Source organism: Oreochromis aureus, linkage group 20, assembly GCF_013358895.1.
Source record: "Oreochromis aureus strain Israel breed Guangdong linkage group 20, ZZ_aureus, whole genome shotgun sequence".
Lineage (NCBI taxonomy): Eukaryota > Metazoa > Chordata > Actinopteri > Cichliformes > Cichlidae > Oreochromis > Oreochromis aureus.
The window spans coordinates 13,838,906-13,910,479 of record NC_052961.1 but is presented as its reverse complement, the minus strand read 5'-3'; the positions used below and the strand labels follow the sequence as shown (position 1 = coordinate 13,910,479).

Genomic DNA, 71,574 nt, shown 5'->3' with positions numbered 1-71,574 from the left:
CAGTCCAGGTGGAAGTGGACAAGTTTTGAGGCGCTGGAGCCAGTTGGCCGGGCCGCACCTGTTTGTTCGGCAAAATGGCATGCCCCGGCGAGAAATGTCTCTGTTGGGGACCTTGTTTGGGTGGCAGATCAGAATGCACTTAGAGGCCGCTTCAAGCTGGGCCGTGTGGAGGAGGCAGATGCAGATGACCGGGTGTTGTTCGGGACGCCAAAGTAAGGATTTGTTGTAGTCGTCCCATCAACTGGTCCCAGGCAAGGAAGGACAGGGAACCATGTCATTCCACCATTCTCCACAGGGACGTAAGGAGGTTGGTGGTGTTACTGCCAGTAGAGGAGCAAGAGGGACGTGGTTCATCCCCCTGAGTACCCGAGGAATACTTACGGATTGGGGACCTTTTGGTGTGGAGACCAACTTGTTTAAAGACGGTTATGAGAGTTTTTTTTTGTTTTTGTTTTTTTTCTATATATGTGTATGCTACTGGTTTTTGTGGCCTACTTAGTCTGGCACGTAGCCCAAGTGGGAGGTGTGTGGTTTTTTCCCATATTTCTAACGTGTCAATTTATTTGTTGTGATTTATTATTAATCAGACCCAAATTTGTTTTAAATGACAAATTTATTTAAGACGGAGTGATTTACGTTAGTCTGTGATAGTATGTGTTAACATCCGCTCATAGATCCTACCTGCCGGATCTTCTTTTCATTGATATTGTTGTTATGACTGATGAAGCCGAGCTGGTGAGTTTCTGTGTTGATTAAATAATGTGTTAAAGTCATAAATATGACTATTACTAAGCTGTACTATCATTAATAGGGTTGCTTTGTTAATGTTGTATGGTTGTTTATTTTGTCTCTTTCAGTTGATTACCTGGCTTCTGTAAAGGCACAGTTACTGTACTGGTGTTAGCTTACGCTTGTGCAATACAGCTTATAAAAAGCAGTAATCAGATGTCCGAGCCTGAGTACGACACAGTTTCATCTGTTAAAACACACCCTTACGGTGGGAGTTTACTAAATTAAAGGTAGTTAGCTTAGTAAAAACCGTACATTCATATTACCAACATTGAGGTGCCCACAAGCTGCCAAAGAGAAGTTGATCAGTGACAAAAAAATGAGACCGTGCTCTGGAGTTTCTAATGTCTGACTATGATCAGCGTATTCCTAAAAAAAAGTTATTCTTTGACTAAATTTCAACCTGGACAAAAATGTTGTAACATTAACACCACATACTTACACAAAAATATAAGCAATCTTGCAGTAAGTGCTCCAATGTCAGCTGGTCCAAAACTTATTGAAGGTGGCTCTTTGCAAACATCATTTTCTTCACATTCACACACCATGAATTCCAGAGTATCATGTCCAGCTTTGTTCTGTTGGTCCATAATCACCAGGGGAATTGAATAGTTAAGATAAGGAAGTGTCTTCAGGCTAATAAGAAAAGCATCCACACCTGTGTGGGGAGAGAAGATAGAGTCAGGGTTTGTGGTTTTTTGCTTGAAATTTTTGTTTATTATATATTATAATGATGGTTTACATATATGTAAATGTACCAACCACATTCAGGTTCTATTTTCCATTGTTGCTTTAGAGTTTCATTATCCCCCAGAGAGAAGTAGAAGGGTCCACTATAAGGATCGGCATCTAGGTCCTTTGCACGCACCTTGACCTTGTTAACCTTGTTTCCACATATGACAGCGCTGTTGTTGACCAGCTCAGGAGTATTGTCATTGATGTCCGCCAGGTGGATCTTGACAGTGTATGTGCTTGTGGCTGGAGGTTTACCTTTGAAACCACAGCAAAATAGAAAAACTTTGATTCATTATTCCAAGCATTTCTATAAAAAAACCAATCCATTTAACTTTTGATTACAGTAAAGCTCCTTTGTACCGTCATCTATGGCAGCTATGAGGACTTTGTAAACATTCTTGACTCTCTGTCCATCTTCTTAGTTGATGTGATTTCTCCTGTTTTTTTATCAATGGCCACCCAGTCAGCTGGATCATCTAGGAGCACATACCTAAATGGAAATTGGAGAGTGGTTTATTTTTTAAGAATACATTATAATTCAAACAAAATCCTTGTCAGTCTCCACTTTACGTGATGGCCAAAGAACAGAGTGGAAATCCTGGATTCACTTTAGACTCAGTCGATGAGCCACTCAAGTACTGTAGCACAGTTATTAGTATATAATACATAATTATAGCTGCAGTTTACATCATGCATGTGTAGCTGGATATAGTTGAGGCAAAGGATGAGGATAATAAATAAAGTTAGGTGTGCACAGACTCCTAATGCCTATGCTGTGAAAAAAATTGTGTATTTGTTTATCAGAGGAATAGAGAGTAAGAACTAGCACATAATTAAAAAAAACTAAATTTGGCTCAACTTTTATTGTTAGGAAATATTTTTGCTTAAGAGAATAAGCTTTTTGCCTTAAAAACATATGGTTGCAGAAGTTGAGGTTTGGACACTGTTCCATGTTCATATCACATCTTACTTAGAAAATGGGAATACTCTATTGCCGCTCAACCAGAAATAACAACTAAATCCAAACAAGATATGGTTTTTATAGATATAGACACAGAAACCTTGATTGCACATTGTAGTGAAATCACACGTATATATGATTTTCAATGCATTATATTACTATATAAGTGTCTGAGCATACTTCTATTAAAAAGAAAAACTGCACAGTCATGCAAAATATTGCGTTATACACTTATATGAGCCTTAATAACCTTTATAGGGAGCTTGTAGAAACCTTACCTGGTATCATTAGAGTCAACATCATGAACCTTTGGCTTGAACAACACCTTTCCTGGCTCCTCTTCCTCCTTCAGGTACACGTCTGTATCACTGGTATCAATCATGTGTAGTATGATGCTGGTTGAATCGAACAGTGATGGGCAAACAAATAAGTCTTCAACATTCTTTACTCCAATCTGCAAGTTCACTAAAGTCGTATGTTCATAGTTCTTTGACTGAAAGAAAGTGTGTGCACAGACACAAATACACATACACGCACACACACACACAGTTTAATTAAATACTGGTGCATTATTATGCATTATGCATTATTATGTTTATTATAAAACATTAATGGACTTTAGCTTTGCCCAGAATAAAATAATTACGTTTATGAGTAAGAAAAGCAGAATTACCTTGACAATACTCAGGACACCCTCATTTGTTTCTGGATCAGTTTCAATTTTGTAGGTTCCTTCTTCATTCCCTGCAATTATGGAGTACTTGGCACGCCATGCATCAGTGTTAGGAGTATCTTTATCGTCCACAGCAACTCTCAAAATGTTATCACTGGTGGCCATTTCTATTGATTTACCATAGTACTAAAACGAAGGAAAAATTTCAAAAGTTTAATATGTGCGTCTCTTTAAAAGCACTTTTAGTAAGTAAAATAATTCGTACCTGTCTCTCCTTGAATGTTGGTTGGTGAGTGTTTGCATCGACAATGTTCAGGTTAACAACAGCAGTAGAGGACAGAGCCTTTGGCTTTGTTCCATGATCTTTTGCTTGTAAGATGATTTTATACTTTTTGCTTTCTGAAACATATAACATACAGTATATCTGACACATTTGCAAAGTCCCCATGTGTGCATTTGCATGTATATTTAACTTTTTAGCAAGAATATCTCAATGAATCTCACATCATAGTCAAAACATCCTTTCAAGACAAGTCGGGCCAGTCCTCCTTCGTATTGCTGCACAGCAATTTTGGGCACTGCTGGAGTCTGTGAAACCAACGTGATGTCAAATTCAGAGTTGGGTGTGTTTTCCTGATCTATGTCTGTGACCACCAGGGTAACTGGCAAAATCCCTTTAAAAAGTTGGATAAAGACAAACAAGGAGAGTTGGAGAGTAAATGTGGGATAAAGAAAATGTTTTCAGTCAGGAAAACATAACTATAGAAGTATGTAGTATGATTATAGAAGGATGAAATATGAGACTTTGGTTTGAAATTATTATACATTCTCTCAGAGAGTCTTAATATCAAAGTGCACACTATGAGTTATTTACAAAACAGCATACTCACCTGCTTGTATATTTTCCTTTACATCAACTGTTACTTCAGGAAGAGAGAACCTGGGTGGATTATCATTTATGTCTTGTATTTCAACATCAAATGCTAGTTCGTGGTCTAGTTTTTCACCCGTATTTCTGTCCAAGACATCAAAGTTGATCTGTGGTTTTAAAAAAAATACTCAAATAAAACATTTTGAATCCGTTAAAAGCATCAATATCAGTTGTGTTTATTATCAGATGAATTTATATTCCAGTATTAGCTCACATGATAAAGGGGCTTTTCCTCCCTGTCCACTTTTTTATGTGCATAGACGGCTCCGGTGCTTTCATTGATGGTAAACACGTCCGGCACACCTTCACCACTTACAAGGAACCTAAAGGCTTTCCCTTAATCTTGTCATTATACATCTAGTCAAGATACAATAAGGATGTTAGTTTTTGAATATTAGATTTGTCCATAGTGACCTGTCATATCATTTATTAGTATCAGTAATTTATTTCATATCATTTCCTTACCTGTGAAATCTCTATGGGGTACTGTGCGTCCTTTTCTTCTTCTAATTCAATTGTAGATAAGACCCATCTTCTTTTGGAACGCACCAGGAGATCCTGATAAGGCCAAAATATGGACCAAACTTTACAACAGCTTTATTTTCTACAGAAAGTTATTTTTTTTTTCACGAGTTTAAAGACAAAATAAAAACAACATTTACCTGTTTAGAATTTCTGTCGTGGTTGCTACCATAAGAATCTGCCATGGCTTCAAAGGCAACCTATATCCAACAGAAAAATATAATGGCAAGAGTCATATTTGGTATCATGAAGATGGTTTAAAAACTATTTCAACTTCAATAAAACTCCTATATAATTGATAGATGCTGCTTTACTTCTAAATTCAATTAAATTTTATTTGTATAGCGCCAATTCAACAGCTGTTGCCTCAAGGCGCTTCATATTACAATAATAAAAAGAAACCCCCAACAATCAAAACAATTAAAAATGACATTTTAGTAAGCAGTAAGCAAATGAGCAAGAAGTTACACTCCACAGAAGCAGCTCTCCTTAAAGTAACAAATGACCTTTTGATGGCCACGGACAGGGGTGATTGCAAGGTCCACTGGACCTTAGCGCAGCCTTTGATACTGTTGATCATCAGATCTTAATCCATTGCTTAAATCATATGGTAGCGATATCTGGATCTGTCCTTAAATGATTCACCTTATTTCTGGAGGATAGATCACTTTTGGTTTCAGTAGGAAACTTTAGGTCAGATGGAGGTGAATTTTCATGCGGTGTTCCACAAGGATCAGTTTTAAGACCCTTGTTATTTTAATTATATGTTCTGCCATTAGGCATGGGATGCCAAACAATTTTCTGCAGCTGAATGCAGACAAGACTGAGTGTTTAATTCTTGCTCAAGACAGTAAGGCTGTTAACCCACAGTCATAAATTCACTCATATCACTTGAAAAAGCATTTTAATGAATGTCCTTGATAACGGTAAATGAAATGACACGTGGCAGATTGTTTTGGAAAGTGATGTGGTGATTAAAGCCAGTAAAATGAATAGAAGTGGCACTAGCACCACCAACAAAATAAGTATGCTGCTGCAGTCCAGAGCTATCCAAGCAGTATGTAAAGTCCCATGTGAGACCAGTTGATATTATCCATATGTATATCAAGATATCCAGCAATTCTTCGCTTAGTATGGGTACAACGGCTGAGTTGTGGGCAATTAATTCAGTTGAGCTGATCAATACAAATATTGATATTATTGATACCAATGCTGGTACTGGTATTGGATCAATAGCTTGTCTGTCATTACAGTTCACACTCTGCTATCCCTCATCGCTCTCCCCATGCACTGTATTAAACTGTTTGTTTACGCTACAAATAAACCTCTGTCAAATTATACACCTGGAATTTCAATAGAACCTCTGTTATTTGGATGATTCAAAAAAATGTATTAAAAAAATTTCACAGCGAGAGCCGCTTTTAGTGTTGGATTAGTTCTGTCAAAATAAAGTGCTTTTTTGTTTTGTGAACAAATTTATAAAATGTTATATTAATATTGGATGACTAAATTCATTTGTCTGGTGTTTGCCAAAATTTCAACTTGTGTAACAAACAGCAAATGTTTCTAGTCGCATCTTATTTATGAGCATTAGATATAAAGTGCCAGCAAATCTCAAAGGCCTGCATTTCTGAAGATACGTTGGTGTAAAAGAACCTATGAAATTGACAGCTTACACATCTGGAAAGCCACCAGCAGTGCTGAAAGTTATATACAGGTTGTAGGCAAGGGAAAGCCTTGCTTATTTCTGCATAGTGCATCAATTACAACAGCATGGCTTTGTAGTAGAAGAGTTGAACAGGTCTATCTGCAGTCCAAACCATTTATCAATTAAAAACATTTAGAACATTATGAAAAGTTATAAATCAAAACTGGAAACTGAGTGAGACTTTTAGTCAATGCATTACATTTTCTTTTTGCGGATATAAACTATAACTATGTAGTGAAGTTATCATTATGCTTATTTTCATCATATATAAAAACTCTCATCTCAAAGATGCCAGCATCTGAAAAAGGACAGACCAGTGACCTTCAGATGACTAGAAGACTGCTTCACTTCACTTTGCTTTTAACATATGAATTTTTCGTATTTATTCTGTGTTGGAACGTTCATAGTTCACAATATGTAACACACTGCATAGAATAAGTTCTGCTGGTTTTTTTCATCTGTTTACCTTCATCTTTGCATAAAGCTGTTCTATGCGGTTTGATGCAACCTTAAAATGTATTAGATGTAATACAAAAATATTACTGAAAAACTATCAACCACTCAATTTATGTTATGTTAGAATGTTATGCCTACCAACAGAAACAGGGTAATAATCCTCATCTTGCTCCACACTCCTTGATATGCTGTGTCAAAGTGCTCTGAGCATCAGAGACAGCTTGACTGGGAGAGTAAAGACCTGCCCACAAATGCTGCATAGTAGATTAGATTGGCTGACTTTCCAGTTTACAAAGGCCTGTATTTTCATGCAAGCAATTTGTCCAATAATTTTTGCACATACACTTTGTGTAAGATAAGACCAGTTTAAAATTAAAAGTGAAGTGAGAGTGAATGAGTGACTCTGTACAGCCATCTTTTCAGCATGGTTGCAGAACATCATCAAGCTTGATTTGGTGACTTGGGCAAAGATAAGATGAACCACAAAATTACAGCTACATCACAGCATAATAACCACCGCAGACAAAATTTCTGCAATATCTTGAAAGTTTCTGTTTGACCAGAACCCAGGAATAGAAGGGAGATTATGATCAAGCAACCAGAAAGCGTGTGGATGTCACTACAGCACAAATCAAGAGACCAGATGGCGTGTGTGTGTCTGTGTGATCACAATCATACATGTATCTTTTGCTCTTGTGATCAACACGGACTGTGTCAGTAAAACTGTCATGGTCTGGGTCTTTTAACCCAGCATTTTGAGTTGTGGACATTTATGTTATTAAGTATTTTGAATCTAAGTTATTAGTTCAAGTTCTTGGTTACAGTTTTGAATTTTTTACTGTATTTTTATTTTTTGCAGATATTCACACTTCGCTTCTATACCCTCAGGCTATCCTTAGTTTTAGCTTTGCTATCTAGTTCGGTTCTTGAATTTCAGTTTGTTCTGCCTCATTTTAAGTCTCTGTCTCTGTGTTATTATTTTCATGTTTCAGTTAATTCCTGTTTTTTTTTTGGAAGTCTATGTCTTTTGTGCCTGATATTCAATTTTACTAACTTTTAATTTTGTTTTACTGCCATTAGTGCTCAAAAAAATTAAAGAAACATTGACAACACCTCTCAATACATGAAAAAAAAAAACATGCTAGACGTCTCTACTGATATGGGCTGGAAAATGAAATCAAGCCATATCATTTAATGGAAATGAAAATGATCAACCTACAGAGGGCTGAATTCAAAGACACCCCCAAATTTAAAGTGAACAAATGATGCACCCCGCTAGTCCTTTTTGCTATAATTTTGCTAGTAACATTCTTGTTTTGGGGTGTTTCTCATTGTTGCCCCTTAAGTGAACTTATTGTTAATTTAATTGATTAATTAACACCATAACAACCCCTTCTGCTATTTATCTGACCAGATCAATATCCTGTTTGATGATGCTTTTGCCACAGTCAAAAGGAAATTAAGCATATATTTTAACTTCCTAAAATCATCATTTGTTTTCAACTCATAAGTATTAGGCTTTGCTATATTTTCTAATCTTTTGCTGAGTAAAAGCAGTAGTGGTATAATTAACTAAATATTTTAACATCAAAATACTGAACAAAGATGAAAAATTAAAGGAGATGCTGGTTTGTTTCAGACTGTTTACCAGAGTTTAAATAGTTTTAATGTTTGTTACAAACAGAGATAAACAGCTTCCACACAGACAGCCTTTTTTTAACCAGACAGCTTTGGTTAAACCCAGTTTTGTTTTGTGGGCACCATCCCTGTTATCAGTATGTCAGCTGCATTTCAGTGAATTTGCGTCAGTACTGATATACTGGTATATCAGTCTTTTTTTCAGTTTTCTCAATCTTCTCTTCTTCAGTTAACACTAGTAATGGATTGTTGATGCTTTTTTTAATTGATTCAAATGTTTTACTTTACTGTTACTGTCCACACAAATGTGGAGAAAGGGCATAATCCTATTTAATAACAATTTAAACTCAGCGGAGAAGCTGAAAGAGTCCTACCTGTTGCTCTTAAGGTTTAATGCTCTTAATAAAAGTACAGTAACAGAGGCTTATACAGTTAGTGACTGTGAATTTTTAGTGAGCATTCAAGTACAACTGAAATTTTTTGGTCAGGGTAAATTAACTCATCTGCATGGAAAATTGTCTAAAGTGAATGGACACCAGCTTTTTTTCTGATAGCTAGCTTTTTTCTCCCAACTTCTTCAGGTCAGTCGGTCTCCATGCCGCCTACTTGAAATCTCACTGCTCACCTGTAATTTTCCTTGTAGATGCCTTCATGCAATTGTGCTCATGTCTTTGTCATTTTCTTGCTACTAGTTGCATTTGTCAATCATTTCGATTGTACACAGGGTCGTCTACGATCCCGTCACGATACCAATCCTGGAAGCTCTCCTCTATAATAAAAGGAGTCGGGGTTCCTGCATTGCATTGCGTATGGCTGTTTCCTATCTTCCTTTCTGCAAATTGTTGCTGTCAGTAATTCCAATCCAGCATATAGCCTATAGTGCAATTACAGGAGCATGTTTCAGTTTTTACATGTGCAAGCCTTTACCTTACCTACCTTCCATGCTGCTGCATCAGCAACAGCATGCAAATCTCTCCTGGGCTTGTTGATACTATTTTCAACTTTTTATTACATTGTGGCCCAATAAGTTAAAAGTTGTTTGTTATGTCTATCAATAAATGTAAATATATTCGTAACATTTCAGGTATCATTCCACATTTTAAAAACTTATTCTGCTTCCCAGTCTTTGTATAACAAAACTCCCTTCTATGGACAACACAATACATTTATGTGTGTGTGAGTACATGTGCACAAAATGCATAATATCTCACAAATATTTTAAAAAATTTTAAAAATCTCTGTTTTCATTGTCCACGTGTAAATGCAGAAACTGAGTTTTCGAAAAATCTGTTTCTGTTGATATGTGAACTAAAATAAGCTGTAATACACAACCTTCACCTGCAGGTGCCAATATTAACTCACAAATGAGGGATTGTGAGTTGTTGAGAAGTACGCTAACATACTCTAAGTGGATGAGGGTTTATATGTTGAGAGCAAAATCTTTCTCTTTTTAGAAACGTCAGCCACCATAAGAGTTACTGTAAGTCTGTACAGGACACTGCTGAGTTGGAGTGCCTTCAGTTATAAATCTAAACAGATTGCCTGTTGAGCTGTGCAACTTGAAGAATATACTGAGAACCTCAGATTTCATAGAAAAACTACACCATCAGTCATATCTTATTTCTCTTCTCCTTACATAGTCTGCACTGTTTTCAATGACATTAGTGGTTTAACTGGAACAGCCTCTTGCAGCTGAAGTGTGATGTAACTGAATGTTTGAAGGCTCTTACTGAGAAAGGGAGAGTATGGTCCTGCAATGATGCTAAGTGCCTCTTAACTCCATCTCACATGTACGAAGTGTAAATGTGTGCATTTAAACAAGTATTTTAGGTAACGTGTGTATTTTTAATGACCTTTTCATTCTGTACATGACAACAGAAACCTCTGTGTTTCTGAAGGTAAAAATGCCTGCCACTGAAGCTTTAATTTTACTGCTAAAAGGAATATTCAACTTAGGCAAAAAGCTAAGTTAAGTTGCCAGAACTCCTGAAAAGTCAACAATATTCTGTCCTTGCAACCGGTTTCCATTTTCAAAGCTACTGTAAGTAGATATCGCACACTATGAACTTTTCCAATAAAAGCAGGGCATAACTTTTTTTAGTTTATTGAAGCTTCACATAACTAATTATCCTCTTTTTGTTTTTTAATAATATGTTTACATCAGTATTTAAGTTTTCCCATTTATTATACAGTACAAATGTTTATAAATGAATGTAGAAGAAAATGCCGTCACTCCACACTTGACAAATTTGAATTACTTGGGTTGAACTACATTTTATCAAACTTAAAATGTCACACTAACAGAAACAGATAAAACATACTCATGGACAAATAGTTTCCAAAGCAACGATGTAAAAGAATAATGTCCCAGCAGACAAATTAGTCACACCTTGCATTTTGCCATGCCTGACTGCACTTCCTTAATGCCAGAAGGTGGTACTGTGGTTGAAAAAACAATATTTTGTTTTCTTTACTGGAAGCAGAACACACATCTGTCACAAGGTGAGTTAACTCAGAAATCTATTGACTAATGTTACCTTGATATTTTGACTTTTGTCAGCTTTTTCACCCTGTGAGAACATGATAGAGTCAGTCATGTTTTTTTTTTCTTATGGTTTTCTTATTAGAGTTCACTTCCAAAGCAAAACTGTGTTATTTTTGTAAATAATAAAAAAGTATGCTAAACAAGGATGACTGAAATTGGAGGCTTTTATATTTGGTACACTCCTCAGTGTTATGTAAAAAGACTATACTCATCCTGATCCAGATATCCTGATGACCCCCCTCATAAGCAGTTGGTACAGGCCACAGTGCTCTAGCCCACTATCAACCCCTTCAAGCCACACACACACACACACACGCCACCCTACAACACAACTGAGCTTGTCTGACAGAATGAGCAAGACTGTGTGTGTGCGTGTGAGACACCGAGAGGCAGCCAAGATGAAAGTGTGAAGCAGTGAGAGGGAAAACCTAGAAAAAACAGCAAAGGCGATCAGAAAGGGAGGGGAGAGGAAGAGTCAGCGAGCACAGCAGGAAAGGCAGAGCAGAAGAAAAGACAGAAAAGAGCAAAGGGAGATAATGTGAATGTTACATCTTTAATAACCAAATGTACCAAAGCCAGGAGATGTAATGGCTAGATGACCACCCTCTACAAACACACCAGCATCCTGTCCTGGAGCCTTGACAGGAGAGGACTAGACAAATTCAACACCTTCAAAGCTCTTCAACCAGTCCCACACCACCGAACCATGTCGTCTGCTGGGTCAACTAACCTCAACAAACGCCAGGCATGTAAGTAAATGAGTTAACAGAAATGTAGTTAGAAAAACAAAGCCATAAACAGACCAGTGCATAACTTTATGATCCACACTGGAAATTACTCTGCAGAGTAATTTAGTATTGTAGCTCTTTTTCAATTTACGAGGGTAGTTTAACAAATTGCTTTCAAGAGCACATTTCAGAATATTCCAGGCAATGAAAGTCTTAATATACAACTGCACTGAGGTTTCTAATTTCCTCCTAGTGGAACATGACTCACAACCCAACATCCAGAGCCTCAAAATATATTTTACATCTCCTTCATATGACATCTTTCATTTAGCATCATTAAGCTCTTTTATAAGATAGCAAAACAACATGCACTCTACTTTGTAGGTAGACAGTAGGTATGACATGCATGTTATGTTAACTTTATTTAAAGACTGTTACTGAAATCTGGTAATAAATTATTACCCATGATTCATTTATCAGTTTATATGATGATTCCTTTCTGTTAAATGAGCTGGACAGAAGTACAACATGAGTAACGCTGATGTTGTTTAATCACAGTAAAAGGATAAGAACTAGTTCTTAGATTCCGACAAAGCTTAAGAGGTTCTTCTTATAGAAACAGGAAAGATCTGCTGACACTGATTTACTTTCTGGGAAAACACAGTCAGATTTATAATTGAACCAGTGTAATGTTAAAGTGTCCACAGAGTAATGTGCTATATTAATGTGCTCTTTAAAAAGGTCTTTGTCTGTGGGGTTGTGTATGGGCAGTACTGTACACAGGAAGATTAATAAAAATGTATGTCTGATAAAAGCACTGTTTAGACTGGCCTAAAAATGGCATGGCTGGAGGTCATCTTTGTTTTCAGCTGTGAGTGAAGTGCTTTAATGGTTTTGGGAATGGGAACAGCCTGGGAACAGAAAATTTGATCAGACATATAGAGAGTGGGTGGTCAGGGGAGGTTTACATATAATCTCACCACAGGAATTTGAGATGAGAGAGAACTAATAAAGCATTAAGAAGCATTAAAAAGTGTTAAGTAGGCTTCAAGATAAATGGGTGGAGAAGATAAAAGAGTGATGCCACATATGTGTTTAACTGTAGATTAATGTACTGTCAAGTATTCTTTAATCTAGGCTTCAGGCTGTGTCTCTTGTAGTACAACATAGGCTAGTATAATGGTGGTGCTGGGTGTTATAGTAAGAGGTGGAACTGCATACTGTAAATGACCATTCTTGATTTACTACCTGCCACATGGCTGTGTGTTTAATGGATATGTGAGTGTGGGCAGCGAAAGGAGTGGGGAAGCACATCGGGGGAGGTGGCTGTTGTGGTGCAGTGACCTCACTCATAAATGATTTATGCTTGATGGACTACTGTTGCTACAAACCCAGGAGAAAGGAGTGGTTGGCTCAGTAAATACTAGTAGTAATTTCTAAAAATTATGAAGCTGCATACTGCTGTTAGATGGGGGTCTCCGGTGGGGAATTAGGAGATGGAGGAGGGTTTAAGATGGATGGGCTGTCACATGTTATTGGTCATGCAGTGTGACTGCCGTACCAGCTCTCTCACGCACAAGCCCCCAATCTCTATTCACTGAAAATGGAAAGATGATCATGGGATTTCTTTCCACTTGCCACAAGGGGATTACATGTTACACCATGTGACTCTCCAGTTCAATAGGAACATTTGTTTCCAGCGCCTAGTGCAGTGTCAGAGAACTCTTGATATACAGCTGCACCGTTACAATAACACAGATTCATATATTGAAAGATGAATGTTGTTATCACAGAAAGACATTTATATCCAATAAGAAAAGCCAAGCATTGCAGATTATCAGAAGCAGAACAGCTGAAGAGGACACTGCATCATACCCCGGTGATCAGAGGATCAAAAGGAAGAAAAGAAAATCGTGTGCTTCAGCTTAATTGTCACCTCTGGCCCTGGAATTCATATATATCCCCAAGCTCAGAAACTCACACATCACCAATACCTTTTCAGTTCACTGCAGAAGGGATCAACATCAATGCATGCATAGAAATGTTTCAAAGAAAAAGAATGTGGAATGTGGATGTATAAGAAGAAGGAAAACTTTCAATATTAATGCAAACTCTAGTATTTCTATGCAATGTCAGATAACAAAAGCATCAAACATGCATGGTGGCACTGCATCTTTGTATTTGTCAGAAAGTGGTGTAGCTGAGTTAAGCAGACCTAAAAAGCTCTTTATCCTCAAATCACTGACACTACAGTTACTTTAAACCAGGGATAATACACAGCAGATTCAGGCTGCAGAACCACAATCAGCTTTCTTTGAAAAACTTTCTTTCATTCTCTTTTTCTGGCTGCACACATTAACATGCACTGCAAACAAACCATTGAACCAAGTCCTCGTGCAGTAGGAGTCCAGTGTAGGGTGTGCAGATGAGGATGGTACAAGTATTATGTAACAGTAAGATCTAAGTATATATGATGTGGGTTGAGATCAAGAAAGGATTTCTGGAGGGGTCAGGGTAGGGGATGGGAACACGTCACGTAAGAGATCACAAGCATCATGGGATTCCATCCATCCATCTATTCATCCACCCATTTTCTTCCACTTATCTGTGGCCGAGTCGCAGGGGCAGCAGCCTAAGCAGAAAAATCAAAACCTCCCTCTCCCTTGCCTCCTCCAGCTTGTCCAGGGAACACCAAGGCGTTTCAGGCCAGCCGAGAGACATAATCTCTCCAGCATGTCCTTGGTCTGCCAGCAGTATTCCTGGAGACTACTTAAATAAATTACAAGGAAGCTTGCAAGATAGTTTAGGCTGTGTTTTGTCTTATATACTGCATTTATATTGAAATGGTTTAATTTAATAGTTTGCACGTAGTTCAATAAATTGCTATTTCCATTTTCCTAGCAAAATATAAAGAAGCATTGGTTGCACAGCACAAAATCAAAAGCACCGGAGCAAAAGTGCAACCAAAGCATTACGTAATGTGTTTTTCTGGTTTGATGTGAAATTCAAAAGATACCATAGCTAGTTTATTAGCATACCACCTACTTACTTCTAATTGGGAGTCAATTTCTAATTAATGGATCTTATTATACAGCACTAAGGATAACAGCACATTTACAGCTCCAGGATAATCATCTGCAGAATGAGTTTGAGATGGAAGGTTGTTTTTGCACACAGCAGTTATACATAAGTATTTCTTCTGGTTCAATCAGTGACTGTAACTATATCACTGTGTTTTAACACACAGTAACACTTGCAATAAATATGGTAAATCAATTTAAAACCCACATATTTGTAGCCTTGTATTTTTCCTTTCATTTACTCTCTGGATTTTATTTTCTTCTGTATTGCTAATAAGCTACCTGTCCTGAGGCCTGCATTTCCCTAACAAAGTAAAACTCACACATCATCTGCTTTCTCTTTGTGGACCCACCTTTAGTAAGCACTTTCTATGTGACCTGTATTTTGCTGCATACATTTATATAAGAGTAGTAGAGTGTGAACAGAAATGGATGTGTTCCACCATTTACGACTATTTAATCAGTCTTGAAAATTGTGTGGCGTTTATCTATAGGGCTCTCTTTCCTGCTTAACTCTGGTCTTTAATTTAATTTACACACAGTACTTGCAATGTCAGGTCAAAAGAGATTTTATAATTAGCTGCAATGCTTATTCAACCCCCAATTCCAAATAAAAACAGAAAATGATTTGCAAATCTCACAACCCCACTTTTGTCACAACAGAATATAGAAAACACATCTATGCTTAAACTGAGAAAGTTTACTATTTCAAGAAAAAGAAAGTAAATCACTTTGAATTTAATTGCAGCAAAATGTCTCACAGAATTTGTGACAGGGCCATGTTTACCACCATGCAGCATCTGCTACTTTAATCTACTGTCTTGCTAAAATATGCAAGGCCCTCCCTGAAAAAGACATTGTCTGGATGCGAGGACATGTTGCTCTAAAACCTGTATATGCCCTGATGTTGTTGTTCTAGATATGCAAGGTGGTAATTCCATAGGTACTTCTGCACTATCACACCATCACAGATGATGGTATTATCATTACAACATCTAATTTATATCTATAAAACCTGGATGATGCATGATATAGTATGATGTCATTATGCTGACTAGAAAACAACAGGTTAGGTCCTCTTCATTAGTTTAACATAGGAGTCCCTGGAATTTACTATATATTTGTATAATGTATACATGTGTATACAATGTGTGTTTGTATCATCTGTCTGCATGTCTACAAGTCAGTCTACTCTTTAGTTTGTCTTTTGTTCACTGGTTTTTCAAGAAAAACATATCTTGATCTCAGTGACAACCTGTTTAAATAAGGGATTTAATAACAATAATAATCCCTGTCAAAAGCACAGGATTTCCCTCTAGAAGCGATGAACTCTGTCTACATCTCACACATAGCCTGGTAGTAATGCAACCTTAGCCAATTTGCATGGATACCTCCTACACGTCTTCCACAGCAGTGTGGCAGGAAACTCAAAGGTTATCTGAATGAGTCAGTTTTTTACATATATGTTTCTCTCCCACGTCAGGGCAGACAGATGGGGACATGCGGCTGAGACTGTGTGTGGGTTGGACATGTCCGTTGGTCAACTCAACTTGAGTAATGCAATATGATTTTTAGATAAACAGACAAAGAGGAAGAAGGCAAGAGAGCCACAGAGATACAGAGGGAGAGAGAGAAAGAGACTTCCATATGGCCAAGGGGTAAAACTAAACTTTATGTAAGCTGTTCAGTTTAATCATTGTCAAGTTTCATCATTCCTAAGTAAGTAAGTAAGTACTTAATTTGTATCAATAATGTCACTGTTGCCAAATGATTCCTCTAAAATATTTATGGACACTGGCAGGTGGCAAGATGGTGGCAGGGTGATTTTAGTAGTTTGGATGTTTCACATTATTTACTCAAATATCATATCAAGTTTCATACTATTCCTCCTGCAATTCACTGTTGATTTGAACAACTTTGTTTTGGAGTGTAGTCTAGTAAAGGCATGTCATCTGAAGCTTTAGCAACTCTATATGAAAAACAGATGTAATCACTGCAGTATTCTCTGCATTTTGAAGGCCTTCACTTTAGCTTTATGTGTGTCAACATATTCATTTTTTGGACTTAGAAGAGAGGATGAAGTGCTAAATCATCAGCTAAGGCCCCAGTCACACAGTCCTTGACTTGACTGGTCGGCAACCCCGTCAACAACTAGTTGCAATTGAAAAATGTGTATTTGCCATCTAGTTGGCCATTGGCTGCAGACAGTTGGTGGTAGTCACTAGGTGAAAGTGCAATTGCTTTGGTCGTTTGCATGGAAGACGCAGGCTAACCTGCAAGCACACACCAGCTGCCCGCCGAGTAGGAGTGATACTGCAAACAGTGTGACACAAACCCAAAATGGAGACTGTCTCACTTCAAAGTAAAAGCATCTTTTAAAACATAATGTCTGCAGCAGTGAGACCCAACTTCTACTTTAAAAGTCAACATTTTTTCAAGCTTTACTGACATTCAGCCAATAGTAGTGTTTGCAAAGAAGTTAGCATTTTTTTCCAAACTAAATGGGTGATCACAGCAATCTAATAGTGACCAAATTACTTACAAGAAAGCCCTGTCTGTGACCCACTTCACCTAACAACTGCCAGCAAAATCCACCAACCACTTTGTGCTTTGGTTAACATATACACATGTTAATTACATCTCTGACATTGGCCGTATTAACATGAAAGTCATTCTTCAAGTGAGTTTCAAGTGTTTGTTTTTTTAAATCTTTGAACAGTTGAGTTTGTCAGATGGTTTGAGTATATTTGTATTTTTAAGCTATTGTATTATTGACATGATCATTTATTACACTTATGGTTTGGCACTGGTTTGTGCTTAAAAACACACTACACTTTTTTCCATTGACTGTCTTCCCACCAACTGCTTAAAAGGGGCAGCCAAAGGGACAGAACTTCCTTCACAGACAAATTGAATGACAGAATATTGGGTTATCACTTGTGGATGACAGTGGACACACAATCTTCCAGGGAAGAAAAAAAGTACCCGACAGACTAACAAGGTCTCTAGAGAGAGAGAAAAATTTAAGGAGGAGCCAGGGTGACACAAATGGGCTGTTGTCTTTAGTTTTCAAACAGGAGAACATTAATGCTCAGTGCAGAAAAGTAAATACTTCTCTTTATGTGCTGACATCAAAAGCATGTTGAGTTCACTGAGTGACAGAATACAAATTAAATAGCATGAATGCATAAGCACTCGGTCATGTGAGCATGCTGACACGTTCAGATTTACACATACATGCCCTTACACATATCCTCAAAACAATGATGACATGACTCAAAGTGTCAGCTAAGGGTGCCTGGGGGGAAAGAGGCCCTGTGTTTGCTGAGGAAGATGTAGCACAATTACACAATCACAGCCTGTTGACCCAGTAGAGGACAATGCACGTGGCAGAACTGAGGACAAATGCTCTCTTATTTTTCATAATAATAATTGGAAAAATAGCTCCATTTCCCTAAAATCTTCAGCAGACTTCATTGAACCGATTCACCAACTATATGTAAGTCTGACTGTGAACACTAGAGGTCAGACCAGCATCATCATTTCTTTGCATTAGGTAAAGTTACATAAGAACTGAGTGAAACAAACATGGAAAGAGGGTATTAAAGAAAGAAGAATAGCAAAGAATAAAGTGTGGAAAAGCAACTATACAAGTACGACAATTTCTCATTTAAGATACTCTCCATTTCAGTGAGTTTCACTGTTAGTACAAAGTAGTGTAACGTTAAGAAGTGAAGGGGAACTTAAAGTGTAATAATGATTTCATATACAGTGGCTTGCAAAAGTATTCGGCCCCCTTGAACTTTTCCACATTTTGTCACATTACAGCCACAAACATGAATCAATTTTATTGGAATTCCACGTGAAAGACCAATACAAAGTGGTGTACACGTGAGGAGTGGAATGAAAATCATACATGATTCCAAACATTTTTACAAATAAATAACTGCAAAGTGGGGTGTGCGTAATTATTCAGCCCCCTGAGTCAATACTTTGTAGAACCACCTTTTGCTGCAATTACAGCTGCCAGTCTTTTAGGGTATGTCTCTACCAGCTTTGCACATCTAGAGACTGAAATCCTTGCCCATTCTTCTTTGCAAAACAGCTCCAGCTCAGTCAGATTAGATGGACAGCGTTTGTGAACAGCAGTTTTCAGATCTTGCCACAGATTCTCGATTGATTTAGATCTGGACTTTGACTGGGCCATTCTAACACATGGATAGGTTTTGTTTTAAACCATTCCATTGTTGCCCTGGCTTTATGTTTAGGGTCGTTGTCCTGCTGGAAGGTGAACCTCCGCCCCAGTCTCAAGTCTTTTGCAGACTCCAAGAGGTTTTCTTCCAAGATTGCCCTGTATTTGGCTCCATCCTCTTCCCATCAACTCTGACCAGCTTCCCTGTCCCTGCTGAAGAGAAGCACCCCAGAGCATGATGCTGCCACCACCATATTTGACAGTGGGGCTGGTGTGTTCAGAGTGATGTGCAGTGTTAGTTTTCCGCCACACATAGCGTTTTGCATTTTGGCCAAAAGTTCCATTTTGGTCTCATCTGACCAGAGCACCTTCTTCCACATGTTTGCTGTGTCCCCCACATGGCTTGTGGCAAACTGCAAATGGGACTTCTTATGGTTTTCTGTTAACAATGGCTTTCTTCTTGCCACTCTTCCATAAAGGCCAACTTTGTGCAGTGCACGACTAATAGTTGTCCTATGGACAGATTCCCCCACCTGAGCTGTAGATCTCTGCAGCTCGTCCAGAGTCACCATGGGCCTCTTGGCTGCATTTCTGATCAGCGCTCGCTTGTTCGGCCTGTGAGTTTAGGTGGACGGCCTTGTCTTGGTAGGTTTACAGTTGTGCCATACTCCTTCCATTTCTGAATGATCGCTTGAACAGTGCTCCGTGGGATGTTCAAGGCTTGGGAAATCTTTTGTAGCCTAAGCCTGCTTTAAATTTCTCAATAACTTTATCCCTGACCTGTCTGGTGTGTTCTTTGGACTTCATGGTGTTTTTGCTCCCAATATTCTCTTAGACAACCTCTGAGGCCATCACAGAGCAGTTGTGGAGCTGTTTTGCAAAGAAGAATGGGCAAGGATTTCAGTCTCTAGATGTGCAAAGCTGGTAGAGACATACCCTAAAAGACTGGCAGTTGTAATTGCAGCAAAAGGTGGTTCTACAAAGTATTGACTCAGGGGCTGAATAATTACGCACACCCCACTTTTCAGTTATTTATTTGTAAAAATGTTTGGAATCATGTATGATTTTCGTTCTACTTCTCACGTGTACACCACTTTGTATTGGTCTTTCACGGAATTCCAATAAAATTGATTCATTTTGTGGCTGTAATGTGACAAAATGTGGAAAAGTTCAAGGGGGCCGAATACTTTTGCAAGCCACTGTAGCTGCAAGAAAACATTGGTAAATTAACTGCTACGTATAGTATTTTTCTACTTCATCTGAGTATTCAAAGCACCTTCTCCTACAAGCCTCATTCACCCACTCATACAGCACTTTCATTTTATGCCTTCAAACACTTTGTCAAAGACTCAAACACACACACACACACACACACACACACACACACTACAATGTATGTATGCAAAACAACTTTCAGTAGCTTGTCCTAGGATACTAAAAAAAAGACTGAAGGTGCTAGGGATTGAACAACACGCTTCGGAATAGTAAACGATCCATTCTTTTTACTTACTCACTAAACATATCAGACACAAAATTTTGAGGCTAACACAATTTTGAGTGCTGTTAGAGACACATTTTGAAGCTGTGTTTGTTGTCCTGCATCTTTCCATATTAACGAACAGATACAGAATTTTGTTACTAGTCAGCACTTGACATGATAGTTAGGTGTGAACTACACCGCAACACCAATGACTTTCACACAGCCTTAAAAGACAATGTGAAAGTTGCTGACAAAACTAAAAAAGGTACGCTGAATCAATCCACAGTCATACAAATTGAATTTAAGAAGATGAAACTTATTATACTTATTATACTGCATTACATAGAGTGCTGAGTGGTGACAAATACGGGAAACGACCAACGTAAAATATCTTGGTAAGCTGTCTGACAAGGTGTCTGCAATAGATGTGTCACGCCCGGTGTGGCAGGCGTGTGGAGGTTATAGAGAGGACCCAAAAGGCGGCAGCTCTGGTGCAGGTGAGTCTTTATTAACAGTAAGGTGAATGAACAGAAATGGCGAGTGACACAAACAGGTAAACCTAAACTGGGAAAACTAATAAAGCAAACCGGAAACGGAAATGCAGGGAGGTCCGAGGAAACACGAATGGGGAGACGAGGGACATCGAGGGAAACAACACAGACGAACCAGCAACGAGGACGAGTGAACACACACAATAAATACACACCAGTAATCAGGGGATGGGAAACAGGAGGGAACACACCTGGGAGACATAACAGCTGACGAGGTGGGGGAACGTAAACAGGACACACTGACATAAGACAGACTGTCACAATAAAACAGGAACTACACATACAAGGACACACACGGGCCGAACAGAGAAAACACAAAACAGAAAAAGAACAGAACAAAAATCACACTAAATAGAAAAACACAAAACGCTGGGTCAAACGGACCCAGGATCATGACAAGATGTCCAACTGGGACAAGATGTGATGAAATTTAAGCAAAAGCAAATAATGTGCATGCTTTTCATACTCAAATCAGCTTGTAAATCCTGGGATTTTTTCCCCTGAGAGACCAATTCCACTAGAATAGAAATTATTTCATTTCTTTCATTAAGGATATAATAAACACCTTAAAAACATTTGCACTAATTTGTAAGGACCCAAACCACAGCATAACAGAGCTTTGGTTTCCTTCTCTGTAGCAGTTAAACATTTAGAAACATTCAGCGTTTTACTTTTACTTTATCATGAGTTATGTATTCAAAGTTATGTTGTCAACATCTGTTGACACTTGTTTTTCTTTGCATGACAGTTGCGCAGTTATTATTTACCAGTAAAAGAAACGTATTATTATTTACCAGTCTGACCGGCAAGCTACACTCACATTTCTGGAATTCATTTGGCATATGTCGTCTGTTTCATGGTATGGGTTGGAATTGAAGAGAACAAAAAAACAAAAACAAGAAAAGAAACCTTTGTTGTCCCTTTATTTCTTTATTGATTTTACGAGGCGACCATTAGAAAAATTCCTCTACACAATAGATTTTCTTGCTTAGTTTTTAATCCTGTATCGCAGCTCAGGTATATAAGGTATGAGGTATATATAACACACCTCAACTACCAAGGATAGGGTGGCTCCATGCTGCTAAAGATGCAGACAATGAAATAGAATGTGAGGTGATGTGATCCTTTGACCTTTCACCTGTTCGTCAACTTTGATGAAAATTGCTGTTTTAACATAACTCCATGTAAAAGCCGAACAGAATGAATCAAAATATGAGGTTATAAGGATTATTTTAGGTTGATTTATGAAACTACTCCACTACTACTGATCGCTTATGTCGTTATGCAACAGATTATGTTGCATTCATAAGAACTGCCCTTCTAGAGCCTTTATGTATCAGGAAAAGAAACCTACATTTTGTGCCCTAGAAAAGACACACGTGTTCCTAGTTATTAGTATAACACAGTGCTACATTGTAAGGAATGTAAAGCCAGTGCTTTAATGTGCTTTCTTGTCTTTTTCTCTTTGCTTGATCAGCTGAGACAGACAAGACTCAGAGGCTGTTAAACAATGACTCTGCTCAACACCTAAAACTAAGAGAGAGACAGCGCTTTTTTGAAGAGGTCTACCAGCATGACATGGACAATTACTTACCTACTGCCCAGCTGCAGATTGACCACAGGAAACGTGAGTGACACTATCTATATCATATATATAAATATAGATACACACAAGCACACACGCATATAATTTTACACATACACACACACACATATATATATACATATATATATATAGCATGTGAGTTATATCCTGTTCATGCAGCCCCCATGGGTAGTATCTCTTCGATGGAGGTGAATGTGGACACTCTTGAGCAGATGGACCTGATGGATGTATCGGATCATGAAGCCCTTGATGTGTTCCTGAACTCAGGCTCAGAAGCAGATGAGGGAGCTCCGGCGTCTCCACTACCAGGTGCACCGTTTGCCTCCCGGGCACAATTAATCTGCTGCCACTATACTATTCAAAAGACATTTTGTATATAGATTTCCCATGCAGACATTTTTTAAGCACACCACTTACTCTGGCCCTTTCAAGATCTGTGTACATTTGTTGATGACTTTTTTAACAATTCTTTCTTAAAAAACGTTGTTTTCAAAATAGGACATTGTGTTACGAAAATGTTTTTGTTTTGTTTTTATTTTTGGTCAAACAATGACACAGTGCTGTGCTGAAATAGTGTCTTGATTCATATATTCTAATATTTAGGTGTACTGACATTTTTGGTTACTTCTCTGGACAAAACTTGCTTGAATAACACTGCAGGGCAGTTCGGGTCAAAAGTTAAAGGCTTTATATGACATTGAGGGGCATTTGGGTGAACCTGATCAAACCCTGTTCAGACTTTAAACATGGTGACAGGTACCAACATATTCTAACAGACTTTAATTGCAGAGGGTGAGGAAGACGATGAAGACGATGAAGATGCCGAGGTTGTCTACAGGGAGTGTGCATCCCTGAAACGACAAAATGAGCCGTTCCGTAGCTCGCAGTCTCGCATTTCGTCTACATCGTCCGCTTCCAGTGATAGCAGCGCGAGTGGCGTGGACACACCTGTGATCCAGTCGGATGATGAAGAAGTCCATGCGGACACTCTGCTGCTGACCTCTGTGCCCCAAACTAGGGATGAAGAATCAGACGATGAAGAAGCTGAGGAAAGATACCATCCGACTAATCATGATAACGCCTAAATTTGAATCACTTAGGAGCAAAAATCTCTCTCTGTGTGTGTCTCTCTCTTTCTGTAATTGAATTTCCTCCACATGGATGCAAACCCCAGCATGGCTGGCCCAGCGGAAAAGTTCTGTTTTTTGAAAGTGTACTTGTCCAGAATCTTCCTTTGCAATTTAGTGTACACCCTTTTTAATTTTCCAAATAACTGTGGGATACTTAATGAATTAATTACTAACTGAAATTCCTAGAGGCTGTGTCACTAATGCGCTTCTATGCAAATTTCAATATGGGACATTCCATGTTCATGCAGTAACTTGTTTTGGTTAAGAGGAAATGGCTCAAAGGTGAAGCTACACAAATCTTACTGCCGGAGGGAACTTTCCCTCCTCCCCATTTTTGAAGCTACAGGTTCCAGGCAGCCGTGTGAGGAACAAAACTGAATTGAAATTGTATTTGCTGAGTAAACCAATCTTTATAAATGGCTTGCATACATGAAAAGGGAAATTCAAGAGAACTGTAGTAACAATATAAAGCCTTCTTATGTTTCACACTGAAACGTAAAAATTCTGGGCACCTTGGATCATCTTTTTCTTCTTTATTGGCAATTATAGTGCAACAGATACTATTCCCACCATGCAAGTTATCAGACTTCTCTATGAACACCTTCCTTAAGGTGTGGGTCATTTCAAAGGGGTGTGACTATGAAACCTAAATAACCTGTGCTGGAAAGACTTTTATGAAAATCAAAAGCTGCATAATACAGCTCAATTCTTAACTTTACACTTCCAGAAGGGTGCATTTATACTTAACTTTATGTCTGCTATGTATATGTGTACACATTTAAGCAAGGTTAAAACAACACGTCGCTCTCTTCAGTTCTTCCTCTCGAGAAAGAGAAAGTAATTCTGAGTGTGAGAGAGTCTAGAAAGGAGAAAGTCTTTATCCAGCACAGAAAGATAAAAGTTAAAGTTAAAACAAGTAAGTAAAAACATTTTTATAAGTGAAGCTCCACTTTTAACCTTGAGACCTCAGTGATCGAAGTAAAAGAAGAAAAGTTAGAGTGAGCTGTTTAGCCCATTATCTGTGACTTCTTTGTCCTAAGTGTGAGAATGCCTTTGTGCAAGTGTTCAATCTGCCAGCATCTGGCTTGAAGGGTAATGTGCCTATACAGAGTTCAAAGTGGAAAATACACAATAAAAGACAGGGCACTCTCCTCGTTGTGATGAAAAGATCAAAAGAAGAATATTACAAATGAGTCACCAAAGCGAGTCCCAGTGAATACCCTCCTCCTTCTGCCAAAACCTATATTTCTTTAAGAGTTTTTAAATTATTGCTTTATGCATGTGGGAACTACAGAATCATGAATGGAAATATTATATTTACAAATGCATGGTTATTTGTTCTTGTGGCAACTTCATATGTTTTCAGTACTACTAGTGTTGCATTATTGAACTATGCAGGTGGCACCTGTTCTCAATTTGACATGTTTTTTGGACGTTGCATATTTATAGCTAGAAGGAGAGGCAGTGACTCAGGTGAAAGCGGTTTGTGCGTGAATGCTCAGTGCTTAATGTGCGTCTACGCAGATGCCAAACGTTTCGTGCATTCCCCAGCTCGGCCCTATGACTACTTTCAAAACAACCTTTATATAGTGTTGCTATGATGTGTGCATCTTATTGCAAAATGAAAATAAAAATAATAAAGAAAGAAATAAAGAAAGAAAGTACAGGAAAAAACAGTTGGAAGTATTTTCATTTGCTTCAGATTTTGTGGATTTTGGTTCGTTGTTGTTTCTGATGTTCCAGCATTGTATAATAAATAGGCTGCAAGAGAAGTAACCTCACTACATGTAAAAAATGTCAATGGCAACTCACAAGGATATATTGTTCCATAATGTACTGGCTGCTTTAGTGCCCAGCAGCTAGCTTTCTAGTTCAACCAGTTTGACAAATTTGTTTTGGATCGCCTTTCCTAGAAGCGACTGCTATCTGTGGCTTCTTTGTTTTGCCCATTATCATGACAAGCAGCGTTTTTGCTGAATTGCTTAAAAGCAACACACTATAACATGTAGCTTTAAACCACATAGCTTGTGGGAATCACAGTCAATCCTGCACTATTAACCATATTCTGACTACTTTTGTCGACTTCATCCATTGCTTATTGTTTTCTTTTTAATGCCTTGTGGGTTTTAAGTAGACTAAAAATAGCACTGCTGTGGTGGGCCTTCAATGCACCACCAACCTAAATGACATATTTTAATGTATAAGAATAAAACACCCTCTACCCACTACATTGCTAGTCAGGTTCTGACTTCTTATACTGGCAATAATAATATAATATAATAAGCTCATTCCAGCCCATTTTCAAACAGCTTTTACAGCTATCACACACTTTTAGGGAAAATTCTTAACTCCTGCCCAAAGTTTAAGGGGCCACACTTTCTAAGCAGGGCAAATTGCTCCTAGTTTGAGTTTCACAAATGGGAGTGGAGAGTTCTGTGGGTGATCCAATAACAAAGACACAGCCAAAAATGAATAGACCAAATTTGGCGAGAGTAACATGCTAACAAAATGAATGCATAAAAGCACGTTTGAGGGATGTATTTCTGCCAAAAGAAATACAGACAAATCATATATATAAGAAGATGCTGAAGGTAAATCAATTTTTTTGATACAAAGGATAACTATTCTTTTTAAAAGCTGCTGGGGACTGCTGTCCTCTGTGTAAATCATCTGGATCTTCTCTTGATAAACTAAGAGAGGAGCTGCGTTATTACAAACTATTCCACGGTATAAACCTTAAATTGTTTGTAATAGCTGACTTTTATGTTATCTTGAAGAAAATATAACATTTACCATTAATTCTCAGCCTATCCATATGTTAATGAAGATATCACTACTGTGCCACGTGCATGTTTTTTCTACAGGCTGTGTGAGACTATGTGAGACTGAGGGGATTCCCCTCCTTTCTCTTACACTGTTCAGTTCAGGTAGGTTCTGGTCTGCTTCACCGGGACTCTACTTACTGAACAGCAGGGATATACTAGGCTTGGCTCTGGATATGCAGGGTGAGGACTCAGTGAAGAGTTACACGGCAGAGCCAAATTATTGGCACTGCAGTCATAGCTTGCCAGTTACGCACTTGTTCAGATAACATCTCCTCCTCCCATTCCAAATAAATAAACACTTACAGGAGCATCTAACAAACCACATAAGGTACAAAGTAAGACACGCTTCTTTGTGGTAAAATGTCTGCTGCAAACCTTAGTCAACCCCTATTTGTGTGTGCTTCATTTACAAATCCTCCTTCTGAAATTTTGAGCTCTAAAATGGAATCTCCCACAAATGCATATATAATAAATCCAGCTGCAAATATACCTGTTTCCACACCTTTCATTCACTAAACTGACACTGACTAACACTTAAAACGTTTTTGTGTGTTTATATTTGTTATTTGTGCATTGTCTTGTGTAACTATTTTCTAATTGTATTTTATTTCAGACCAGGTTTTTTTCATACAGTATCAACCTGCTGTAGAGGCAGGTGGCGTTATTTTTGTGCCACTATTCTGAGCGCAAGTAAAAAAAAAATTGAGCGCATGTAAAAAAAAGTTTGCAGGTGCAAGTGTTGCATTTTGAGGAGAAATTTATTTTGAGCGAAGAAAAGCTAAATTTGAGTGAATAAAATTCATTGCTGTGTGCAAAAAATGTATTTCAGTGTTTGCTATTATCCATACACACACACAAGAGCAGCCCCTCTCGCTCAGTTTTTGCATTTGCGCTTGCTCGCAATGTGTTGCTTGCGCTCTCAACATAGTCGTTGTTTGAAGCTTTGTAAGATCTTGAAAGATGCAGGAATAAGTAGTAGGATTTAAGAGTGTAATAATGGACTGAAACAGAAGATGACAGCAATGCAATACAAGGATGCCAGCTGCCGCTACTTGTCAAAGAAGAAGAAGAAGCAGTCTCCCGTATCGTAGCTGTGTCCAAATTCAGGGGCTGCATCCTTCGGAGACGGCATTTGTTGGCCAATTACGTTACAGCGAAGCAACAAAGGCTGTCTAAATTTGAAGACTCCTCCAAATGCGGCCAACAAATGCGTCCTTCATTTCCCCAGATTTGAAGGACGGGTTGGGTGTATCCATCGTGGCCCAACCTATCCCAGAATTCATAGCGCGGCCCAGCCAATTTCATGTTCCAACAATGGCAGCAGCTACTGAGTTTTAATATTACTCTTTCTGGGTCACAAAATAAACTTTTAAGATATTTTCAGACGAGAATATAGCTGTGTAAACGTCAAATATCTGCTCGATTTATCAAGACGTCACATATTTGCAAACGTGCTCAGATGATTTCGGAGACGTCTGTTATCCACCAGCTCGATAGCTAGCGAGAACACTCCCGCGGTATTTTGCTACTTCAGTTAAACAGGATATATAAGTCACTTAGATAACTTAAAAATTTTATTGTTTGACTTTTTTCAGTGTTTTATTTGTTCCTGAGTAAATCAGTTTGGCTGACATTAAAGTTATAGTTTTCACACAGCTGAATAAACATCAAACAGAAAACTGATTAAACAGAAGTGTGAGATGGTAGAGAATTTGTACGCCATCTTTGCGTGACAAACATAAAAGCCTTGAGGTTACGTGTGTCTAAAGATATAGGGAGGAGCTCATTTCTGTGCCAAGAGTTTTATGTTTTATGTTCTGACTCTGCAGTGGGAAACATTTTGAAAAATCACCTAACCAGATCTCTGTGTGACAAGGTGCTACATCTAGTGATTGGCAAAAGTCATGCAGATTTTTGAAAATGATTGTGACCAATTCCTTCGCACTCTTGGATGCTTTGTTCATGTTTTGAGGTTTTGGAAAAACCAAACTATGAGCAACTTCTTCCATGGATCAACAGTGTTAGGCGTCAGTTACTCTGCTGCAATCAATAGGCAAATTCAAACACTAGCTGGATGCCAAGAAAAATATCAATAACACTACCTTTTCACTGAAAATGGAGTCTTCATTGGAACTGGTTAGGCTATTGAGAAAGCTTTTCCCACATCTCGCATTTTTTTGGTTTGTTTTTTGCTTGTTTGCTTTATTGTTCTCTTAATATCTCAACTTAAATGTATATATAGTGTTTACAGAACCTATATGTGTGTTTCAGAGAGAGAAAGCATGAGAGGCTATCAGTGAGCAGAATATTTTTCCAGAATATATCCTTGTCTTTGCATAGACAAAGGCTGTTTGTATATAATTTATGTACAAAGGTCTACAGCAGAATTTCTCACAATTCAGCTCATTTTGACAGCTTTATGGCACGCCACCCAAAAAGCCCTCAGGAGGTTGGTATGTCATTTACATAACTTTATAAAAAATAACTTCAAAATACAGAGCAAAGACACACCGACATAAAAACTAAATGTCCATAACATTAAATGGTCTAAATGTTATCATAAAAGTTAAATACATATATACACCTAAACTATGTGGTTCTTGTTTAACACATTAACACTAATTCACACTCGAGCAAAGGTTTTGGGCTGCAGTTTTATTTGTTTATTTTATTTGTTACTTAAGTAAACATTATTGTTACATTCCACCTATGGTCATTTTCCAGCTTTGATATAATGGTATGGGTATTGTTAGAAAGATAGTACTTACTACACTATAACTTTTTTGGAGAGGTTTGGCACTGTGCTCCCACAAATACAGACACACATATACAGACGCTGGAGGCAACTACTGTAAGCCTGCAGATAACGCCACAAGAATCTGTCAGCTAACCAGCCAACACTCTTCATAGAGCCAGAATTCATCTTGTCTGGTTCAACAACCCAGGAAGCACGCTGTGATTGTGTGGAACATAGTGGAGGCTGCAAGGAAGCAGATGAAAATAAGCAAATTACTTTCCCACATGTTTAAGCTTGTTGAACAGGTCGTTTTACAGATGACTACATCTGGTTTCTTCTGGGAAGGTTTACACATTCACATACTGTTAAAAAGATGAGATGTCAACTTTTGAAAAAGGTTTCATTTCAGATTTGGGGCTTGCTGTCCTCAGTGTGACGCTATCATCACTATTCCTGTTATCAAACTTTCTGTTGAAAAAAGAACAAATATAGGGATAAATATGTAAGAATAGGTGTTTACAGTTGAAACTCACAGCACTGAACAACACTTCAATGACAGTGTTAATTTACTAAGAAAACTCAATTATTGTTGTCTAAAAAGTGCTATGTTTCTCCAAAGCAGCGCCAGATTGAAGCTAAACAAGGTCAACCAGGAACTAGAAACAAACAATGGCAACCTTGCTAACTCTATTTGATCAGCATAAAATATCATGCCAAGTCACTAGAACTGGACCACAATGGAGCGATAGAAAAGATACTCTACTTCTGGTCGTTTTTTTCATGTATATATTGTCATTTATACACTTTATCACTGTATTTTTTGTTCTACAGACAAGTTAAAATTATAGTTATAATTTTCTGAAATTATACTCCAGTATACTGACTATCTGTATCAAGTTTGAAACTTTCTAGTATCATAACAATCCTACTCCAAACAGTAGTAGGAGGCCCAAACAGCCACTGATTTATGCAGCTCCTTTCTTTTATTGGCACTGGGACAGGCCTTGCTAGTGTCAAACCCTACAGATACTTTCATTCTTGCATTCCATCCACAGAAATAGAGCCTCCCCTCCCATAACGGTGTGCTGAAACAGGTTATAAAGAGCTGGAACACCAACAGTGTGGTGTTTTTTTTCCCAGCCTGTCCTGCCTTACAGATTGTCATACTGTAACGTAATAACTGAAATAACAGATAAAACAAACATCTTAACAAGAGGAGCCTATAGAGAATTTATAGAGCTAATGATGGAAAAGAAAAATTTGTTTGGCACAACTAGCGCATTCAGATTAGAGCAGGGCGACCAAAAATATTTATCAGGATATACATTTGAAAATTTGCGATAATGATATAACTGACGATATAACTGACACTAGACAAAATACTTTACAACTCCACAACTTTATTAGTGCAAAAAAAAAAAAAAAATCAATGTATTTTCACTCAAACAAGCAGCTTTTTAAGTGCATTAAAGTTATATAAAAATGTATCAGTGCAAATGCAAATTCCTTGCTGACAGTTTAACCAAAAGGCATTTCCAGTGGAAATTGGCCAACATATCCTCAGCATAACCATGTATAATATCCACAAAACTTAAAAAGAGGTTATACACACACAATACGGTAATATTATGTTGAAGCACAGTACGTATCACTCCGCGAAGCTCCTGCCTACGATAGCCGTAATGCTCCGACAATCCATCAAGCGGTGCGGGTTCGTAGCTTAGCAAAGTCGTACTAATACATTTGACAGATTTTCGAGCGTCGTGTACCACATAAAATCGTTTTGAGGTCAGTAAACACAACCAGAATTCATACATAAGGCACACGGGATTATAAGGGGCACTGTCGATTTTCAGAAAAATCAAAGGATTGATTTTAAGTGTGCTGTATTTTCCAAAAAACATGGTAATAACGACAGCCCGATAGCATGCGCTACCAATGCTCTACTGTGTATCTGACGGACGAAAGCTAAACCAGTTCCACACCACTGAAGTTGCAGCATTTTTACAAACCAATTCTGGTTCATCCGTTTCATTCAACGATCTGCTTTTGCCCTTCTCATTCTCCATTGCCACCATGCTTTTTCCGCCATGTGTGTATGAAAACAAAGGCACTACTCAAGCGCATTTTACACATATTCTATCACGATATTTCATTTTATTATTGTTGCACAACATTATACCGGTATTACCGTGAACGGTATCATATGGCCCAGCCCTAATTCAGATCATAACTCTGATTGTAAAAGGTGCCAGACCTTTACCTCCGTAGATTTAATAGATTAGTTCGCTTGTGTTCGCCTGTTAAAGAATTTAATTTTCTTTCTTTAGCAGCCACGCGTCATTTAGTAGAGACATCAGTCTATCAATGTACTCCTTTAGACTTGGTTGTTTCACTTTTTTACTGAGTTTTAAAGTTTACAATTTGAACCTTCTTTGTGTTGCTTAGGAAGGCTCCAGGATATGAGTTGCACTTGCCCATTTTGTGTACTTTTAAAATATAGTTTTTTAAAAACAAAGAAACAAAAAACCTGAAAGCCTTTTTTTATATGTGGGATGTCGCGGTCAAGTTACACTAGGGCCCATTAAACGTTATTTTTTTCCTGATTTAGCTTCTATATCCCTTTAATTTATACAACACAAGTACAAGTACAAGTACCTTTAATTTAAAGTACAAGTACACAGAGTTATTCAATTTCAATTCAATTCAACTTTGTATACATATACATATATAGGGAGACAGGACAAAACATAACCCAAGGGAGAGAGAAAACAGTATTAAAGAATATAGTAAGATTCATATATCAGTTTAATAAAGTAGTAATTTGATTATGTGTTAAAGTAGTGAATCACCATCCAAATTTATATTTTTAGATGTGCCTCGCCTCCTTAAATACAGATGTGTCATTTTAATAACCAGGCTTAATCAGTGGGAACAGTTCACCTACAACTTTGTGGAATCAAGCCAAAACTAATACCTCCAAAACCTGCCAATAAGCATTGCCTTTGGCAAGGTGGACACAGTTACCATTAGTCAAGGATTACATGATATTAACTGTTAATTACAATTCAAATCCACTGTCTGAAAAGAACTGCAAAGCTTCAGTACTAAATATTTAGGAATTATGGAAATATGCAGGTAGAGAATGCACATACTTTGTGTATGTAACATATCAGCGACTGAGTATGAGTGAAGCAAATTTACCTGTGTGCTTAAAAGGTTCTTAAAGCAACTCTAGTAGCTGAAGGACCTGTGGATTCGAACTCCATTTTCATATGATGTAGGCCATGCATAAATAAAACACGGTAACCTGAGCTGTAGAGCTGGAGGGATGTACGCCTGAGCTGCGAAGCACACCCACAGACTAAACACTCACAGTAGCTTATACATTCTCTCATAAAGGACATTTATATAGGCACATGTATGGGATGCACATATGTAATACAACACCAACTGGCCTTTTCCTGCACAAAAACTGGAAAAAAAATTACATTTATTGCATCCTGATACATCAAATAGCACAGCATGAAGACGCAGGTCTGTGTAGACTGGAAAGTCAGCCAATCTGCTCTCTACAGCAGCTGTGGGCAGGGCTTTCCCACTCTCCTAGTCAAGCTGTTTTTGAAACTCAGAGCACTCCAGCAGAGGATATCGAGGAGTGTCGAGCAAGATGAGGATCTCCCTTTTTCTGTTGGTAAGCATAACATTTTCAGTTATCTTCAGTATTGATAAGGGATTTTCTTATAAATTCTTATTGTTATTCTTTTTCTTATTCTTATTTTTTAACCCAAAAAAGATAATTGTATTCACCACTGAAGACAAACATAAATTTCAATGTTTGATAATTTTTCTGTAATGTTTATTTGTTTTATATCTAATGATATTTTCAGGTTACGTTAACCTGCATAGAGCATTTAGCTTCTGTTAATGTATAAATTCACATCCGTTCACAACAGCAGGTAGATAGATGAGCAACGCAAGCAGAACTTCTTCTATGCAGTGTTGTTACAGCTTGTGGACTTTGAACTTTAACACAATTTATTAGGTGAATAAGCCTTTAGGTGCTCAGGTGCTTTAGATGTTTGAATTTACTTTGCAGTATATTTAGTTTCTGTTGTGGGAAAGACAATCAATCAGGAAGTTATTTGCTCACACACCTATATGCTCACTCCTACACTGTAAAATATAACTTGTTGTTTCAACTTAAAAATATCAGGTACAGGGCTGCCTTAAAATTTTAAGTTAAGTCAAGAAATAGAGTTTGTTCTTATAACACAACCAATTGTTATCTTAATTAAAAATCACATGTTGTCTAAACTTTTGTCTTAGTTTAGTTGACTGAGATTTGTTAGTCAGTTCAATTCCTTTAATTGTCATTTTTACTTGGGAAAACCCTTTCAGCTAAATTAAAATAATCTATTGTTTAAACTCTTGTCCTAGTTCAGTTGACTTGGGTTTTTAGTTAATTCAAATACTTTAGTAGTTCTTTTAACTTAGGAATCTATTTTAGCTTAACTAACATAATCTGTTAGCTAAGTTGATTTAAGTTTATTAATTAACTGAGCTCCTTAAGGTAGCTGAGTGAACTTGTAAATCAGTTTCATTTTAATTATCAGAGTTGATTGACTGGATGTAAAGAAAATGTGTATTAAACATCTTAAGTTTTTTTTTTTTTTTAGGTTTTTAGCTTTCTAACATCCATTTCAGCAAAACTACCTGTTAGGTTTATCTTAGATCTCAGGTTTAAATATCTACATTCCTTTAAATTAATTTTCTGTTGTTTACAGAAAAAAAAAAAAAAACCACAGATTCCATTTCATACAGAAAGTTTGTTTTAAGAACATGACAAGACAATTACTAATGAGCACCCAACATTCACCATTTATTGTGCCATCTTAGTCATCTGAGAAACAGAAAAATCAGTGACGTAGCTCATCAGGCTCACAATCCATCAAAACTCAAAGGTTGCTCCTGTGAAACAATAAATTTGAACTTGGTCTTGAGCCCAGTTTGGGTGAAGATTAAATTCTGACCAATACTCTAGGAGCAGTAGTGATTCTTGTGAAGTAAAAACATAAAGTCTGCATTAATGTAATGTATCAACGGAACACTTGCTATTTTAGAAAAGTTATTCTTTACATTTGCAAAATTTTTAAACTTCATTGTGCTCAGTCACACCTGTTAGCATAAAACTTGAAATACTAAAATAGTACAAAACCTTTGATAAGTGACAGTAAAGATCAGTTTATAACAACTAAGACATCAAACTCTTGTATTTGTCTTTGTTTACAATTGCAACAAATTCCACAGAACCAATATCTCTGAAAATGAGTGCATGCTTCTGAAACATTTGATAAGATGGATATTTCAGAAACATCAGTTTGAGTCTGCTCAATTGCAAAACAAAGGAAAAACTACTGACATGCATGAGATAAGCATCTGCAGAGTCCACCATTATATTGTTGTTCACATAAGTTTCTTAAACCATGAACAAATGAGTAATTGTCTAATCTGGAATGTAAAGTGTAGTCATTTAGTGACATACAAAAGTGAGAATGAGAACTTGCAAGAATAAAAAAAAAAACAGTAAAATAAAACTGTCCTTAACACCAAGGCAATTGTATGCTGTGAGCATACAATTACAGTTCTGCATGGCTTTCTGCAAGAGTCTGTTTCTTAGACCATGCACTAGTGAGATGCACTGCCTTCCACCAATGTTCATTAGGATGTTCTGAATGACTTCAAAGATGTCCTTAAGTTCCTTTGGATAGTCTATGTTGAGGGCAAAAAGAAGGCCCATCAGCATGGAAATGGCACTGAGACATTCCTCAGATTAGACAGGATTACTGCCGCCTCAGGACGACCAACACATCGATGATGTCTTCTTCTTTCACCATCACAATGCCAACTTTCATCCTCTTAGAAAACGTGTCTTCAATACCTGTTGGCTATAAAAGGGTTCAAAGACAAAAAATAAATAAAATTACACAATTACAATTACACAATATCCCTTGTGCTTAACAATTCATGTCTTTCCAAAGAAGAGCCATACTGATGCCTTGGATGATGGTGATTGGCTTTGGGTAACACTTATTAGTTGTTAAAGTTTTTTCAGAATGAGATATGCACCCCATGTTACAAATCCATTTCTTGCTTTAAACAAAGATCATGTTCATAAATAACTGAGCATGTCTTCAATTGCAGAATTCAAACAAAATTTTCAATTTAAATGGTAAATGGCCTGTATTTGTATAGCGCTTTACTAGTCCCCTAAGGACTCCAAAGCACTTTACACATTCAGTCATTCACACACATGGGTGGATGACTGAATCGCGACTCAAGAGTTGACAGTTCGTCTTATAATTGGAAGGTTGCCGGTTCGAGCCCCGGCTCCGACAGTTTCAGTCGTTGTGTCCTTGGGCAAGACACTTCACCTGTTGCCTACTGGTGGTGGTCAGAGGGCCCAGCAAGTCCATTACATACTCCCTTTTTAGATCTGAAATACTGTGCACATTCTGTGTATATGTAGTGGACAGCAATTTACCCCAAAGAGCGCAAAGTTTGCAAGTCCACCTCATTTAAATGACAAAGTCAGATGTGATCATCTAGACCTGTGAAAATAAATTAATGACAAACTTGCAGTTATGGATGTTATTACAACCACAAGAACCTAAACAGTCTGCTCCATTGCTTTTGTTAATGAATCATTTGTTGGTAACACATCTGAATATTTAGTTTATGCCACCTGCACGTGATCATCAATAGTGCCATATTACTTCTTAAGAAGTACCCTGACACTACAATCTTTATATCATTTGTTCTACAGAGCTATTAAGTTACAATATAATCTGTGGTGTTTCCAGTATGACAAAATGCACAAATTGTAACTTACCATTTGACTCCACTGACAAAAATATATCCCCAGCATCAAGTTTGGCTTCACAGACCTAAAATAAGTAAAATAAAAATATATGTTATAATTATATTGTTTTCGCCATTTATTCATGTTTGCTAATTTTCTGACATATAAACAATGTTAGTTTTGTTACAATACAGAGAATGCAGTTTAATTAAAAGGTAAATTATGCAAAAAAAAAAAAAAACTTCTGCAGTATACCATGCCAAAAATCAGTGTCTCTGATGCCAGTTATTTTATCACTACAGCTCTTTTAGTATGGAAACTCACACAATCTAGTCATACTGATCACAAGAGTTCAAAAATAAGTCAAAATAGTGAACTGTTGTTAAGCATAAAGCATTTCAGGGTAACAAATAACTGCACAATAGAATTAAAGCAAAAAATAAACACACTGGAGGACTATCTGATAAAAACTAATATAATGCTGGTTTGTAGACCATATTTTGTCTCAGTCCTCAGTGCACTCTTGCAGCTTAGCATGCAGCAGTTAATAACAACTTAAGTGATTACATAGGGGTAAACAGATGACAACAAGCATCGGAGTCCTGCCAAAAGTTCTTTTTGAACCCAGTCAGTTATTGGAAATATTGCCAAAATGAACTTCCACCAAAATACAACAGCCTGTGGACTTGAAAGAAATTTACAAGTACAGAGACAATATGAAATAAGCTTTATTAATTAGCTGAGTTAGCTTGCTAATATCGCAACAGTGGTTGAGTGCACAACCTTAAAGCTAGCGGCACAATACTTGTGATTTGGTCAGTGCCACATTAAACCCATAAAAAAGGCCATGTGTCAGTTTATTAGGTCAAGTTTGGTCATGACACACAAGCTGGACCTTGTCGGCTAAAGTTACATTAGCTAAAGCAAACATTTCGGTAAAAGAGAAAACACACATCATGCCATAAATTCAAAACATGTTCCAACTTTTGTAGCTCTCTTTCCTTATAGTTATAACCAATGTTACTCACCTTGAAAGCATATTCCAAAGAAGACGATTAGAAAACGTCCAAGTAAAGTGAGCATGTCGTTAACCGCCAATTCCCCATGATGCACCTCGGTAGCAGTCACGTGAGGCAGTTTTGAATCCTGCTGTGCTCAACTTACCCACATTGTCAAGTTCACATAAGTTGCTGATTTAGCTGGACATGAGTTTTCAAGTTAGCTTTTTTGGTGTAATTGGGACGTTTTTTAACTTGTAATTCTATGTTATAACAACAACTTCAGTCATCTATCGTCAAACTGATATAGAATAATATGTTGAAATAACAAACATCTAGAATTACATTTTACAGTGTAGGTTGATCCATCGTACTATATGTACTAGCCTACAGACCTTCTCCTATTATTGTCTGAAGCTCATTTACTTAGTCACTATTTTATTTAGTAGCTAATGACATAATATATGTCCTGTCATCTGCACTTGGTAAACTAAGTGCAAGTCATCTCAAAAACTGCATGTTTGTGAGATGATTGCTATTCTTCATTCAGAAAAAAAAATCCAGAAAATATTGATATAAGTGACTTCAACAAATTTTGGGTACTTTGTTTGAATGGTTTTCCATGTTTTGTATTTGAGGGAGCCAAATCTTTTAAAATAAAGCACAAAAATGTTTCATACTGTAGCAAAGGTTTAAGCACACTCTTCACTTATTTATTTTCTCTCTTGCTCTTGATGAAGGCAGTTGCACTTTTCTCCTCCTCCTCCTCTCCCTTAGCTTCCCTGCTTAGCCTCTTGTGTCCTCCTTGTCTAGTCTCGTGTTTTTTGTATTACTTTTCCCTGGAACACTCTCTCACAGTCTGTTCTCTAAAACCTAAAAGAGGAATTATGGATTTGATCAACTGGTCCCTGAATGCAATTGACACCCTTTTCTCAACAAGAAGTCTGGGCTCAGGTGAGCCTGAGTGCTGAAGATATCTACCCATTTGGAACCATGATAACAGGGTTCTTGCTGATCGGAGCTGGCTTGGCCCTGGCTTATCAAAGAATTAAGAAAGCGGAACCGGCTGTTCAAACCCCCACAAGGCTGCCCGCTGGGATTGAAACGATGGGACGAGGCGTGAGTTTCTCAAAATGGGCTCATTGAGTGCAGCACGGATAAGATCTTGGAGAAGCTTACGGCTGCCGTGAATACTCAGAATAAGACCTCTGAGTGCAAACTGGATTACATCTGGAGGGGCTCGCTCGGAATAACATCTCTGAGCGCAAATTGGATCACATCTTGGAGAAGCTCACTGCGGTCGTGAGTTCTCAGAATCGGCTTTTTGAGCACAAGAATGACAACATCACGGAGCGTAAGTTTGATAACATCATGAAGAAGCTCACGGCTCTCCAACGGGAGATTGAGAGACCAGTGTCGGACTGTTAGAACAGCTTTGAAATTCATATGAGTTGGTCGCACTAAAGTAAAAAACACCAAAATCTGTATTCACTTCATGCGGATACCCCTTTGGCGCCAGCTGCGGTCTCAAGGCTGGAGCTGAACAACAACACCCTGATAACGACTGTGTTTAGACTGTTCTTCCCATTCTATGCAAGGCCTCCTGGGTTGGCTGGAAGACTGTTTACTTAGCCTGGCAGGGCGAAGGACACTGTCTCAGCTGAAATCTGGACACATACACATACACACACACACACACACAGACATATATACACATGCAGATGTACACTCATCCCCCCTCCCCCTCCAAACGGCTTCGACGCTTATTCCCCTCCGATGCTGATGGTGGATCAAGGAGACCAGCGCATAGGCTGCAGGATGTACTGTCTACATCGGCTGTCTCTCACCCTTTACCCACCCCTGTTGCTTGTCATGTGTTTCTTTGGTGTATTAAGAGTTTTTCATGTGCTATGTGCAGAGGTGTTTTTTCTGTTCTCAAACTGATCTCCTGTTGGAGCTCAGTGTGGGGGCAGTTATTTTTTCTCCTTATCTTTCCTCATGTTGTGCTTTTTCCATGTTATACCCTCTGACCTGTCTTCCCATGTGATGTTTGTGTAATGTATGTATGGTCGGAAGGGTAAGACGGCGCTGGCAACGGCTGGCAACCTTAACCCAATTTCCTCGGGATGAATAAAGTATGATCAATCAATTTTATATGAAACTTACAGAAGCCCTTTAGGCTTTAATTGCATGGTTAGATCTTAACAAGGTTCCAAGCAGAGCTTCAACATGCAACAAGAAGGAATGGGAGTGTTTTTAATAAATTGTATACTCAAAAAAAATGTTTTGTCTCACTCCCATTTCTTCTTCTGGCATGTTGAAGCCCTGCTTGAAACCTCGTTAAGATCCAACCATGCAATTTTTTGTTGTTGTCCTTTTTCAAGTGGTCTTAAACTTTTTTATTATATATCGATAGATAGATACAGATATATATAGATATATATAAGTAGAACCACACTGAAAGGCTTTGGTGAAGGTAGTATGCAGTGACCCTAGAGCTCCCCTCTTGCCAGCTCCACCCAACAGTTCCTGTCATCTCTCAGTAAAATACTGTGTATTGTGCCATTATCTGTAGCAGAGCTGTTGGGGATTTATATACTTTCGGGGCTCATGGTTGTGTGCTAGGGTGGGCAACTTGTGGAACTATAGCAGTTACACAACAACCTGTACAAGATGAAGACCAGAGGTTGGTGCACCTTACTAGTAATCTGCAAGTTGTTGGTTTGAGTCCCTTTTCAGATGCTGCCATATATGAGACATCTGTTTTTGTATGTGATCCCTGGTGAAAATAAGCATCATGAACAACCTAAACTAAACTAATAACGAAAAAAGTCATTTGTTCCAAGCCATATGGTGAGGCTGTGTAATAGTTTCTACAGGCTGCAATAACCAAGGTCACGTTTATTCTCTATAAAAGTAATGTCAGTATTCATTTGTAGATATGTTAAACACATTAGAGCAACCAACAAAGACACAAAACACAAAAATCACTACCCCTATATTCACTCCTCTTCTGTAGGACTAGCTAGATGGCAAAGTACCACAAACACAACTTCCATACATCTGCAGTTGTTCCGGTGTTGTGGCAAACAAAAAACAAAAAGCACCAGTTCACTCTACAATCTGTTCACAGTAACCCACCCAAATGTGTTAAAGCTGTTTTGAAAATGTAAGGAGTAGAAAGTATAGACACTTGTTTAAAAATGTAGACAGTAAAAGTAAAAAGTAGTCAGAAAAAAACTACTCAAGTAAAGTACAGATACCTGTAAATTGTAGTTAAGTACAGTAACGAGTTACTTCCCACCTCTGGTGATATTTATTTTGTGTGTGAAGATCTCCGCATGTCCCGACATAGGACCATAGGTTCTCCTTATCATTAACCTGTTTTGACCAGTCTTAACTTTAGGATTAAAACTGTTAACATTAAGCACTGGGACTGCTGTTTGTGCTAGTCCTTTCACCCTCAAGTTAATGGTTTATTTACTATTTTAGCTGTCTATATGTGCCCTTAACTTAGCAGTAACTTAGCGATGGCTTTTGAGCAGAGGAAGTCTGTAAAGGCAGGGGCTCTTCTGCCTTTACAGACTCTCCTGCCTTTACAGACAAGGTTTCATTTCAGGTCACTTATGGCCCGCAGTTACACAATGCTACAGATGTTCACCTGAAAATCATCAGTTCACTGTAATTATACTTCATGAATCATGTTAGAATTGCGGGAGTTAATTAAATAATTATCACTACGCGCACATTACTGTTAATTTGTATGACTCAGCAGGCTGTCATGAAAAATCAACATCTTATTATTCACTGACAAATTCATCATGAGTTCCTTCTCCAATACTTGTACACAAATGATTCTGTTTTTCTTATGAACATGCAGATTAATTTTAACTAGAAACTGACTTCCCCATATGTGTGAAGGGACTCCTGTGTATATTTGTTTTGTGATAGAAGGGAGACCTGATAGTTTCTGTCCCAGTGCACACTGAAGTTTGCTACAGCAACTGAATCTCACAGCAATGTTTTCCTGTTGCATGTAGGTTGCTGCAGCAGCCGTGGCAGATTGTTATGGTAGCAAGTACAGCAGCCCTTCCAAAAGGGTAAACATTATTTTTACTTTATCTGTTTGTTAAGGCTATTTTTGTAAAATAACTTTCTGTAGAAAATAAAGCTGTTGTAAAGTTTGGTCCATATTTTGGCCTTATCAGGATCTCCTGGTGCGTTCCAAAAGAAGATGGGTCTTATCTACAATTGAATTAGAAGAAGAAATGGACGCACGGTACCCCATAGAGATTTCACAGGTAAAGAAATGATATGAAATAAATAACTGATACTGATAAATGATATGACTGGTCACTATGGACAAATCTAATATGCAAAAACTAACAGCCTGATTGTATCTTGGCTAGATGTATAATGACAAGATTGAGGGGAAAGACTTTAGGTTCCTTTTAAGTGGTGAAGGTGTGCCGGACGTGTTTACCATCAATGAAAACACCGGAGCCGTCTTTGCACATAAAAAAGTGGACAGGGAGCAAAAGCCACTTTATCATGTGAGCTAATACTGGAATATAAATTCTTCTGATAATAAACCCAACTGATATTGATGCTTTTTAACTGATGCAAAAAGTTTTATTTGAGTATTTTTTTATCCACAGATCAACTTTGATGTTTTGGACAGAAAAACGGGTGAAAAACTAGATAAGGAACTAGCATTTGATGTTGAAATACAAGACATAAATGATAATCCACCCAAGTTCTCTTTTCCTGAAATAACAGTTGATGTAAAGGAAAATATACAAGAAAGTGAGTATACAGTGTGGTAAATAACTCATAGTGTGCACATTTTCTATTTCAAACAATAAAAAAAAATGATATTAAGACTCTTAGAGAATATAGAATCATTTCAAACCAAAGTCTCATATTTCATCTTACTATAGTCATACTACATCTTTAGTTTTCTTTTTCTGACTGAAATCATTTAATTTATACCACATTTACTCTCCAACTCTCCTTGGTTCTCTTCACCCAACTTTTTAAAGGGTTTTTGCCAGTTACCCTGGTGGTCACAGACATAGATCAGGAGAACACAGACAACTCTAAATTCAACATCACGATGGTTTCACAGTCTCTAGCAGAGCCCAAAATTGCTGTGCAGCAGCTTGAAGGAGGACTGGCCAAACTCACCTTAAAAGGATGCTTTGACTATGACGTGAGATTTATTGCGATATTCTTGCTAAATCTTTGAAAAGTTAATGTACATGCAAATGCACACATGTTGAATTTTCAAATATCTCAAATATCTATTATATGTTTCAGAAAGCAGACAAGTATAAAATCATCTTACAAGCAAAAGATTATGGAACAAAGCCAAAGGCTCTGTCCTCTACTGCTGTTATTAACCTGAACATTGTCGATGCAAACACTCACCAACCAACATTCAAGGAGAGACAGGTACGAATTATTTTACTTACTAAAAGTGCTTTTTAAGAGACGCACATATTAAACTTTTGACATTTTTCCTTCTTTTTAGTACAACGGTGAAGCAATAGAAATGGAGACCATTGCTAATGTTTTGAGAGTTGCTGTGGAGGATAAAGACACTCCGAACACTGATGCATGGCGTGCCAAATACTTCTTCATTGCAGGGAATGAAGAAGGAAATTACAAAATTGAAACTGATCCAGAAACAAATGAGGGTGTCCTGAGTATTGTCAAGGTAATTCTGCTTTTCTCACTTGGATTAAAAACTTGATTATTTTACTCTGGGAAGAACTAGTCCATTAATGTTTTATCACAAAAATTGTATCAGCATTTAATAAAAGTTGTTTGTGTGTGTACGTGTTGTGTGTTTCAGAAACAAAATTTTGAGCGCACAACTTCAATAAACCTGCAGATTGGAGTAAAAAACGTTGAAGACATATTTGTTTGTGCTGGCACAAATCCACCTACAGACAGAGCCAATGTCACTCTAAAAATGATTGATACCAACGATCCACCAGAGTTTGAAAAAGCTATAGATAACACATACTTGAAGGAGGAAGCAGAGCCTGGAAAGGTGCTGTTCAAGCCAAAGGTTCTTGATGTTGACTCTAATGTTACCAGGTAGGATGTCTACAACCTTTCTGCAAAGCTTATTTTGATTGACACATATATTTAAGGGCTGCAACGATTCTTTGAGTCATTCGAATAACTCAATTATAAAAAATCCTCAACACAAATTTTTTCTTTGATACTTCGTTTAACACACAGCTGTGTAGCGCTCAGTTGTCCCCATGTAAACCTGAGTGCTTCACCCACATTTCCGCCTAAGAATAGACTTGCAGTAAAAACATATCTAGAAGCAGACATCAATAAAAATATAATAGCATTAGGCCCACGTGGCCCCCCAGTTTTTCAACAAAAAACTGGCAACACAACAGGAGCAGTGATGTAGATGCCATTGTTTAACGTGGAGTCTGTCTACACACACGGCAAAAGAGAAAAGAGGTGAAGCTATTAAGACCTCAGGTAGAGTGAAAGAAAATGTTTTTTTAGTAGTGCTCTTCCTATAATCACCATTAAAACCTTTACTGGAAAAAAGCTAGTGAGAGTCCTTCATCCAACTAAATGATCAACAAACTCTAATATGAAGAAAAGGGAACTTTGTAGCTGTTCCATCCACCACTGTTTTCTTATACAGCAAGAATGTACAACAGAAGTTACATGCTGATGAACTGTCAACTTAGTCTGATACGATCACTAAATTAGGCAGCTTGCTGAAGGCTGACAAACCTCTCACTTTCTATCGAGTTTAAAGGGGGGCATGAGGTGTACTACACCATATTTCAAGGCTTGCGTAACATCATTTTTCAGATTTAAAGTGAAATAAAACAAAATATTATAAAACTGCATTAATATTTAAAAATAATAATATATATGTTTTTTTTACAGGCCAATAAAATTGTATATGTGCCAGTAAAACTCTGCGGCACTGATTATTGATAATACTCAGTTACTAAATTATGACTAAATCTGCTACGTTTATAGAACAAAACCCAAGTGGCCCAAATCCCTTCAGCAATAACATTTCTTGACATAAAGGTTGGGTCAGTTGACTTAATTTGAACTATACTGTACTGTAGTTCATGATAATCTCATTGATTGAGTCTAATGTGAATCCAAGATTTTCCATTCTGCCTGTAAACTACAACATAAAATGGAGACTGACAAGGGTTTTATTTAAACCCTTTTATTATTTCTTCTTTCTTGAAAGAAAAAACACATCCTGCAAAGCATGATAAGCAACAAGAAATGGTAGCTATCCCAAGTTAATCTAATCATGTCTTTATCAACACCTGGTCATATAGATTATCATAAAATAAGCCAATACAACAGTGGCCTTACCACTGCAAGGCCAGTAGGTGTCACAGAGAAGCATAACAAGATTAAGTTAGAAATGGCTACTGAGGGAGTAACGCCCTTTGCACTGCAGTACACAAAAAGCTACAGCTTTGGTTTCCACAAGCTACAACTCAGTATTTTCTTCTAATATGTTCTGCACCACTCTCTGATTACTCTTTAGGTATGTGCTCCTAACAGATCCAGCTGACTGGGTGGCCATTGACAGTAAAACAGGAGAAATCAAATCAACTAAGAGGATGGACAGAGAGTCACGATTTGTTGATAAGAACATTTACAGAGTTGTCATAGCTGCCATAGATGACGGTACGCAGAAGCTCTACTGTAGTTAAAATAAATTGGATAATTTCTTAAAGAAATCTTTGGAATAACAAAGCTTTTTTTTTTTTTTTTGCTGTGGTTTCAAAGGTCAGCCTCCAGCCACGAGCACATGCACTGTTAAGATCCACCTGGCGGACATCAATGACAATACTCCTAAATTGGTCAACAACAGCGCTGTCATGTGTGGAAACAAGGTTAACAAGGTCAAGGTGCGTGCAAAGGACCTAGATGCCGATCCTTACAGTGGACCCTTCCACTTTTCTCTGGGGGATGAAACACTAAAGCAACAGTGGAAAATAGAACCTGACTATGGTTGGTACATTTATATATGTAAACTGTTATTACTATAATAATACAAAAAAATTCAAAAATCAGCCAGAAAGTCACAAAACCTCCTACTTTTTTGTCACCCCACACAGGTGAAGAAGTATCTCTTGTTAGCCAGAAGACACTTCCTTATCTTAACTATTCCATTCCCCTGGTGATTATGGACCAACAGAACATAGCTGGGCATGATACTCTGGAATTGACAGTGTGTCAATGTGACAAAATGATGTTTGTCGCGGTAGAGAGCCACTTTCAACCAGTGTTGGACCAGCTGGCATTGGGTTGCTTATAGCAGGATTGCTTGCATTTTTATGTGAGTATTAAAATCAGTGAGAACTATTATAAATTCCAATAAGATAACGGTCTTCATGTATTACCATTAATACACAGGTGTTGGCGTACAACATTTTTGTTGTTTTAGTTTTTAGGAATACCCCAATCAGACAGTTATTAGAAGCTAACTAGCAATGTTCCCTCTAATTTTTCATGTGTCTGAGCGAACACACAAACTCCCTGAGCGATCTCGTGGACCACTGTGAGCGACATTAGACGTGTGCACTGTGGTCACGCCAGCGTCGAATCCATCCAAGTTACATGGTTTATTAAAATAATCAAATTACAGCATTTACATTTATGTTAGACTACTTTTAATTAACTGCTTTAGCCCACTTACAATGAAAATTTAAAAAAAAAAAAAATCCTGTTCATGACCTGTGTAGTATGTTAACACTATTGGAAGTAAAAATAACTTGAACTCCAATTTTGAAAACACAACTTTCTTTCTTTTTAAAAAATAAAAATAAAACTCTGACTTGTATTATGAGTATGAGTCTGTGGTCTGTGAGAGAGTCCTGTAACTTTCTGTCTGCAAAATACAGTATATAATGACCAATGTTGGGCAATTAATTATATAGTTACTTCTTCAAAAAAGTTACTGAGTTTTGCAAACAAAAAAGTTTTTTGCAGCTCTTTACCTAAAAATGCAGCCAAGGCGGTTTTTTAAACAAACATTTCAAAATATTTACAGAACAATCAGCTGTTCTGTATCAAATCTGATGCCACACAAATTATTTGTGCCACTCCAAAAAATAATTTCTGTCCACAATGAGATAAAGGAGAACAACAGCCTGACACCTGCAGGCCTGACAACAGGAGATGTATCACTCCTGTAACACCTGTAACACTCAGCAGCCGCCTCATTGTTCTGACACACACAACAAAACTATTGACTACACTACACACTAACTACACAAGATTTGCGCTAAACTTTGCAAATCTCTCACATTTCACAACACCGCCGTCACTCCTAAAACTTCCTCCCGTTTCTTAACAACTAAATGCCATGTTTTGATTGGTCGACATGGTACATTTTTCGACCAATGGGAAAGGGTGGGGTGTTTTGGTTTCGTCTTTGCTCACAGGCGGAGAGCGCTTTCGAGCGTTTTCCTTATAAAACGCCGTTTTTACCGTTTGTTCCCGCAGTAAATATGAACAACAGTAGTATTCAGGAAGAAAACCAAACATTGCAGATATTTTTATCATAACTCTGGTTTTACGTGGCCTATCAACACAATTTAAAAACTGGTATAAAGTCCACACTTTTTCCGTCAATTGTTCCGTCTGTCCTGCTCACATCTCCAAAGGTTGTACACGTTGTCATTAACGTGGCTTCACTCCACATCAGCCACGCCGCTTTGCTAGCTAAAACACCGGTGTCGGCACATATTTACTTTAATTTCAATTCAGGCTAGAATTTTTTTTGTGTGCGCAACGCAGATTTTCTCTGCGCAGAGACCGTGCCAACAGTGCGCAATTGCGCACGTGCACAGCTTAGAGGGAACATTGCTAACTAGTACAACCACAGTCACATCTCTTGGCCACTGAGCAGCTTCTGTTTAGCAACTCATGGGTGCCACAGTGTTGTTCATAAGGAAGAGGTGGTTCTTCTGCTTTCCCAACCAACTTTAATGTACTACTTAGGAGACCTTCTGGTACCCATGGCAATGCCAGTTCAATAAAACAGAAAGGCAAGATGCACACTGTGTTCTTAGCATTTGTTTCTTGTGTGTCTGCAGTGCTTTTAATTGCAATATTCTGCAAGTTTGCACCAGATAAGCTTGAGTTTTTGCCAGATGAGGGCAATCAGACTCTAATCCAGTACAATCAAGAAGGAGGGAGCTCTCCATGCACGGTGGGTTTGTCATGTTATGTGTTTGTAAATTCAAGGCAACGGTGTGCTACATTTCTCCACCAATCAAAACATGGTTTTTAATGTTCTCTCTTTCCTTCAGACCGAGCCCAATTTCTTCCAGTCACAAGTAGATAATATGGCAGCGACAGATGGCCAGATGGATAATATGCAGGTGATCATCCTCACAACTCTGACACTTTCTTTCTTTTTTGGTGTTTTTTTTCCAAGAGAGACATCAGCTATGCCAATTTGGACGCAGTCATATTGTATTTAAAGACATCAGGAGAGAAGCCATACAATGTGCGGTATTTAAGAAAATGTGTCAGTTAATCCTGCTTAAAATGAAAGGCAGCTATAATCCAGTTGTTATCGTATTTTTCTTTGATGACAGACAGGTATGTAAGGCAGTGGTTATGATGTATGCTGTGTATACAGCTATAGGAGAAGGTTTGCACACAGTCTGCAAGGTAAACGTTTAAAAAGTGTGAGCACATTATAAAGTCGACAAGTTGGAACAGCTTCTTAATTTTTAGATGTACTGATCATATTTGCTGCAGTAAGTTGTGAAGCTCTATGGTGGGCTTTAAATGTAAGCTATAAGTAGGAATTGATTTCTGTACCAATGAATGTACGGTTTGGGAAGTTTGTGACCACTTAAGAAAGCATAAAGTTTTATTATTCGGAAATACATTTTCATTTTCAAATTTGTTGAAGTGTTTTTTAATTCAACTTAAAACATTTTTATAAAACTTAAAGATTTTCTGAATTCAATGATTAATTAACCTCTTCTGCTCAATTATCTATCCCAGATTGATACAGGACCATATGACATAAATAGGTACAACAGCTCAGTGTCTACCATGGTGAGTAAAGCTTTTTAAAATATTTTCTTTTGTTTATTTTAAGTGTACATGATAATTAAGCTTTGGGATGGGTACTGAGGACCATTATTAAACAGATTCTTGTGTCAGACTGCTTGGTCCTAAATTATAGTATCAATAGTAGTAGTCCCTGGACAAAACTGCTTATTTCTCCCTTATAATAAAGCTTCTGGTTTCCTGTCGCTGTGTGCTTTTGTCCTCTCCAGCCATCACTGACAGGGCAAAATGTTATAATACAGGTGGCCTGGATTTAATTTGTAATTCTGGCAATAAACTTACAAAATAATTCTCACCTTTCAGGAGCCATTTGGATTTCCTCTATAGCCCAAAAAGGTTGAGCATTTATGGTAAAATGCACATGGTAAAATCTAGTATGCAGTGCTTTGTGAATGTTTTATTTTACCATGATACACCAAAAATAAAGCTCATCTTCTCTTCTTTCCGAAAGCATTCAAAATTTTTCTCTAGCACAAATGATCTCATAAACTCAGAACAAGCATCAATTTTGATGAGTTGAGTTGTGCAATGGGTGTGAAGAGTCATGTATGATAGTGCTGACTTTATGGAAGTAAAAAAAATGTAGAGGATGTTTGACTATACTCTGCCAATATTTTATTATATTTTTTAAATTATATAATATATGCACTTTATCATATGTTCAGTATACAATTGCTTATTTACTTGAAGTGAGTGGAATGTTGAATAAGAATTGAAACAATAATCTTGAAGTGAACAGTGTATTTTTTATTTTTTGTTTTTTTTAGTTCTCTAAATAGAAAACAAACACCCAGCAGCTAAGCAGTACTCTTCAGTGGCTTTAATAAACAGGGACATTTTAATAGTTATAAGTAGTTTTTTTTCACTGGATCAGAATTATATCAGAAAAAAACGTGTCTACTGTAGTCTCTTGTCTTAAACGTGGCTCTCACTGGAGATCTGACAGCCAAATCAAACTCATTCTTGAATGCAAGTTAAGGCAATGAAAACCATTTCATTCGTATATTAAAACAGATGTGAGTGACTAGCAATTGTTTGAATTAGACAACCTGGTACCTGCCGAGTGAAGAATACCATGTGAGAATAAAGATGTATTAGAAAATTCAAACAAAGAAGACTGTGGGTTTTTTTCTTCAACAAAAAGGTTGATAACAAGAACCAGAATGATCAGCCCTCTTCTCTGACACTCACTGACACATAGCTGACAGACAAGAGGTGCCGCAATGAAGACAAACTGATGAACTGAAAGAGAACATTTTTGGGGAATTAACATTTACGCTTGTTACTGTGAGCACAATCAAATCTTTCACAGGTGAAAAAGGTGGTTCTGGATCATAGTATGTGTTCCTTGAGCATTAAGCAGCATGTAGAAAAGTATCTTTTTTAACCGCTTTCATCCACCCCTTATGTGTTTTACAAAGAAAGCTATCTATATGGAGACAGACTGCATTTGCTACATATCCTGAAATGTTGTAGACCCTTGTAAACTCATTTATAGAGGATAGCCAACTCCTCCCTAGTCTAGTCAAGAGTATGTACCACAAATTTGTTTGACATATCCTAAACTTCGTGTGAGCTGTCCTGCCAATCACAGGTAAACAACTTGGTATTACCCATGGTTATGTTGGGCCCAGCATAGCTCTCGAGTATGAAGACCAGCTGAACTTGTCAGTGTCTAAAAGCAGCTATTATCAATGTAATCTTTTAATTTTACAATAAAATGTTCATTGTAGCATCAACAAAAGTGTAGATAAATAAAGGTAAACAATAAGCAGTGTCTGTATCATACGAATACAATCCTAACAATATATATCCCTAATTATGGGCATAAATATTTAACTTTAAGGCACAAATCTGACCAAAGGAGTAGGGCTTGTTGGGTTTTTTTATTTAGCTTTGTTGTGTCTCTCCTACAGTTCCAGTCGGTAGGCATGCATCAACAAGACACTTTCAGGAGCCATGGCATGAGAAGCATGGTAAGTAATAATGGCTGTAATAAAAACAACTTCTCCTTCTTAACCGTTTACCTTACCCTATTTATTTTCACGAAAAAATTATTTTAATATATAATATAATAATAATAATATCATATTGTAATAAAGGAATTGTACTAGGCACTGGTAAAATCTATGATGAATAGCCATGCTACCGCTTTAGATCCACAAGAGGGTGCTGGAACCCTTATGTTAAAAAATACTGCCCTACCTTTTTTTGGATACAATATTTAACTCATGCTAGCTTGTTAGCTTTTACACATATACAAATACTACAAAAAGTACTTTAAAGAAAGTGAAACGTTAGTGAGGATGTTTGATTACAAGTATTATTATTCTATACTGCCAATATTAAATATAATATTAAAATACAACATTTATAAATATACTCACAGATTTACTCTTATGTTAACAAACACACATGATGGCAGCTTTGCTTCATTTTATTATATGTTCAGTATTTAATTACTCAATTACTAATGTGGGTAGATGCTGAAGCAGTTAAAAAGTAATTTTGTATGAAAAGATCTCTAAAATATTATGCTACAGTGTAGAATGCATTAAGAAAAAGATAGATATACACAGATTTTCAGAGTAAATTTAAGTCAGCAGTGAACAATGTGTTTTGTTTTTTTTAGAGGACGAACTCTACATGGAAATCAAACAGAACGAACACCTATCGGGTAAGGAGTACTCTTATGTGGCTTCATATTTTACAAAACATTGAAAATCAGTGATTATGTTAACAAAGCACTATGAAAATTATGCATTTGCATTATATGATGTAATAAAAGCTGACAACCCTGTTCTCTGTAAGCAGGCCGGCTCATCATTTTACCAACGTTCTTTAAGCCTTCGATCGGCTGACCGCATTGAAGACCATATCAACAGGGTAAGAGGTTTATTTCACACAAAGCATGCCTTGTATATGGCTTATAATGCACTTGATTTTATTGACGATCACATTTATTAAACCGCAGTCATGCTGTAGCAAATGCAATTCAACGCTATACTGAGTAATGTTTGTTTTACAAATTAAGCCAAGCCATTTATTTTTGACTTCTAAATTCCACAGAGATGTAACGAGGTTGATGGAAATGTTGTTGACCACCCAGCATACCAACCCCGCAGCTATGCCTTTGAAGGAGAGGGCAGCATATGTCAGTCATTGGATAAACTGTCATTCCACGACATGGGAGAGGATTTTCAGTATCTGGATGATTTGGGGCCAAAGTTCAAGACCTTGGGACAGATGTATGATGAGGCAATTAAAAAAAAGAAAGTACAGCTTTAAAAGGCACTGCTGAAATGTAAATTGTATTCCAAGTTTCGCTCCCTAAAATACAGACTGAGCAGAGATGATACACCACTACGTTTTAATATTTTTACTTAAAGATTATGGACTATAACATCTAATTCATCCTAAGCCAGGTATATTTTGTTGGCATTAAGATGGATTTAATGCACTGCACAGCTGGTGACGCACTAGTGGTTTGTGAAATGTATTAACTTGAAAGGGATTAGGTGTGTTTTCTTGTTTTTTTAGTTTGCTTTGTCAGGGCAGTATTATTGGGAAATTTAACAGAACTTCTTTTGTTGAAACTGAGATGACTGCTGTTAGTCACATTTTTCTAGAGTACTGTTTTGTAAAGGATTATTGATGACAACACAGGGCTCATCATAATGGGTTATTGTTCCTGCAAGCTGTAAATGTCCTTGGCCTATTGTTGATGATTGAGTTACATACTGGTCTGGAATTAACACTGGATATCCTACAACATTAAAATGTTAATTCTCTGTTTAGTTTTCGTATTTGCATTTCATGATACAAAAATAACAAACTTTATTTCTGTAACACCTCTCTAAACCAGTCACAAAGTGCTTCAAATACTTTACAGAAATAACACATTTAAAAAATACATAATAAAATGAATGGCATTGAAAATAAAAAATGAAAATAAAAATGAAATAAAAAAACAATAAAAAAGCAAGATACATCATAAAATGTTATTTTTTAGAAGAGCAAGTGTATACAGGTATATTTTTTGAGTTTATTGGATGGTTGGACTGATTGAGCTGATCTAACAGTAACAGACTTGTTCCGGGGGGCTGTTCCACCATGTGGACGCTAAAACAATAAAACCACCGAGTTAAAGTGATTTACAAGTAATATAGAAAAATCAGAAACTGTATAGAATTGAAAGCAAACGTGCATATTTGTAAAAAATATTTTCTTTGTTAGGAATTTAACTAAAGATTGTAGTTTTTGGGGTGAAAAACTTCACCCTCTAGAAGTTTTTTTTTTACACTTTCTAATGACAGCAATTAATTATATTTATTCAGTTTATGATTGCACAATGCTCCTCTAACCCTACTACTTAAAGTGTGGCTTCAAAAATCACTGTATAGAAATATCACTGTAACACTGAGTTGGGTTGTCTGTACTTTTGTGCCAAGTTTTGAGCTTTGGTTGTAAAACTTTGTGACAGCTTTTTAACAGTGTGCCTTGTTGTGTTGTGCTGTGTAGCCATAACTCTTTCACCACAAGTGTCTCAACTTGTTTTTTTAATACTGACAAATGTCAGTAGGTAGTCAAGGTGAGCCACAGAGGGTAATATGCAAAACAAATCTATGAACATGTTTGCGTCACATGCATAACTTAAAAACCTCTTCAGAACCTTTCTCTATTACAGGTGCAAATGAATTGAGAGAATTCATAAAAAGACAAAACATGGAATATAAATAATAAAACATAATATGAAACAAAAACAGACAGGTGAAGGCATCAAATGAGGCGATAATGAGGGCATTAAAGACATGTAAAGAATCTTAAAGTTCACTTTCATTTTTTCCATTTCTTCTGGCTAGTGTAAGTGAGGTGTGGTAGATCATGGTTCAAAAGGAAACTAAAATTTGAACTTGTTGATGCATTTTTGCTGACTTTTATTATTCTAAACTTTTTTCTTAAAACTGTGGGGTGTGGAATTGTTTTTTTTAGCTTCTACAGTAGGAAAGTTTGAGAATGACTGGATTAAAGTATGATTAAAGTACATACAAGAACCCATAGGGGGTTTCTGTGTTTTTAAAGCAAGTCTGCTTGTTTTAGAAACACAGTTTGTTTAGTTATTTTACTTTGGGGTTTTTTCATGGGGTGGTTTTGGCAATGAGCTTCCCACGCAGGGTGTTGTCCAATTACAGTTCTTATCTGTTTTCCAAAGAAGTGATTTCATCATCGCTGCTGGTAAAGGCTCTGAAAGGCTGTTTTGTTTCAGGCCATAAAACAGTTGGTTATTTTGATATCAAAGACAAACATCCCAACAGTAAAAAAAAAAATCCTAGCAGACAGGAGCCGGGGTTTTATTCCTCATCACTAAATAGGCAAATCATAGACAAATTGGTCAAAAATGTATACTCCCATGTACATTATTTTCCAGAAAGTGATCTTCTTCCTTTTCCCTACAAGACTCAGAGGAATTGACAAAGTTTGTTTTTTGTTTTGTTTTGTTTTTTCTGAAGGCTTTGGAGATCTCCATAGCTGCACAGTGACACCACAAACTTCAGTAGTTGTAGGGGTAAATAGATTTCACCCATCACTCTGTAAGGAGGCTCAAATTGCTGACATCTAATCTGGTTTGACTGCTCAAAACTGATGGTTTTACTTTTCACATGACACTGATGTGTGGGTTTCCTTTATTTGAATTTGACTGCAATTTGAACACTTTAAAGAGGATCAAATTATTGCTGCTACTCAATTTGATGTGTTTCAAATACACGAAAAGATTTCTGTTACTTAATTTGAAAGGAAGCGAACCAACTATGAAAACTTTTATTATCAGTGATGAAATCACTTCTTGAGAAAAGGGGATATGGACTGTAACTAGGTAACAAAACCTTTGGGGAAAAAATTCGTGAGTTACATTTTATAACCGCAGTTAGGAGTGGTGTAATTGTTCAGTATTTCCAGATAATTATGCAAGTTCCTGCTTAGTTCCTTCCGCTCAATGGCTAAATGAATGGCAATGCATTATCAGATGCCAATGGCTATTCTTAAAAATGTTATTAATATCACCATTTTAATCAAATCACTTAAAAAAAAATTGTATTATCATTATCATTATTATCATTATTATTAGTAGTAGTATTATTATCATTATTATTATTATTGAGAGCCACTGTGAACATCACCAGTACCCTCCCACTTACCCAACCCTTCCACCTTCTGGGAAGAGATACAGATAAATCAAAACCTGAAGCAACAGATTAAAAGTCTTTAACTCCTTCTGTCCTCAAGACTGTGGTAATACTGTGGAAGTACATAAACTGTGTCAGTCTCACCTTTTTTTTTTAATAATGCAAAAGTCTTGAGCCACAACTAATTTCTTTATAATTTGTTCCAAGGAGTCAGACGTTCTTGTAAAATTTTAAAGGGATTTATTTATTTGACTTAACTGACCATAGCATCAGCAAATATTACTAACTTTTTTTTTCGGTGTTCTTGCAAACTTTCAGTAGGTTAGCGTTTCCCAATTTTATATATTTATACAGTGTTGCAGTTTGCAAAGAAAGCTGCCAATTTCTGCTGTCAGGCTTAATTAAAAATTCAAATTAAAAATAAAAAACCAAAAACATTATGAATAACAATAGGTTGTGTTTTAAATCTGCTATTTACCCCAATTTTGATCCATTTCTTTTCTTTTAGTCACAAAGATTTTTACTACAAAAATGATCAGTATTTGCATAAAGAATAATTTGTCTTGTACTGACGGAACTTGGGTTAGTTTGTGTTTTAAATGTGTATTATAAATAAATCTGACATGCCTCAAATCTGTTGGATCTTTTAAAAAAAAGGGGATGAATCTGATTCTTGGGCTACTTTTTTGGTACAATTTTCAAACATGCTTTCTAAATGAAGATACCACAAAAGCTGAAAAGAAAACACCATTCCAAATCTGTTCCAATTTCTTTAACTGCACGTATGATAGATGCCCAAGATACACTTGTTAACAGATACATATACTCACAGGCACACAGATGTATATATACTATATTATATAATATATTATAAAACATAATATAATATCATAGACTAATTATGTTTTTATATGTGGTTTTGTGTGGTTTTTAGTTTAGTTTTTCTTTTTTAGCATCATTATAGGTTTTCAAGCAAACCGGTACTGTTAGTCAAGGTGAAAACTGTACACACCCACACAGATACAGATAAAGATTTCAATTACATCACGGCTAGACCTATACAGCTGACTTATAAAGATATCCCTCCCACCGGTATCTCTCTGCCAAAGCTCACATTGTGATGCAGCTGAATTTCTACTCAAGTGCATTCATGTAGTAGTCTGCAACGAATTCACTTCAAAACTAGCCATTCTGTGGATATAATATGGAGCTAATACACCCAATTCTACTTTTGATTCTGGTAAGGCTTAAGTATTTAAAACTACATGTAATATTTTATTACTTCTCCCGTAAATTTCAATAACATGAGAATATGATAAATTACTAATTGTGTTTAAGGAGATTATGTCTGTCAACATTATACTATTATATATAGGCAGTGTTTAAAGATTAAAAATCTGCTAAGAATTTTAAAATAATTATCATAACTATATGCCTCACATTTACTAACAGAATTTTTTCCAGTGTAATCTCTTGCAGTGTCGGGGAGTCCACAGATCATCTTCACAACTTCTGCTGCGTCAGAAAAGAAACTGGATCATTGATTCCTTTACTATTGATGAAGGTTATCAGGGACCTTTCCCGTATTCACTGGGCAAAGTGAGTGCATGCTTTAAAATGTAACACATATTATGAGACAGAGAAGGACAATTCCAAAATTCACTGCTGCTATGTCTCATGTTTGGTACAGATTGAGGTTGAGAAGGACCTCGTTCTTTTTATGATACAAGGACAAGGTGTCGATGAGGAACCAACGCAAGTGTTAGAAATCAATCCATATACAGGAGAAATAAAGGTCCTCCGTTCTGTGGACTGCGAACAATATCAAACTCTTAAGGTAAGAAGAAATTTTAAAAAATATATATCTTATGGAAAGTAAAAGCTATGCATGGAGTGAGGTTTGATTATTTCCTCTTTCTTGCCTTTCCATTGCAGCTTAAATTTAAAGCATTTGACAGAGAAAAACATGAACTAGAGACACAGCTCGGGATTTATATAGAGATTTTGGACTCAAACGACAACCCTCCAAAATTTCTGTTTGAAAAGTACACTTTCACCATAAAAGAGTCAACACTACAGGGTAATTTTCTCATTTGGAAAGAAATGTTATTTAAATTACTAATGCTACGGTGTCAAAATGATCATTTTTGTGACAGTGAATCTAAATAAAATAATCATTATTTCCTTTTGATATTAACAGGCACTGAAGTGGGTAGAATTCAAGCAACAGATCAAGACATAAGTGAGAAATATAACAAAGTTCACCTTAAAATAGTTTCAGTGGAACCTAAACCTGAAGATCTTGAGTTCTACTTCAAAGAGATCGATGAGACAGGACTTGGAGTCATTTCTTTTAAGGGATGTCTGGACCATGAGGTGAGAGAAATTACTGCTTGATGGCAAAATTCTCAAATTAAAACTTTCCATTTTAATCTTTCAACAACCAAATTCAATATGTTTGACATCCATTTACATTCAAGATGAGCGATATTTTCTTTTTCTCCATCAGACAGCTGAGAAATACACCATTATAGTGGAGGCCAAAGACAATGGAGAAAAACCGCAATCCAGCTCCTGCACCATCATAATCAATATAGAAGATGGAAATAATCATCTTCCTGTCATCACAAAGCAAACAGTGAGCAGTTACTTATTTCAGTCACAATAATTTATTCAATCAAAATCATTTCCTATTTTACAACTTCTTCTTTTGTGACCCAAGGACCCAGAAAAAGTGAAAGAAGGACAGACAAATGTTCTTGTTTCACGTATACACGTTCATGATGAAGACACCAGAGGAACCCCAGCCTGGAGAGCCAAATATACAATCCAAGGAGACACAAACAACAACTTTAGAATAACTACAGATCCTGAGACAAACGATGGACTACTCCATGTGGAAAAGGTATTTTTGTGATTATGTTTACAGCAGACTAAACTTTCCAATCTAAGTCGTTCAAAACTGTCTGTGGTGAAAACCCTGTCACATTTTTTTAATTAACCAACATAAGTTCTTTTTCATCTTCAAAAACTAGTATAGAAAAAGGATTTAAACACTTTTAATCATGTTTGACAGTTGACTCTGCAATTTTTCTTATTTGATACTAGGGCTGGGTATTATCACTGATTTCTAGAATCGATTGGATTCCAATTCACAAGGTCCCAATTCGACTTGATCCACAATTCAATTCGATTCCATTCAATTTTGACTCGGACAGTCAGAAATATTATAATTCTGATCATTTATCAGTACTGACACTTGTGAGACTTCATCAGAGGTGTAAGCATAACAGCAGATGTCTTTGTGTCAAAGTTGCTGAGGATAAAACACAGAAAAACATGACAGAGATTTTCCTGGCCTGGCTTTTTATAGCAGATAACCTTAAAAGTATTTTGCAGTAGAACAAAAATGGAAGAAAACCATGAGTCAGCATATGAACATTACCTGATGCTGTTAAAGTGAAGCAGAGCAAAATTACAGAGGTTTTATTAGACACAGCTAAGCGTTTTGCAATTTGGCATAATTTTAAAAAGTTTAAATTTCTTCGGTATTCAACAGCAGAAATGAGGCTTTGTTGTCAGAAGTCATTTATTTAAAAAAAACAAAACAATGACCAACAGTGCTGTAAACAACAGTAGACTGGTTGGTAATAAGCAAGCGAATAATGCAGAAAACAGATTTGTGATGGGAAACTGTTCTTGAAGTGCACTGAGAGAGAGACAGAGAGACAGCTGTGCAGGAAGTGTGATTTTATCATAGTGGAAGCAAAACAGCAAAAGTAAGAGGGCATTCATGACGATGTTTATGTGAAGCGGTGAAACGTAGTTTTGATCTTCTTTTGCTGCTGGTTCAGTCTGTTTGGGTTGGAGAGAGATAAAAGCCACAGCTTTAGAATCTAGCGAAGAAAAAAAAGACAAAAACACAAAGCGCAGCCCCATCAGAATCTGTGACCTGTCGACTTTCAGCACCGACGGCGTGTCTGTGTACGCGCCGTCGGGTGAGAAAGCCGACATCTCACTCATTCTGATGCGTCGGGTCCGCGCTCTTTGTTTACGTCTTTTTGTGGAATCCATTTACCTGCTCTCATTTACTGTTTTAGCCGTTTGGTGGTTGTTGAAATAGTTTTGTGAGGTTTAACCGGAGATTCTGGCATTATTGGCAAAATACATTTAAAAATCGATTCAGGATTTTAATGAATCGATATCGCTTTATTCAAGCTAAATTTAATCGGAAAATCGATTATCAAAACCCAGCCCTGTTTGATACAGTAGCAAACAGTTTTAACCAAAGCTATGATATAAAAAGCCCTGGAAAATATATGATGCAAAGTTATGCTCTTTTACAGCCTTTAAACTACGAAGATGGTGCTCTGAAGAATATAACTATCACTGTAGAGAATGAGATCCCCTATTATTCATGCAAAGTGGAAAAACGCAGCACCACTGGTCTTTGGAAAGTAGTTACCACATCTGCTTCTGCTGCTACTGGGTCTGCAATGAGCGTTGTGACTGGAACAGCTCCATCCAGGCATCAAGTGATCGTGACTGTTGAGGATGTCAATGAGCCTCCGGTTTTTGACAAGACTTCCATAGAAACTGCGGTCTCTGAGAATGTTAAGGAAGGCCAATACCTGGCAACAGTCACAGCTAAAGACCCTGATGTTGCCAACAAAAACACATTTAAGTAAGTCTTGACAACTATACAACTACATGTCACTTTTACAAGACAAAAACATACAACATTAGACACTTTAGAAATGTCTGACACAACACATGTTTCAGATACATGATAGGACACGATCCAGCTGGTTGGATTAAAGTGGACCCTGACACTGGAAACATAACCACATCAAAGCCCTTGGATCGAGAGTCAGAGTTTGTTAAAGACAACATTTATGTCGTCACAATATGTGCTGTGGACGATGGTATGAATCGATAAGTATTTGCATATTTGGCCCATTATTCATTTACATTTCCTCATTACATTTCTAAACAAGGTGCAATACTTTTTCATCACCAGGGAAACCACAAATGACAAGCACTGCAACTCTTAGTATCTATGTTAGAGATGACAATGATCATACTCCATACCTGGTTGTAAGCACAATTGAAATGTGCCAATCTGATGGACAATCCTTTGCCAACATCACAGCCTTAGACTCAGATGTTGAGCCCTACAGTGGCCCTTTCACCTTCAAGCTCCATGGAGATGTTGAGGGCAAGTGGAAGATTGACCCTGTCGTTGGTAAGCTTTAGAGTCTGCAGATACTCAACCTTATATAACTCACAAAAATAGTGTCACTTATATTAAATATACTTCTAAGCCTCCTTTATATAGAAGTATAAGTAGTATATACATAGACCGCCACAATGACTGTTATACATCTGATTATGCATTCATTTTGGACACACAGGTTATTCAGTCAACTTGGTTAAAGAGTCTACAGTTCATTCCGATCACCATGAGCTGTTGCTAGAAGTTTCTGACCAACAGGGGAAATCAGCTTTCCACAACCTGTCAGTTACTGTTTGCAGCTGCTTAGACTCAGAAATCCCAAACTGTCTTGTGAGGACATCTGGCACCACACTAGGAGCGGGAGGAGTGGGAATTATTTTGTTGGCCATGCTGCTGATTACAGGTTGGACACATGTTTTGAATATTTCAATTATTATGAATAAGATATCCTTATTTATATTTGTTGTTGTTATTTAAAAATGATTAAAATATAATAATAAAAAACAATATCCCTGTAAGGTCTAACAACAAGAAATAACTTTGACCATAATAATAAGCTTTGGGAAAAAAGAAAAGACTTGTTCTGGAAAACAACATAAATGAGTTTTCGATGGGTGTTTTTAAGTTAGATTTAAATATTTATTACTTATTTTTTATGCTTACAAAAAACCACTTTTTTAAAATAATTTTTTAAAGTACAAGTGACGACAAAATAACAGGGATTCTTTTCAGTCAAAGCCTTTCCCTAATGTAACAGAATTATAATTGCAATAAACATATAGCATGTTTTGTATGTCATGGATTTGTATGTGTGGTCTTTATGCTCCAGGTTTGCTACTTTTGGCTCTTCTGATGTCCTGCGAAAAACAGATCTTGGAAATCAAAGACAGTTTATCTTCTGAACAACAACTGATGAAGTCTAACACTGAGAATCCAGGAACAGACTGTCCAGTAAACATTTATCATAAATTACACTTACACACACACTCAAATGCTCAATCACACAGATATTTGTTGGTTTTTAAATTAAAGATTACAAACTGTACAAACTGGATATTTTCATTTTACCTGACTCTTAAGATGTAATTATCCCTACTTCAGCAATTGTAATTACTGAAATTATGTAAATGTCTAGGTTTGGTATAAAAACCTTAAAACATCATTACTTTGTCAAGGTGGCCATCGTGAATCAGAATGGGAACGAGATGCAAGAAATATCTCAAGTTACAACTTTGAAAACGAATCCAGTAAGTGCTACAAAATATATATATTGTAATAACTAGTTTTGTAAAGAGCATTTTTGTAATATACCATGCATTGTGAGAAATATTTGATTTTTTTCAGGTGTTTCTTCTAAATGACTCAGAAACTAACTCAGAATTCCTCAAGCATCAAAAAGAAAGCTCAATGGCACAACCTTTCATTCGTGGAAGCTTTATGCACATGGTACAAATATTATGATTACTGTTGTTTTATTTGTTATTATCACTAAGTAAACCTGTGATACTTAAACAGGTATAAGGAATTTTGCTCATGATAACTTGCTGTTCATGAAATTTATCAAATCTCAAAAGTATTTAAATGCTTGATTTTTCAGTCACAGCGGGGATCCAACATGGGAATGGGATATCACCAGGGACAATCTGTGAGTGGGGTATGTAATATTTCTTTTCATATGAAACAGAACCACCTTTTTCTGTCAGAACTGACTTAATTCTACAAGAAACCAGAATGAAGTGATTTGAGATTTGTGACATGGTGCCTTATTTTGCTGGAAGCAGCCATCCAAATTTGGGTACACTGTGGTCATAAAGGGACAGACGTGGTCAGCAGTAATACTCAGGTAGGCTGTGGCATTTAAATGATGTTGAGTTTGTCCTAAGGGGTCCAAAGTATACCAAGAAAATATCCCCCCCACCATTACATCACCCCCACCTGATTGAATCATTTCTATAAGGATGGATGAATCCGTGCTTTCATGTTGTTTATACAAAATTCTGTTCCTATCATTCATACCTCACAACAGAAGCCACTACATCCAATGTTCTCTTGTCCATCTTTGGTGACCCTATGTAAAACCTAGCCTCAGTTTCCTGTTTTTAGTTGACAAGAGTGACAGTGTGGTCATCTGCTGCTGCTGTAGCCCATATGCTTCACAGTTTTGAGGTGTTGTGAAATCAGAGGTGTTCTTCTGCCTATCGGGGTAGTAACAAGTGGTTACTACTGCTGGCTTCATGTCAGTCAAAAGCAGTCTGACCTTTCCCCTCTCAACCCTCTGCCAGCAACCCATGCTGGAATTGGCCTGGATCACACACATCTGCCTTGCTTTTTTACATTGTATGTTATCATAGACTTTAACAAATGGATTCTTATTGAAATCATTTGTGCCAGGAAACAATGTCATGGTTTGATGTGTTTGTTTTGTTTTGTTTCTTCAGCTGATGAATGAAGCAGTACATGGAGGATTACAAATGAACTCACTAACCTCACAGTACAAGGGGGAAGGATCAGGTTCAGCATTTATTCGTGGAAACTTCATGCGGAAGGTACTGAGATTATTATTAGTATTTTTAGTAGTAGTAGTAGTAGTATTGAGTACATCTGTTTGACGAAGTGGTTGTTAAGGATTTTGCTGGTTCTTGACATTTTGCTTTTCTGTAAAGTTTCAAAAGTATTAACCAGTTAATGCTTGTTTTTTCCAGTCACTGGGAGCAATATCAAATAGTGGAATGACACATCTCCAGTGGCAATCCAGACATGGGGTAAAGCAAAATGAGTCCTTTTGATGTTAAATTTTCCAGAACTATTTTATCGTTTCCACTCACCAGCCACTTTGTTAGTTATACCATGCTAGTACCCTTTTGTCGTCAAAATGGGATGTATTCAACAAGGTGCTAGAAATATACCTCTGAAACTTTGGTTCCTATTGATATGATAGTGTTTAACAGTTTTTGCAGAAGTGCAAATCTCCAATTCCACCACATCCCATAGATGCTCTGTTGGATTGAGATCTGGAGACTGTGAATTAAAATATGCCATTTGAGTGTAGCGAACTCATTATCATGTTCAAGAAACCAGTTTTGGTGTTGCACATTATTTTACTGGAAGGAGCCATCAGAAGATTGTAGCCCATTTGTTTCAGGTTTTCCTGTTTCCTTTAAGAGATGCACTTCTGCCTACCCAGGTAGGATCAAGTAGTTTTTACTGTTGCCATCCTAGCAACTCAAAGCAGTTCCCCCGTCCCTCCATCACCCTTCTACCAGTAACACTGAGTTTATGGAATGTGGTTGGCTAATTAGAAATGTGCATTAATGAGCAGTTGAACAGGTATTCCTAATGAAGTGGCTGTTGCATGCAATTCCTACTATGGAACAACTTTTGCTGTTAACAGGTATTATCAATGTAACAAAAGCCTCATATTACAGGTTAGATAATAAAGATGAATACTGGCAACAGTATTGGAGATAATGGATTGGATTTCATATAGCGCTTTTCAAGGCACCCAAAGCGCTTTACAATGCCACTATTCATTCACTCTCACATTCACACCAGGGCTCTCTTCAGTTTTTGGTAGCCCAAAATAAATTTAAGTAGCCCGAATAAAAAAGAGAGCAAATTTTTAATGTTTTGTTTCCTTTACAGTATTATACATTAAAGTATAATATTGTAACGGAAACAAAAATTAATCAGAAAATTGTTAAAATACAAATCACAACAACTGTATAAAAATTACAATCATCAACTCAAATACTTGTTTCTAATTGAACAGAAATTTCTATGAACTTGCAAGAACTGTGTAGAACATGAATCAGTCTGTGTCAGATCCTGAATCTGAAAGTCAAGGGTCAAGGGGTGAGTGGAACCAAGATCGAGGCCATTTGCTTTTTGAAGTTTGCAAAAACTGCTAAATTTGGCCAATGGTGGTTCACTCTTTGCAACATAGTACGCTTTTGAAAGATTTTTCAGGACTTCTTGTGCTTGGTTTATTTTTAGTATGTTTTTTGCAATTGCTGTTTGTTCTAGGAAAGATATTGCAGACTGGGCAATAACGCATTTCTTGCGTTTCTCATGGGTTCTGATGGGGTCTTTCTTAAAATTACTGGTCCCAGTTACAAAGGCGCTTGTCGACTCAAATGAAATGAAACTCACGACACACCCGGCAGAACATGATGTTATTTAGCTCGTCATATTCCATATTCTTTTTTGGTCCATGAAACCAAAAAAGCTGAGCTTTCTTTTTGCCTCATAGTCTGATTTGTCATAACTTTTCCGTTTTGTGGTAGGCTTTTATTTGGCTGCCCCTTCTTCACCCTGACCTGTCTTATTTGGCTCAGCAGAACTAAAATACCGGCGTAAATCCATCTGCTTTTACACGCACTCACATAACGGTCAGCGATTCTCTACGCAATCAACCTCTCACATGTTTAAGCTTGCTGTGGGAGATTTCACTTGTCATGTTTGAATAGTAAGCTAATGAGTGATAAGACGATGTCAGAGGAATTGGTGCGCAATTAATCGTCACTCACCAATCAGTGCTGCTGCTCTCTATACACTGTTTGCGCAATTGCAAAGTGAAAGTGAAAGCAAAAAACAAGAGCAAATTCAAACGCGATTTCAATATGTCGTATATTGACAGTGGCTCATCGATGCCACTAACATACTTACTCAGCTACATTTGCGAAAGAAAATGCAAAAGCATTGACACATATTTTTCCTTCCTATGATAGCCCGATGGGCAGGGCTGAGATGGATTTTGGTAGCCCGACTGGAAAAATTTTGCGAGCCCTGCACACACTGGTGGAGGCAAGCTACAGTTGTAGCCACAGCTGCCCTGGGGCAGACTGACAGAGGCGAGGCTGCCATATCGCGCCATCGGCCCCTCTGGCCAACATCAGTAGGCGGTAGGGTAAAGTGTCTTGCCCAAGGACACAACGACCAGGACAGAGAGCCTGGGGATCGAACCGGTGACCTTCCAGTAGCAGATACGCTTCCCAACCCCCTGAGCCACAGTCGAGATGATTATATACACATAATCCTGCTGCCAAATACTCATTAAAACACTGAATAACTGATAAAAATCCTTAATTCAAGTCAAAGACGGGAACACAGTTTTGTCGGGACAAAGAGCAGCTGCTGTGTGTGTCCACGCCGCCATCATTAGCATATATATATATTATGCATGTATTATGCAAGTAGCATAATATATGCTACTTGGTTTAACTTGTGTTCTTCTTTAGTCGCTTGCTCTTTTGTTTTTAAAAGGTTTTAAACACAGAAAAGTACAGCATCAACTGACAGCCTTGCTCTAACATTTTTAAGTATGATAGGCTTGGATGACAAATGGATGCTAATTAAAATGATTTCAACAATGAAATGCTGTCATGCTTTGACATTTGTTTGTTTGGTTGGTTTCTTTTCAGCTGACAGATGAAGCCATACGTGGAACATCACAAACCGTTACTCGTGGAAGCTTTATGCACACGGTATAGAGATTATTCTTATATAACTTGTACTTACTCTTGTTATCATTAAGTACATGTGTCAGATTTAAATAGTCAGGTGTTAAGAATTTTGCTGAGTAATGACATTTTGTTCATTCAATTCTGTCAAGTTTGAAAGACTTAACTATTTAAATGTTTGATTTTTACAGTCATTCGGAGCATCATCAAACAAAGGAATGGCACATCTGCAGGTTCAATCTAACCATGTGGTAAAGCAAAATTTTCTACAGTTTTGTCATTTATGGTCAACTACAAAGTCTTACCTTACCTTAATTCCTATTTTAATTCTAACATAATATTATTTGAAAAAATAAAATTCATACAACTTCCTGTTTCTAATTTTCAAGATGTATATGGGACTAGACCACCGAAACCAGCTACTAAACCAGGTAATACCAACAATGATAAATACTCTCCAGGAACCAGGAAAGGAACTGGGCGATTATGTACCTCATGTATATAATGAGGAGGGAGACACAGAGCATAATTTTGAGCTTGATGCAATCTCCATCGCTGATGTTTCCTTTGACCCTGAAATGGACCTGTGTGACAAGTTCACTACTCTGGCTTCAATCTGCATGTCTAGTGATGTCACCACAGTGCAGAAAATCCAAACAGCAACTCTTGTCCAAGAGGAAAGCCATGAACTAAACTGGCAGAAACTCACATTAAATGAGGTTTACATTTCACAATAAAGTCACTAGACCTCAAGTATAAGGTACAATATGAAAAGTAGTCATAGTTATTTATTCAGTTGTCTGGGAGCATAATATGGTAAGAAGCAGTGTCATGTCATAATGTTTACAATAGACTGGGTAATGCAAAACCTAATGCAGAAAGGTGAATATGGTGTTTATCAAATCTGCTTATTTGCACTCTGGGAAACACAAGATCAATTGTACTAAGAGGGTAATGCTTTCTACTTTCGGTTGGGTTATCTTGAGCTTCTGTTCTCAAAAGTGTTTTTAAGGTTCCTTGTTTTAATTTTTTTCTATTGCGACATAATATATTTCAAGCGTGTCAACTGTTTTCTTTGTCCATTAGAGGTTGTCAGGCATTTTAAAAAACAGAGTTAAGCTTGAATGCATGAATCTTAAAGGTATGCAGGTGTGTCTTGTGCAAATAAAAGCTTTCTCCAGAATAAATGATGACTGCCGCTGTACTGTAATTCCACGGTATTTCCATTTTGGCACGACAAGCTTGTCAAACTAGTTCTCATTTTGTTGTTTAGACTCCATGTTATCAAAAGGTGCTGGTGTGGGCGTGCTCTCGGGTATCTGTTGTTGTATGGGTGTGTTCATGTTTGTACATGCAGGACAGCAAGTCTGCTGACTGCTTTGGTGAGGAGGATGGTCAGCCTTCTTCGACACCATCTGAGCATCTGGGTGCATCTAATAAACTAGTTAATATGCTGCTAAGGACCATTGTAACCATGTTTTATGTGCATCAAATGTTTGTATAGTGGTAATACTAATAAACATTTTTGTTCTAACCTCTCAAACAAGATTCTCACTATGGAACTATCAAAGATGGGTCATGTTTATCAATCTAATTCTTGTGAAACACTGACTCCTTGTGGTTTTATAAAGAAATTATTATATTTGTATCCATGAGTAGTTATAGTAAGCCATATTCATACAGTAAAAATACTTCTGAACCCTCATACCAGCAAAGGTAATGTTGGGAAGTGCATTAAAATGAGATTTACTAAACTTAGTAAATATCTAATGACTTACTCACATTTCATTAATGTCTAAATCTGTCAGAAGCTTCTACACAAGCCTGACTGAATTAGTTTTTCATTATAAATGGCATTCTTGTGAGCTTTGTCATTGCGCATTTTTCTCACTAATTAAAACACATCCAAAGATGAGTAAAATGAATCTCAGGTTTCTTATCAATGCTTTAGATTTGTCCGATGGGTTAAAGAGTGAGATGGCAGAAACTTTGCTGTAGACAAAGCTTTATTTATTTGGGCTGACATATTCTGTGCCAAAATGTGCTTTTAGTAAAGACTAGTCTATTAGTCTAATACACCAGACGGAAATCTGAACATAAAAGAGATAAAAAACAACAAGGAAACCCAGTCTCAAAGCAGTCAACTTCTATTACTCCACTTTTTCAGAAAAATACTGATAATAAATCATAATAAGTCAATCAACTAAAGCTTGGCCAAAACAGAGTCATGCAAGAAGACAATGGTTCCAAGTACACCAGCAAATCTACAACAGAATAACAAAAAAACCGAACGAATCATGTTGTGGTAGGACTTTCCCAAAACTGTGCATAAATAAACACCCGTAAACCTTGTAAAACAGAAGCAACGACGTTGGCCAAAATTCCTCCACAACAATTTTAGACTTCAGTTTGTTGCTGGTGGTTCTACAAACTATTGAATCATGGCTTGTAGTTCGTATTTCACATGATAGCATCTGATTTACTCATCAGCTTGGTTACACCACTGATTATGGCATGTCTCAACTTCCATAATCATAAACCTTTGGGAGTTTTTTTTTTTTCATTTAGGAATACATATTCATTCCTAAGTTTAGTCTTTAGAAATATCAACCTAATTTATTAATTAACGATTGTAAGGAATGGAATCAGCTTTCAAGAAACACGTCTGAAGAGAAGACAAGCAACACAAGAACAAATGTATGGTGGAAAGTGAGGTGAGTACCTTCTGTAAGGGTTCACACTGCACACTTAATCGCAGAGCCGGCGTTGTCTCAACAGTCCCAATCCAGAGACCGCACGCTTGAAGTACGCGCAGTTAGCGGACTACATACGGCGGGTACTACGAAGTACGAGAAGTGAGATCACGCTGAGATGTTTCCATGTTTTACACAATCCTTTTATTACCCATTATTCTTACAGATGCATCTGGAGATCAGCACACTGCATCCTATGCAGTCCTAAAGAACTCCACACAACAGTTACAGTTATAACCTCTGGTCTCCTCCCCCCTACAGTAAACACCCCTACAATGGAAAAACACTGGTACAGTGGCCAGGGGTGCTGACACCCTGACCCCCACCTCCTTTTTAGGTAGTGTACATTTGCCCTTTGTCTGCCCCTCACTCTCAGTAACTCTTGCTTCCTGTGGGGGTGGGGGTTGATTGTCCTCCTGCCCTGCACCACAGTTCTCTGTTCCCTTTCCAGGCCTATTTTCTATTTTGTATTCTTACACCCATTAACCGCAATATTATAATGTTGCAAGCAATCACAAACTATATTCTCTTTAACTCTGATCTATATTAAGGAATCTATTCTCAACAGGATACAGCCCACGTCTCCCTCCATTCTGTGTCGCGTCCTCCCTCATGGCTGTGTTTCCCTGTGTTTCCTCGCGTTTCAGTTAATCATTTCCCAGTTTAGTTCAGTTCTCTGTTTTCCCTTTACTCCTACAATAAAGTTGTGCTTTTGAGTTTATTCCTTGTGTCTCCGCGAGTTTGCATCAGGGTCCTCACCTGCCTCAGATACGCAGCCAAAGCATAACAGAATTCATACTAAGCCCAGAGTTTTCTAACAGTTCTGCTTCATAGAAGGATGAAAAGGCATTTTTAAGTTTTTTTTCACAGTGTTAGAGTATAAATACATGGGAGGAAGTAGTATTACATCTTGAGACTCTTTGTGTGTGAAGAACAGAATTTGTTAACAAATAAAATATGATGAAACTCAGTTCTCCTCAATTAAACTGTTCAGTCAGACACATTGGTTAAAACATGGGTTTTGATTTCCCATAAATTCCCCTGGAACAAAGGAGGAGGCTTTCTTCACACTATTAAACCTGATTCTTTTATCCCCTGTACTGAACAGAGAAAACCCAACTTAGTGTGGTCAAAAATAATTATTCTTTTATTCAAGCATTACTTTCCGGAAAGGGAAAATGCTGAGCAGATCTGAAGAATTACAAGCCAAATGTGCATAACATAGTCAGTCATACATCACACATAGTTTTGATCAAAACAACTCCTGCTCTGCACTCTAGCTAGTTTCTAGCTAGTTCTCTGCAGCAGTTTCCTGTCTTAGACAGCACTCTGTGACCTTTAGCACACAAAATAACTCAAAGTGGCGTTTTACTACACTGGCCTCTATAAAACAATATAATATGTCCCCTTGACAGGATGTGATGAGTCACAATGAATCCAGCAGAAACTGGACCTGATATGTGTGAGATGTGTCAAGGACAGAGAGGAAGAGGAAACGATAACTTTGAATAGTTTAGCTTCATTACATTTCCATTATTTTGAACATTTTGAACCTTCAAAGCAAACATAATTCAGAACATTTGTAATTATTTTATTTTACACAACACAACCTCAACAGTCTGTAATATATATGAGTGTAGCATGTTCAGACACAAAGACAAGTGGAACTTTTTGTACTGAAGTTGTAGAATAAGAAAGGTCCGTTTTGGTGGCATTTCCTGTTTTCATTGTTCGACTTGTGCTTGAATTTGTTCTTCAGCAGCTCGTTGTGCCCAAAAGATGTGAAAGGATTTCCTTGCCTGTTGTGGATGAACACATGTAGTATACTACAGCACACTAACTTCTATACACTCTGAATAACAAGATTTGAATTGGCTTATTTGCAAGTGTGGGTGTGGATGGATGTGTTTGAAGGTAAACTTGTAGTTTATGGTAATCAGTCAGTGGGTGAGAGCCTGTGACAGCCAGGCTTTTGGAGAACACAAGCCACTCCTCTCCTCTGACACTCGTGACAGAAGCTTTCATTTCCTGATCTACACTCTCCTCGATCTCATCATGGAGTCTCATACAAACAGAAGAAGATCAAAAGAATATTTTGAAAGATGTGCACATTTAAAGCTCGATGGTTTGAAAGAGGCAGTTAAAGCTTCTCAGTTGGAGAACAAGAACCTTTCCAAAATGAATATTCCTCCGTACCCCAAACCAGAATTTCATGTGTCTCATCTGAAACACGACACAAGCCGAGGAGCTTTATGTCAGATAAAGAAGGATGGAGGTTTCAAGGATCCATGCAAGGACAATAAAGACAAACTGTCTCTGGTGTGGTGGAGTCTGGCTGTGGCACCAGAGGAGATACGTTCAGCTGAGAGGAGGCTCCTGGAGGAGACCTTCCCAAACCGGTCCGAGGAGCAGGCCTGGAGTCAGCAGAGGTTCCTGAGGAAGTTCGCCTCCTCTCCTGCTTTTAGTGGGAAGTCCATGTATGGATCGTACCGCTTCACCTTCACGGTTGAGGAGGTGCTGAAGGCCTACAGCGAGCAGGTACGGACTCCTTCAGTTTAAATGAATGTTTGGATTTACAAAGGCTCTTAAATGTTTTCTTCCAGTGGACAAACATTAATGTGAAACTTACTGCCTGATTAGAAAAGTACAAAAAAAACCTGAATAGAAAAACCTGACATAAACTAAAACACTAAACAAACAGAAAAAGACAGTCAACAACTCCAGAGACAAGAAACGCCACGCTCACGAAATGGCTCTTAAAGCAGGATGCGAGTCGTGGATTTTTTTTTTTCAATTTCTCTTGCCCTCTCTCTCACTTTTTTTCACTTCACGCTGCACATCAGCCTTGTGTTTGCGCTTAGCAGAGGGGGGAGGGGCGGTACTTACACTCGCAACAGCAGCACACGAAAAGAGCCGGAGGGAGAGAGAGAGAAAGAGACCTGGGAGCAACAAGAAGAGAAAACACACCACATTAGAAAGCTAAAGTAAGGAAAATGAGTGACACCAAGAACAGACGCAAAATCTGGAACCATTTCAATTTTACTGACAATACAAAGGCAGAGTGTAGAGTCTGCAAGAAAGACTATCCTATAGAGCCGGGTCCACAAACAACCTGCACAGACACCTGAGAACTGTCCACCCATCGGTGCAATAGGAAGATAAAACACAGTCAGTTGAGTGTGATATAAGTGAAGGTGCCAGTGTGTCTCACCCACTGAGCTGGTGGGAGACCAAGGCTTCAATTTATCCACGTCTTACCCAGGTGATGGCAAGGAGACTGTGCATCGTGGCAACATCAGTCCCCTCTGAGAGAATCTTCTCCAAAACAGGACAGATAATTACTGACAGAAGAAACCAGATCAGCTCCTCAAAACTGAGGCATTTGGTATTTCTAAATGCTAACCTTTCCCTTAATTAAAGATCAGGGCGTTCATTTTTCTTTCTTTTTCTTTTGCATATTTTAATCAATATTTTATTGTGTTGTGGTTTGCAGTGTCTTGTGCAAATTAGAAAATTTAAATAGAAGTTGAATTGTAAATAGTTGTTTTTTGTATTTTATAATTTCTTTTTTTCATTTTGTGTGGTGTGAATAAATAAAATGATATTTATATAAAAAACATATATAAATAAAAAACATTTAACATTAGTAGTTCATTTTGTGCATAATTTTAGATTG

The 71,574-nt window shown here is 37.4% G+C and overlaps 5 protein-coding genes and 1 long non-coding RNA gene across 8 annotated transcripts in view; 5 read left to right on the top strand and 1 right to left on the bottom strand.

The window, feature by feature from the left end:
• Window positions 1-1,237: 1,237 nt before the first annotated feature.
• Window positions 1,238-2,829, bottom strand: LOC120435108. The gene is made up of 3 exons (XR_005609521.1): window positions 2,764-2,829; window positions 1,885-2,014; window positions 1,238-1,779 (listed from the first exon to the last, which is right to left on the bottom strand). It is a non-coding gene; the product is annotated as an uncharacterized LOC120435108 (long non-coding RNA).
• Window positions 2,830-11,285: 8,456 nt separating this feature from the next.
• Window positions 11,286-25,374, top strand: LOC116331089 (dysbindin-A-like). The gene is made up of 4 exons (XM_031753638.2): window positions 11,286-11,707; window positions 22,467-22,616; window positions 22,755-22,904; window positions 23,385-25,374. Exons 1-4 carry the CDS (start codon window positions 11,554-11,556, stop codon window positions 23,678-23,680), a joined length of 750 nt encoding a protein of 249 aa, XP_031609498.2. The 5' UTR covers window positions 11,286-11,553; the 3' UTR covers window positions 23,681-25,374.
• A 7,498-nt stretch (window positions 25,375-32,872) lies between these two features.
• Window positions 32,873-45,292, top strand: LOC120432696 (cadherin-like protein 26). The gene is made up of 12 exons (XM_039604320.1): window positions 32,873-32,981; window positions 41,188-41,247; window positions 41,356-41,448; window positions 41,557-41,700; window positions 41,806-41,953; window positions 42,190-42,359; window positions 42,467-42,601; window positions 42,681-42,866; window positions 43,005-43,252; window positions 44,712-44,854; window positions 44,957-45,185; window positions 45,289-45,292. Exons 1-12 carry the CDS (start codon window positions 32,958-32,960, stop codon window positions 45,290-45,292), a joined length of 1,584 nt encoding a protein of 527 aa, XP_039460254.1. The 5' UTR covers window positions 32,873-32,957.
• Window positions 44,962-52,056, top strand: LOC116331190 (cadherin-6-like). Of its 2 annotated transcripts, none has more exons than XM_031753791.2 (9): window positions 44,962-45,181; window positions 45,289-45,509; window positions 47,272-47,387; window positions 47,488-47,559; window positions 48,197-48,250; window positions 50,182-50,241; window positions 50,898-50,942; window positions 51,080-51,151; window positions 51,335-52,056. In XM_031753791.2, the coding sequence occupies exons 4-9, from the start codon at window positions 47,524-47,526 to the stop codon at window positions 51,551-51,553; spliced, it is 486 nt and encodes a 161-aa protein (XP_031609651.2). In that variant the 5' UTR covers window positions 44,962-45,181; window positions 45,289-45,509; window positions 47,272-47,387; window positions 47,488-47,523; the 3' UTR covers window positions 51,554-52,056. The 2 variants fall into 2 exon arrangements, with proteins under 2 accessions (XP_031609651.2, XP_039459849.1); XM_039603915.1 differs by having other exon boundaries at window positions 51,077-51,151.
• Window positions 52,057-55,554: 3,498 nt separating this feature from the next.
• Window positions 55,555-66,601, top strand: LOC116331126 (B-cadherin-like). 2 transcript variants are annotated; one of them, XM_031753710.2, is made up of 20 exons: window positions 55,555-55,690; window positions 55,915-56,049; window positions 56,141-56,287; window positions 56,386-56,530; window positions 56,651-56,826; window positions 56,960-57,088; window positions 57,173-57,355; window positions 58,797-59,134; window positions 59,233-59,375; window positions 59,471-59,695; window positions 59,865-60,089; window positions 60,516-60,637; window positions 60,862-60,933; window positions 61,031-61,132; window positions 61,284-61,331; window positions 62,125-62,232; window positions 62,389-62,448; window positions 65,107-65,169; window positions 65,337-65,396; window positions 65,535-66,601. In XM_031753710.2, exons 1-20 carry the CDS (start codon window positions 55,655-55,657, stop codon window positions 65,880-65,882), a joined length of 2,865 nt encoding a protein of 954 aa, XP_031609570.2. In that variant the 5' UTR covers window positions 55,555-55,654; the 3' UTR covers window positions 65,883-66,601. The 2 variants fall into 2 exon arrangements, with proteins under 2 accessions (XP_031609570.2, XP_031609569.2); XM_031753709.2 differs by having other exon boundaries at window positions 61,284-61,340.
• Window positions 66,602-69,900: 3,299 nt separating this feature from the next.
• LOC120435269 overlaps window positions 69,901-71,574 on the top strand; it is a 6,527-nt gene continuing 4,853 nt past the window's right edge. Inside the window, exon 1 of the mRNA XM_039604519.1 lies at window positions 69,901-70,436. Coding sequence (XP_039460453.1) covers window positions 69,954-70,436 — 483 coding nt within the window. The 5' untranslated portion in view covers window positions 69,901-69,953. The remainder of the gene's footprint in view (window positions 70,437-71,574) is intronic.

Excerpts from the sequence above, each read along its gene's own strand:
- LOC116331089 (XM_031753638.2), top strand. The coding sequence starts at position 11,554 with ATGACCACCCTCTACAAACACACCAGCATCCTGTCCTGGAGCCTTGAC. Across the intron at positions 11,708-22,466 it reads CCTCAACAAACGCCAGGCAT|CTGAGACAGACAAGACTCAG; the intron begins GTAAGTAAATGA and ends TTGCTTGATCAG. Across the intron at positions 22,905-23,384 it reads TCCGGCGTCTCCACTACCAG|AGGGTGAGGAAGACGATGAA; the intron begins GTGCACCGTTTG and ends CTTTAATTGCAG.
- LOC120432696 (XM_039604320.1), top strand. The coding sequence starts at position 32,958 with ATGAGGATCTCCCTTTTTCTGTTG. Across the intron at positions 41,449-41,556 it reads ACCCCATAGAGATTTCACAG|ATGTATAATGACAAGATTGA; the intron begins GTAAAGAAATGA and ends TATCTTGGCTAG. Across the intron at positions 44,855-44,956 it reads CATAGCTGCCATAGATGACG|GTCAGCCTCCAGCCACGAGC; the intron begins GTACGCAGAAGC and ends GTGGTTTCAAAG.
- LOC116331190 (XM_039603915.1), top strand. The coding sequence starts at position 47,524 with ATGGCAGCGACAGATGGCCAGATGGATAATATGCAG. Across the intron at positions 50,943-51,076 it reads ACAGAACGAACACCTATCGG|CAGGCCGGCTCATCATTTTA; the intron begins GTAAGGAGTACT and ends GTTCTCTGTAAG. Across the intron at positions 51,152-51,334 it reads TTGAAGACCATATCAACAGG|AGATGTAACGAGGTTGATGG; the intron begins GTAAGAGGTTTA and ends TAAATTCCACAG.
- LOC116331126 (XM_031753709.2), top strand. The coding sequence starts at position 55,655 with ATGGAGCTAATACACCCAATTCTACTTTTGATTCTG. Across the intron at positions 61,341-62,124 it reads AGGGACAATCTGTGAGTGGG|CTGATGAATGAAGCAGTACA; the intron begins GTATGTAATATT and ends TTGTTTCTTCAG. Across the intron at positions 65,397-65,534 it reads AGGTTCAATCTAACCATGTG|ATGTATATGGGACTAGACCA; the intron begins GTAAAGCAAAAT and ends CTAATTTTCAAG.